Consider the following 72,089-nt stretch of genomic DNA (forward strand, 5'->3'; position numbering starts at 1 on the left):
TTTCTAGGTGACATCCTCAATGCTTGGGAGCCTCCTGTTAAGCGCTTCTGTGATGTTTCCTCCGGCATTTATAGTGGCTTGTCTCTATATCAAGCACAGAAGCGCTTCACAGGAGGCTCCCAAGCACCGAGGATGTCACCTGGAAAGGGGACGAAACGTTTGCAACAAAAACTCCCAGCTCGGCAAACAGAACCACAATAACAAATCAGTTCAAAGATCTGAAGTCCTACCAATTAAACAACTGAAGAAGGAGGCTCCACAAATATCTACAACCTTAAAGATGACAAACTCCATCACATCAGTGCAAAAGATTTGCAACAATCTTCGGCTAGAAGTACTGAGTAGATTATTCATCTTGTCCTCTTCCAGAGATCTCAAGTATCACAGATGTTAGCCTTCAGCCCCATTAAACAACAGTGTGGAAGCAGGCCATTGTGGGGGGGGGGGAATGGGTGTGGGTGGGATACGCTTCAGCGAGTCCATGTGGACTTGTTGTGCTAAACCTTTTTATTGCAAAAATATACTTTATTCATAGAAAGACATCTTTGGTACATGTACAGTTAATGGTGCCGTTCAGATCTATATTCTCTTTACTTACAGAGAACAAATTAAACCTTTGATGTTCAACATTCTCTATATTTACAGTCAACCTCTTGGCATTTAGCTGAGGCGTCAGGAGGGTCCAATTACTGAATGGACCCCAATATTCTTCAGCAGAAGGTCCCTACACATTTTGCTGCTTGTTGGATGCTGCCTGAACTGCTGTGCTCTTCCAGCACCACTGATCCAGAATCAGGTTTCCAGCATCTGCAGTCATTGTTTTTACCCTACACAATGGTCTTTCCCACTGTGCCTTGGCGGCAGCTGCCCCAGGCTTCAGCGTGTCCCTCAGAACATAGTCGTGGACCTTGCAATGTGTCAGTCTGCATCACTTGTTTGGGGTCAACTCGTTCAACTGGAAGACCAGCAAGTTTCAGGCAGTTCAAAGAGCGTCTTTCACCGAGTTGATGGTCCTCCAGCCACAGTTGACTTGGTGTGGATCCCAGGGAACACACCACACAGCACTGCGTCCAGTGTCACAGAGGTGCTCTGGACAAATCTCTAAATGTCCTGTTTCCACACTGTAGGGATTCTATGATCTTTTTGTGCTCAATTGCTGTGGCTACAGTCTGCTGTGGACCTTCAGTAAAGTGATGGAAGGAGTCATCAATCAATAGCACTATCAAGCATCAACCTGCTCAGCACTAACCTGGTCCCCCTGAGCAGTTTATTTAAAATCTCATTCTCCCTGCCTTCAGACGCTGACCAAACACGCTTGACGGTTTCCAGAACCTTCTCGCCCTCACAGCCGGCCGTTTGTGAGGCGCGGTGCGATTGGTCCGACTTCCACCCGCTGAAAGAGAGGCGGCCGGTGATTGGTCCGGGGCGCGGTTGCCGGGTGATGGCCTTGAACGGGGAGCGGCGAGTGGCGAGAAGGGCCTTGGCCGGGCACTTGGGAGCGAGCTCCGGGGCTGGTGAGTGAGCGAGCGACGGCCCCGGGGAGGGGCACAGAGACCGCGGGGGGTGGGCTGTAGCTGTTCTCCCGCCAATGGAGGCGGGGGTTTTTGTGAGAGATTCTCGGGGTCACGGTGAGGACGATTGGAACCTCCGTTGGCGCTTTGTGGTTCTGAAGGGACTGAGCTGTCAGCATCAACTTCCACTTTGGCAAAAAAAAGCAGGCTTCTGAATTATTCTGAACTGTCTAATATTACTTGAAAGCTCCTTGAGGTTTTAAAAAATCCACCTGTTCAGACTTGTTATTGAGATGTACAGCATGGAAACAGACCCTTCGGTCCAACTGGTCCATGCTGACCAGGTATCCTAAATTAATCCAGTCCTATTTGCCAGCATTTGGCCCATATCCCTCTAAACCCTTCTTGTTCATCTACCCATACAGATGCTTTTTAAATGCTGTAACTTGACCAGCCTTTGCCAGCTTATTCCATAAATGTGCCACCCTTGGTGTGAAAATGTTGCCCCTTAGGTCCCTTTTAAATCTTGCCCCTCTACCCAAAACCTGTATCATCTAGTTTTGGACTCCCCCAGCCCCTGGAAAAGACCTTTTGTTATTATATGTAAACAAAAACAAACTGCTGGAAAATCTAAGCAGGTCTGGCAACATCTGTGGAGAGAAACCAGAATTAATGTTTCAGGTCCAGTGACTCTTCTGCAGAATCCTTTTGACCCTGAAGTATGCTGCCAGGGCTGCTGAGATTTTCCAGCAATTTGTGTTCTATTTCTGATTTTCAATAGACAATAGGTGCAGGAGTAGGCCATTCTGCCCTTTGAGCCAGCACCACCATTCATTATGATCATAGCTGATCATCCTCAGTCAGTATCCTGTTCCTGCCTTATCCCCATAACCCTTGATTCCTCTATCCTTAAGAGCTCTATCCAACTCTTTCTTGAAAGTATCCAGAGACTTGGCCTCCACAGCCTTCTGGGGCAGAGCATTCCATACTCCACCACTCTCTGGGTGAAGAAGTTTCTCCTCAACTCTGTTTTAAGTGGCCAACCCCTTATTTTTAAACTGTGTCCTCTGGTTGGGGACTCACCATCAGCAGAAACATGTTTCTTGCCTCCAGAGTGTCCAATCCTTTAATAATCTTATACGTCTCAATCCTCTCAGCCTTCTAAACTCCAGCATATACAAGCCCAGTCGCTTCAATCTTTCAGTGTAAGATAGTCCCGCCATTCTGGGAATTGACCTCGTGAACCTACGCTGCACTCCCTCAATAGCCAGAATGTCTTTCCTCAAATTTGGAGACCAAAACTGCGCACACAATTCCAAGTGCCGTCTCACCAGGGACCTGTACAGCTGCAGAAGGACCTCTTTGCTTCTATACTCAATTCCTCTTGTTATGGAGGCCAGCATACTATTAGCTTTTTTCACTGCCTGCTGTACCTGCATGCTTGCTTTCACTGACTGATGAACAAGAACACCCAGATCTCATTGTACTGTCCATTGTTTGTTTAGTCTAAAAACTATTTAATGTTATTACACAACTCTGGAGCAGGTAGGACTTGAAGTGATGTCTTCTGTCTCAGAGATAGGGATGCCACCACTGTACCACAAGAACTCTAAATAATAGAGGGTTTGGTTGAAAATCTTGTGGAGCAAGGATTTCTTTCTCTCTCTGAAGGAGGTGAAGGTGGGCAGTACAGTGGTTAGGAGAAAGAGCGCTGCAGATGCTGGGGATCAGAATCAAAAACTGTGGTGCTGGAAAAGTGCAGCCAGTAAGGCAATATCCAAGGAGCATGAGAGTCAACATTTCAAGCATGAGTTCTTCATCAGGAATGTGGTGTGGGGTGGGGTGGGGTGGGGGGCCTAAGGGGCTGAGAGATAAAATTGGAGGTGTGGGGGGGGGGGGGGGGGGAGATGGCTAGAAATGTGATAGATAGATGAAGGTGAGGGGGTGGTGATAATAGGTCAGAGTGGATGGTGGAATGGGTAGGTGGGAAAGAAGATAGGATAGTTCAAGAGGGCGGGGCCGAGTTGGAAGGTTGGATCTGGGATAAAGTGGAAGGAGGGGAGATGAGGAAACTGGTGAAATCGACATTGATTTCATGTGGTTGGAGATCCCTAGGGGGGAAGATGAGACATTCTTCCTTCAGGTGTTGGGTGGCTAGATTAGGTGGTGGAGGAGGCCAAGGACTTGAATGTCCTCGGCAGATGGGGGGAGGGGGGGTGTTGAAGTGTTTGCTCACAGGGCGGTAGGGTTGTTTGCATGTATCCTGGAGATGTTCTCTGAAACAATCAGCAAGTTGGTGTCCCGTCTGCCCAATGTAAAGCTCACCACATCAAGAGCAATGGACACAGTAGGTAAGGTGTTTAGAGATGTAGCAAAAACTTTGCCAGATGTGGTTAGCATTGCTGCTTCACAGCACCGAGGACCTGGGTTTGATTCCAGTCTTGGTGACTGTGTAAGTGTACAAATTCTCCCCATGTCTTCTTAAGTTTCCACTGGGTGCTTCAGTTTGCTTCCCCAGTCCAAAGATGTGCAGGTTAGGTGGACTAACCTTGCTAAATTGCCCTGCAAGAGTCCAGGGATGTGTAGGCAAGGTGGATTAGTCATGATAAATATGGTGATATGGTGGGATGCTCTTTGGAGCATTGGTGTAGATTTGATGGGCCAAATGGCCTCTTCCTGCACTGTAGGGATTCTATGATTTGTGGAAGCTTTTTTTACCATAAAGGTCTGTTGATGCTGGTTCATTAAGTATATTCAAGGCTGAGATAGACAAATTTCTAATCATTAAGGTAATTGAGAGGCTATAGGGAAAAGGCATGAAAGTGGAGTTGATTTGTTATGATCTTATTGAATGGCAGAGATGACTTGATGGGCTGAATGGTCTATTTCTGCTCCTGTGTCTTATGGTCAAATGTGCCAAAGCGCAGCAATCCATGTAAACTAAAACAATATTTGCACCTTTTGTGACATTTTGGTTTCTGCATATACAAAATAAGGAAATTCAGACAATGTTTTACTGGGTTTGAATTAATATTAATAGTTTATTGTATTTCCATTCACATGTTTCCAGATTTAAGGCTGCCTCAAATAAGACAAGACAAAAGAAAAAGTTATAAGAAGTGTTAATTTCAAATGTTACAACTTTTACACTTTTTTAAGTAATTCGTGAACTGAAAGCATAAGTTTCCACACATAAACAATAAACATTTTATTAACCAGCACAATGAGACCATGAGTGTACCAAATGATCAAATATTCTGGTTGATTGCATACTAGGTAATAGAAATGTAATGCAGGCGGGTATACACGTCACTGTTATACTTTATTTACAGCATAATAAAAGTTTGCCTCAAACAAAACCTACCAACAGAGAACCTTCAGACCCGTACCCTCAACTGACCAGTCAGATATCACGAAGATCACAATAAAGCAGTAAACTTGTGTATTTAAGGCATTTAGCTTTTGCCGGATAAAACAAAGTTTTCTGTAATTGTGTATTTTTGGGTATGCAAAGGGGTTGATTGATAACTTCTGCAATGAGTTTAGTTAGTGTGAACATTGAACAAGTCGATGATAATCACAAAGATAATATGTGGGCTGCTGATCAATTTGCACATTGATAATGGTCATGTTTTGTTGGTAAAAACAGAATCCCAGTGTGTGTTATTAAGGAAAACTGACTGTTGTGGGGAGGAGGAAGTGAAATAGCAAATTCCATAAGTTTCCTAAATTTCTATAATTTGGAAGTTTTGACACATTTTAACATTTGTGAAGATGCTTTGAAGTTGGGAAAAAGTTGAAATTAGTAATGAAATTGGAACAGTAAAGGTTTGGTGCAGATATTTACAAGATGATCAAGAAAATGTGCCAGTGCGTGGTTTCCCAAAATCAGTACTACTCTTGAACTACCCTGAAAAAATTATGGTTGTCATTAGATTAGGTTCCCTACAGTGTGGAAACAGGCCCTTTGGCTCAATAAGTCCACACCAACCCTCCAAAGAGTAACCCACCCAGACCAGTTTTCCTCTGACTAATGCACCTAACACTATGGGCAATTTAGTATGGCCAATTTACCTGACCTGCACATCTTTGGATTGTGGGAGGAAACTGGAGCATCTGGAGGAAACCCATGCAGACATGGGGAGAATGTGCAAACTCCACACAGACAGTCACCCAAAGCTGGAATCAAACCTGGGTCCCTGGCACTGTGAGGCAGCAGTGCTAACCATTGAGCCACTGTGCTGCCCCATTGATAATGTAAGTTGTTAATAAAATGATTTAATCATTTTTTTTATTTTCCATATTTTATGTTGGTAGGCTCACTTTGATCAAAAAGTAGACAAGACCTCACCTTCATGCCAATGATGGTCAAATGATCAGCATTCTCTTCTCATGCTATCTAAAAAATGAATTTTTTTTGTGGCTGGAAAATGGATCAACCACCGTCACATACCTTTGTTCTAGACCCAGTAATATCATTATTCTCCCGCTCTGACTAGTCACGCTGACATGACCCTCAGACTTGAATAGTTATTGCTGACCACTTAGCTATTCACTGTTCATCTGTCTGGTCCACATAAAACTCTATTAAGTCTTGCAGTTGTTTCCTAAAACTGCCCACTCTTCTAGGATTCTCCTGTTACACAAAGATAACTTTTGGCATCTTTTATCCACTGCAAACTGCCTTAAACACTGATTCCTCTGCTCACACTTCTAAAAGAATAAATGTCAACTTCTTTGTCATTAAACTGCAGTCTCCCTTCCTCTCGCCAACCTGGCCAGCCATCCTGTGGTGTTCTGCCCAGCCATATCTCTGAACTCTCACTGTTCTCTAGTTTCTCTTTTGGTTCCTATCAAACTTGTCTTGTCTATGAAACTTGCCTCCGGCCTTCTTGAGCCTTTTCTCACTAAACCGTTGATGCTAGAAATCTGAAACAAACATTAGATTAGATTACTTACAGTGTGGAAACTTCGGCCCAACAAGTCCACACCGACCCGCCGAAGCGCAACCCACCCATACCCCTACATTTACCCCTTACCTAACACTACGGGCAATTTAGCATGGCCAATTCACCTGGCCTGCACATTGCGAGAGAAACTCAGTAAGTCTGACAGCATTTGTGGAGGGAGAAACAGAGTTAATGTTTTGAGATTCTCCAGCTTTCTGTCTTTGTTTCCCACTAAACTGTTGGCTGCTCATCTTCCTTTTTAGCTCCCATGTTAGCTGATGGTGTTCAGTGCTCTCTCCTCAGTTTCTGTGTCTCTGACCTTCAAAGCTATTATCACACCACTCTTCAAAAATCCAAGCTTTAATCTTTTTGTCATCCCTTGTGCTCACTGACAGTCCCAGTTAAGCAATCAGCATTTTGATGTTAACGTTCTACAGCTTATTTTAAAATTCCTCTGTGGGCTTACCGGTCTTTATCTCTGTGAACTCCTCTAACCCTACATTGCTGTGCATTATGTGGACTCCTCCTATCCTAGCCTCTTGTACATCCCTGATTTTTAGACATTTGTTGTGATTTTATGCACTTTGGGAGGCTTGTGGAACCAGTGGGCACTATTATTGGTGTACTCTTCCCAATTAAGCTGTAATATTTCCCCTGACTTGATAACTTCAGAGACTGTATTTAGGATATTTTGGGCATTCTACCTTGAATACATTGAATGTTGGAGAACAGCATCACAATATTTCCAGAACTGCAGAGCTGACCTTATTTTAAAGCAGAAAATTAGAAGGCTTGAACATATAATACTAGTTTTAAAAAGTTAGAATATGAATTTCCTGCTGCAGATGAAATTACAGCTCCAGTGCAAGTAGGAATTTGAGGCATGATTCTGCCATGACCCCTCCTGTGTGACTGATATGTTTGGTTAAAGGCCAGTGCTGAGAGTTCATTCGCTTGTGTAGCTCAAACTGTATAGAATGCAATCTACCAGGTAAGTACAGCTAACTGAACTATGTAATTATTCCAATTGCATATATCTGTTCATAAACTTAAAATAGTGTGGTTTCAAAAGGGACTTGTCTGATTGATTGATTAACTTCTGAGTTGAATTAGAGAAATTCAGTATCCCTCCTCTACTGCTTGCCTGTGTAAATGGTTCTTTTTGTAAATCCATTTAATAGATTAGCCTGTTTCCAAAGAAAATCTAACATTATTGATATTGTGTCTTTCAAATTGATGTGATATATATTCAAATACTAGGTGGCAATAGACAGTGAAGTGTGTCACACAGGCTAAATGCAGTCTGGCATAACTGCAAACATGGACTGGTGTAACTGGCTTTTTATGATGTAAGCGAGACTTGATTTTAAGAGACACTAATCTGAAAGAGTAGGGTAATGTTTGCAGTTTTCTATTGTGGCAATATGAACCTATAAATATAAAAAGGATACTGATTTTTTCCTTGTTGGGATATTTTCTAACCTTGCTCTAAATTTTTTGGCCTTTGTCTTAAGAGATATCTTACAGAGCAGACAGCGATATAGAATAAAAACCAAAAGAACTGCAGATGCTGTAAATCTGAAACAAAAACAGAAAAGCTCAGCAGGTCTGGCAGCATCTGTGATGAGTAATGTGTCAGGTCAGGTGAGGAAGGATCACTGGGCATGAAATGTTAACTCTGATTTCTCTTCATAGATGCTGCCAGGCCTGCTGAACCTTTCCAGCAACTTCCATTTTGTTTGTGTGGGAGATAATGAGATGTTTAGTAGGTGGGTGGAGAAAGAGAATGTGTGTGTCTATGTGTGCAAACGCATACACACATATGTTGGAAGAATGAGTTGGTGACATGGGAATGCAGTGGTTGTTGGGCTAGCGAAGATGTGAGATGCCGAGGAGCAAGAGCATAATGTGATTTAAATTTAAAGTACTGGGGCTGGGTACGTCAGTGAGGTTGGAATGACGGATGAACAAGATTTGGTGCCAGCTAGTACAAGAGAACAGAGCACTGGAATGGTCCTGAGTCATAGCAACACAGGAGCAGGAGTAGGCCGTTTGAATCTGAGCCTGTTCCATCATTTAATTAAAATCATGGCTGATTTGATTCTAGTCTCAGTTCCACTTTCCTGTTTGCACCCCATACTCTTGACTCTGTTATCCAACAAAAATCTACTTAACCCAAACTTGAATCAATTGAAAAACCCAGCCAACACTTCTTCAGAGAATTCAACATTCTAAGGGGATAATAGATAAAGGGAGCAAGTCAAATAGTCAAGGCAGACAAGACCTTGGCAGAGAACAAAGTAAGACTGATAAATTACATTTTCTTCAATGCAGGAGGCATGACAAGTAAGGGCATGGTTGAGAATGTGGGACTGGGATATAATAGCTATTCAGAAACATGGCTCAGGGATGGACAGGACTGGCAGCTTAATATTCTGGGATATTGATGCTATAGGAAGGATAGAAAGGAAGAAAAGAGAAGCAGAGGAATGGTGTTTTTGGTTAGGGATAACACTACAGCTATACTTAGGGAGGATATTCAGTGAAGTTAGATGTGTGGAACTGAGAAATAAGAAAAGGATGATAACATTGTTGGAATTGTTTTATAGACTGCCCAGTAGTCAGTGGGAAATTGAGGAGCAAGTAAGTAAGGAAATCTCTGTAAATATGGTAGGGGATTGTAACTTTCCACATATAGACTGGGACTGTCATAGTGTTAAGGACTTGGATGGGGAAGAATTTAAGTGTGTACAGGAAAACTTTCTTATTCAATATGTGGATTTACATTCTAGAGATGTAGCAATACTTGACCTTCTGTTGGAAAATAAGGAGGGCAAGTGTCAGTGGTGGAGCATTTTGAGGCAAGTGATCACAATTCTATTATTTTTAAAATAGTTATGGAAAAGGATAGAACTAATCAAAAAGTTAAGGTTACAAATTGGAGTAAGGCAAATTTTGATGGTATTATTACAAGAACTTTGAAAAATTGATTTGGGGAGGCTTTTTGCCTCCATAGCAGTTGGGAAGTAGGAGGCCTTTAAAAATGAGAATAACAATAGTTCAGAGACCATATGTTCCTGTGAGTGTGATGGGCAAGGCTGGTAGGTGTATGGAATGCTGAAAGACTAGAGAAATTGGCTCAGGAAGAGGCTGGTGTGTTATGGAATGAGCTGCCAGAGGAACTGGTGGAGGCTGGTACAACTACAACATTTAAAAGAATCGGGATGGGTATATGAATAGGAAGTACTTAGAGAGATATGGGCCAAGTTCTGGCAAATGGGACTAGATTAATTTAGGATATCTGGTTGGATGGATGAGTTGGACCAAAGGGTCTGTTTTTGTGCTGTACATCTCTATGACGCTATAAAAAGGGGGCATATATCAGATATATGGGATCGAGTGAATCCCAAGAAAAGGATGAGTGGTAGAAGTATACTCAAGAGGGGAATCAGGAAGGCAAAAAAGGGACGGACATAGCTTTGGCAAATAGTTAAGGAGAATCTAAAGAGGTCCTACAAGTATATTAAGGGCAAAAGAGTAACTAGGGAAAAAATAGGGTCCCTTAAAGATCAACTATATGTCTATTTGTGGAACCACAGGAGATCGGTGAGATACTAAGCAAATATTTCACATCTCTATTTACTGTAGAGAAGGACACAGAAGCTAGGAAATTTGGGAAAATAGACAGTGGTGTCTTGAAAAGAGTTCATATTACATAAGAGGAGGTGTTTACAATTTTGGGAAGAATTGTAGCTCTGGTTGTGGATCAGGTTGTAAGTTTGCTCGCTGACCTGGTAGATTTGTTCCCGGACATTTCATCACCATGCTTGGTAACATCATCAGTACACCTCTGATGAAGCATTGGTGTTTTGTCTGGCTTGCTATTTGTGTGCCTTGGTCTGTTGTGGTGGTTGATATCACTTCATCTGTTTCTGACAGGTTAGTAAATGGGGTCCAAATTGATATGGTTGTTAATGGAGTTATAGCTTGAATGCCAGGCCTCTAGGAATTCCTATGCATGACTTTGTTTAGCCTTTCCCAGGATGGGCATATTGTCCCAGTTGAATTGGTATCCCTCTTCCTCTGTATGAATGGATAACAGTGATAGTTGGTCATGTCTTTTTTTGGCTAGTTGGTGATCACATATCCTACCTGTTTGTCCAATGTAATGTTCATTGCAGTTCCTTGCAAGGTATTTTGTATATGATATTCGTTCTGCTGGTTGTTGGTATAGGGCCCTTTAAATTCATCAGGAACCATTTCATGTGGTGTTAGGTTTGTGGGCTACCATAATGCCTAGGGGCTGGAGTGGTCCACTCGTCATATCCAAGATGTCTTTGATATACAGCCAGCACTCCAATAACAAATGTATCGACTTGGACCCCATGTACAAATCTCTCAGAAACAGAACCGAAAATGAACCAGAAATTTCGTGACAAAAACTCTGTACGTTAACGCAAGTGACCATGAATGGACAAGAACGCTAGAATGTGCCATCACCATTAAACAACAGCAGACCAAGACAAAGAAACAACTAGACCTACTAGAAAAACTGACCAAGCTCTCACACAGCAATAACACAGAACTCAGAGACTTGGATGAAGAACCTGTCTGACTGACCACTCACAGACACAGAAAAAAAATCCTAGTATGAGGGATGAATTTCAACCACTGGGACATGGACAAAAAGGACTTCTGAGCAGCACTGGAATCTACCCTGAAAGACAACGGATTTACAGAAGAAACTCAGCAGGCCACCACACAGACAGTAGCACCAACACTAGGCATAAAGAAAGAATGGAACACCCTCGACACACTGGGAAGGAAAGCCCTGGAAGGACTCAGAAAAGACAGAAACGCTGTAATCCTACCAGCAGACAAAGTACACATGACCATCATCCTGAAAAGAACACAATACATTGACAAAGCAAACACTACTCGCAGATACCGATACCTGCCAACAGGTGGCAATGGACCTGACTCCACAGCTAGAAAACCGCAATACAGCTCTCCTGAGGAAACTACACAAAGCAAGTGAAATTAACAAGACAGACTTTCAAAGATTGAAATCTGAAAGATCCAACACACCCCTTTTCTACAAAGGTACCTAAATAAGGGGCCCATAATCTCACTTCCCGGTACACAGGTATACAGATCATACAGACTAGCAAAGGAACTACAACGCAAACTGAAACGCCTCATAGAAGACTCAACCCAATCCATCCACTCCACCCAGGAATTCTTTAACATCATCAAAGACACCAAAGGTAGAGGATGACAAAGTCATGAAATTCCTATTTACATCAATAAACATTTATCCTGGCCAAAGAAACACTGGCCTCACTGCTATACGAACCAAGGAAACAAACACCTGACAGCACCAACTCCAACAGCAAGGACCATACCTTCGAACTAGTAGACCTCTGCCTTGCAACCCACTTCAACTTTGATGACAAGATCTACACACAAATCAACGGAACGCCTAGAGGATCACCAATATCAGGGCGTTTAGCAGAAGCAGTTATGCAAAGGTTAGAACAAACAGCCCTTCCCATGATCCAGCCCAAGCTTTGGGTCCTCTGTGGATGACACCTTTGTCATCACAAAGCGCAACAAATTAGAAGAAACCCACAAATAACATCCTTACTGGTATAAAGCTCACCCAAGAGGAAGAGAACAACAACAGACTGCCTTTCCTAGCTGTCACAGTAGAATGAAAAGCTAATGGAGAGCTGCAGGCTAATGTCTACAGGAAAGCCACACGCACGGACTAAATACTCGACTATTGGAGCAACCATCCCAACACACACAAATGGAGCTACATCAGGATATTATTTAAATGAGCCACAACACAGGAGCACACAGGAACAGCAAGAAGCCGGGGAAAAACTAATAGACATATTCAGGAACAATGGGTACCCGAAAAGCGCAGTCCACAGATTCCTGCACAACAGGCCTAAACAGGAAGACACAACGCACCCAGAGACTCGAGCCATCCTGCTGTATGTCAAAGACATCTCTGAGATGACGACCAGACTACTCCGGCCCTAGGCACCATGGTAGCCCACAAATCTACCAACATACTGAAACAGTGTGTCTTACTAACTTGATTCAGTTTTTTGAAAAGGTGACAAGATTTGTGAAGGCAGAGTGGCAGATATTGTCCACATGGACTGCAGCAAACAGTTTGCCACAGTTCCACCTTGCAGACTGATTAGTATGATTAAATCATATGGGATCCAATGCAAGCTAGGTAATTGGATACAAAATTAGCTTGAGGGTAGAAAACAGATAATGGTGGTAGAGGGTTATGTTTCAGACTCTGCCTGTGACCAGCAGAACGCCACAAGGATTGGTGTTGGGTCCATTGCTTTTCGTTATTTATATACATGATTTGGATTTGAATATAGACTATATGGTTAATAAGTTTGCAGATGTTGCCAAAATAGGTGGTGTGGTGGACCTCGGAGAAGATTATCTCAGATTACAACGGGACCTTTATTAGATCAGCCAATGGGTCAAGGAATGGCAGATGGAGTTTTATTTAGATAACTGAGAGGTTTTACATTTTGGTAAGGCAAACCAGGGCAGGAGTTAAACAGTTAATACTCGGACCCTGGTGAGTATTGCTGAACAAAGAGATCTAGGGGTGCAGGTGCACAGTTTTTGGAAGTGGATTTGTAGGTATGCTGGGTGGTGAAGAAGGCATTTAGCATGCTTGCCTTCATTGGTTGTTGCATTGAATATAGGAGTTGGGATGTCACGTTGCTGTGTAGGGAAATGGTGAGGCCACTTTTAGAATACTGCATACAATTCTGGTCATTCTTCTATAGAAAAGGTTGTCAAACTTGAGAGGTTGCAACAAAGATTTACAAGAATGTTGCTAGACTGGAGGGTTTGTTATTGGGGAGATTGAATAGGCTGAGGCTTTTTTTACCTGAAGTGTCGCAGGCTGAGAGTTGACCTTTATAGAGGGTTATAAAATCTCAACGCTATGGATAGGGTGAATATCTAAGGTCTTTTCCTAAAGTTGGGGTGTCTAAAATTAGAGGGGAAAGATTTTAACAAGGGCCTGCAGGGTAACGTTTTCACGCACAGGATAGTGTGTGTATGATGCAATTAAAATATTTGAAAGGCATCTGGATGCAAATATGGGGAAATGCTGGTAAATGAGGCTGTCATATTGGGATATATGGTCGGCGCAGATGAGTTGGACTGAAGGGTTTCTGTACTGTATGAACCTATAACTCTCTCGAAGAGGAAAAAAAATTATCTTCCTCATTATCGGGTTCTTAAGAATATGTCCCTTGGTTTCATTCTCTTCCATCAGAGGAAACACCATCTGGTTATTCATCTTATCCAATCATATTTGCCATATATTTTAATAAGATCACCCTTTATTCTTCTAAATTTCAATGGGTACAGATCTAAACTCTTAAACCTGTCTTCAAAATTTAACCCTTCATTCCAGTAATGAGCTGTGTGAACCCTCCGTGTATTACTTTTAAAGTAGGTTTCTTTTCCAAATAAGGAGACCAAGAGTATACATACTTCAAATATCACCTCACCCTACTACAATAGAACATACCTATTTTTGTATTCCATTCCCCTTGCAATTATCAACAATATTCCATTTGCCTTCTTAATTACTTTGTGAAACTGCAGACTAACATTTTTGTGATTCATGTACCTGGACATCAGATCCCTCTGTACCACCATGCTCTGTAGTCTTTCCATTTAAATCATATATAGCTTTTCTATTCTTCCTTATTCTCCTGCTAAAGTGGACATAAAAATAGGAACAGTTTAGGCCAGTCTGCTCTGCCATTCAATTGTGGCTAATATGTCTCTCAACCTTATTCTTCTCCCTTCTGCCCATAACTTTTGATACCCTTGCTATCTCTATCTTAAATGTACTTAAAGACTTGGGCTCCATAGTCTTCTGCGGCTATAAGTTCCACCGATTCACCACCCTCTCGCTGAAAACATGCCACCTTCCCTCAGTTCTAATGAATTATCCGTTCACTCTGAGGCTGTGCCCACAGGTCCTAGTCTTTCCCTCTAATGGAAACATCTTCTCCACGTCCACTCTATCCAAATCTCTCAGTATTCTGTAAATCTCAATGAGATCCCCTCTCATTCTTCTAATTCCGAGTACGTCCCAGAGTCCTCAATTGCTCCTTCTATGACGAGCCCTTCATCCCTGGGATTATTCTTGAAAACTTTCTCTGGACCCCACCAAAGCCAGTATATCTTTTCTTAGATATGAGGCCCAAAACTGCTCACAATATTCCAGATGCAGTCTGACCAGAGCCTTGTATAGGATCAGCAGTACATCCCTGCTCTTGTATTCTATCACTCTCAAATTGAATGCTAATATTGCATTTGCTTTTCTAACTGTCAACTGAACCTGCATGTTAACCTTCAGAAATTTCTGAACTAAGTCCTTTTGTACTTCAGAATTCTGACACCTTTCTCCGTTTAGAAAATAGTCTAGGCCTTCATTCATCTTATCAAAGTTCATAACATAACCTGTCCAGGTCATTCCCACTTCCTTGGTACTACCTGTCCCTCCACCTATCTTTTGTGTTATCTGTATTCTAGCCCCAATGCCCTCAATTTCTACATCAAGATTGTTAACACATGATTTGAATAGTTGTGGTCGCAACACTGATCTTTCCGGAAATCCACTAGTAACTGGCTGCTATCCTGAAAAAAGACCCCTTTATCCCCACAACCGGCTTTTGTCAGTCAACCAATTCACTATCCTTGCTGATACCTTGCCCCTAACACCATAAGCTCTTATTTAGCAGCCTCCTGTGTGGCGCCTTGTCAGAGGCATTCTGAAAATCCAAATAAATCATGTTCACTGGCTCTCCTTTGTCTGACTTGCTTATCACCACCTCAAAGAATTTCAGTAGATTTGTTAGACATGGTCTCCCCTTGACAAAGCCATGCTGATTCAAATGTTCACATTTATCCACATTGTACTCTATTTGCCAAATATTTACCCATTCACTCAGCTTGTCCATATCCCTATGCAAACTTTACTTCCTCGTGACAACTGTGTGTATACGTACAGTTATATATCTCTTCATCCGACTCTTCAAAAATTAATCACTGTGACTGCATTGCTTGAAGCTGGCTTGAATTATTTGCTTGGGAATGCAAAGTAAACCAAAGGGTTCAAATTGCTACATCTCTTTTTAAATATTCCTAAAACTTGTGCGACCAATACTTCTCAGATTTAAGTAATTGATGATCTTTATTTGAAAATAATTGGCTGCCATGTATATGATTGAGAAAAGTATTATCTTTGTTAGAAACTAGCTTTGTTTCTCTGTCCAGGCTTTCAGGTAACCATGACATTTGAAATGTTTCATACTGAGTTAATCTTCGGATTCTTTTTTTTTTATTATTGCTTTTGCTACATCATGTGGGTGGCACGGTGGCACAGTGGTTAGCACTGCTGCCTCACAGCGCCAGAGACCCAGGCTCAATTCCTGCCTCAGGCAACTGTCTGTGTGGAGTTTGCACATTCTCCCCATGTCTGTGTGGGTTTCCTCCAGGTGTTCCAGTTACCTAAAATGTGCAGGTTAGGTGAATTGGTCATGCTAAATTGCCCATAGTGTTAGGTGATGGGGTAAATGTAAGGGAATGGGTCTGAATAGGTTGCTCTTCAGAGGGTCGGTGTGGACTTAGTAAGTAATCTAATGTAATCTTATATCTGACTGGAAGTTGTATATCTGACTGGAAGTTGGCAGTATACGTCCTTGTTTTGACTCTGCTGTTTCTGTGGCGTAGATTGGGATCTGATTGGAAAGAGGAAATAACCTTGATTAGACAAGAGATGTCTGATTTGAAAGTTTGATTTTTAGGTTTTACAATAATGCATTCTGTGAACATGGATTATTTGCCTGTTGTTTGTTAACAAAGTATGACTTCGGATGAAAAAGTAGCAGCATGTGTTTTAATCATTTTGATTTGATCCAGAATAGCAAATTTATTATGTCTACTGTAGTATTGATCATATATTTGAATAACTACATTGAGTCTACTCCGATCTTTATGAAATTTAATTATTACTGTGCTTTTAAAAGTTTAATATACTTTTGGTATGTTATGTGCTGATTATCCATTCTGCGATGACTGCATGATTACATGAAACTCAAGATTATTTATTTTGTTTTGCAGAATTCTTTGATGCTGTCCCTATAAGTTAACCACATTTGATCAGTATGACATTCAAGTTGGTGTTGCTAAGGCATGGTGAAGGTGCGTGGAATAAAGAAAACCGATTTTGCAGTTGGGTTGATCAAAGATTGACTCCCAATGGTATAAAAGAAGCTCAAACCTGTGGAAAGGTCCTAAAAGAAGCCGGATTTGAATTTGATCTTGTGTTTACCTCTATTTTGAGCCGATCCATAGAAACTTCATGGCTAGTTCTGCAGGAGATGGAGCAAGAATGGGTGCAAACTGAGAGCTCTTGGCGACTTAATGAGCGCCACTATGGGGCATTAATTGGTCTTAATCGGGCAGAGTTGGCCTCAATTCATGGAGAAGAGAAAGTTAAGCTTTGGAGAAGAAGTTACGATATCACTCCACCTCCTATTGATGAATCTCATTTGTACTTCCATGAAATTTACAATGATCGAAGATACAATTATTGTGATGTTGCAAAAGAAAAACTACCGAAAGCTGAGAGTTTGAAGGAGGTTCTTGATAGACTGCTGCCATATTGGTATGATGTAATTGTGCCAGAAATAAAAAAAGGGAAATGCATTCTAATATCAGCGCATGGAAACAGTGCCAGGGCTCTTCTTAAACATCTAGAAGGTAAACTAACATATCTGTGGAATTTATTTTATTTTCTTGCATTATGGTTTAAAAGTTGTCATAACTTATTGTGTTTTGCCATGAAATGTTGAAATAGACAGTCAAAAAAAAGACCTCCATTTCCACTAGGTCTTTTTTATTTAGTAGGTTTACAGATTACAGAATTACATGGATTACAGAAAGAGTAAAAATGTGTGGTGCTGGAAAAGCGCAGCCGTTCAGGCAGCATCTGAGGAGCAGGAGACTTTTCGAGCATTAGTTCTTCATCGGGAATGTGGGTGTGAGTGTGGTAAGGGGGCTGAGAGATAAATGGGAGGGAGATGGGGCTGGGGGAATGTAGCTGAGAATGCAATAGGTAGGTAAAGGGTGATAGGGTGGAACGGATAGGTGGGAAGGAAGATGGACAGGTAGGACAGTTCAAGAGGGTGGTGCCAAGTTGGAGGGTTGGATCTGAGATAAGGTGAGGGGAGTTGAGGAAAATGGTGAAATCAACATTGATCCTGTGCGGTTGGATGCGGATGATGAGGCGTTCTTCCTCTTGGCATCAGATGGCTAGAATTTGGCAGTGGAGGAGGCCCAGGACTTGCATGTCCTTGGCAGAGTGGGAGAGGGAGTTGAAGTGTTCGGCCACAGGGCGGTAGGGATTTTTTGGGTGTGTCCCAGACATGTTCTCTGAAATGTTCCACAAGTTAGCATCCTGTCTCCCCAGTGTGGAGAAGACTACTTTGAGAGCAATGGACACAGTAGGTGATGTATGGAGGTGCAGGAGAATCTGTCAGATGTGGAAGGATTGTTTGGGACCTTGGTTGGAGGTGAGGGGGGAGATTTTATACTTCTTGCGGTGGCAGGGGAAGGCGCCAGGAGTAGCGAGTGGGTTGATGGGAGGGTGTGGACCTAACAAGGGAGTCACAGAGGGAATGGTCTCTGCGGAACATAGAAAGGGGTGGAGAGGGAACTATATCTCTGGCGGTGAGTCTGTTTGTAGGTGGCAGAAATGGCGGAGGATTATTTGTTGTATCCAGAGGTTGGTGGGGTAGAAGGTGAGAGAGTTTCTGTTCTTGTTGTGATTTGGAGGGGTGGGGGTTCAAGGGCAGAGGTGCGAGAAGTGGAGGCGATGCATTAGAGGGTATTGTTGACCACATGGGAGGGGAAATTGCAGTCCTTGAAGAAGGAGACTTATAACCTTACAGAAAGAGTAGTTGGGGTGTTCTTTCACAGCAGCTATCTGGGACGCAGAGGAGTACAGGGGAAAGATAAAGCTGTGGACTAGATAGGTCATTAATTTTGCTGAGCAATTTGGGGAAATTCTGTGTCCATGAAAAAGCTAATAAAGCTATAAAATAAATCATGTAGCAATATCCTCGACAATTGTTTAGAGGTTTTAATGTATTGATTTTTATCACCGTTGTGCAGACACCCTTATGTTGGTTCAGTTCCCTAAATAGGTTTTGATACTCCTGTTGTTGCTGGAGATCTCCCTATGTCCACAACAACTTGGCTTCTGTAAATCAGGAATGCCCAAATTATCTTCAGTGGAGGAAAAAGAGCACAAATAGTTGACGGGAAACAAATGATGGTTGAAAATGCTTTCAAGAATTAACTTTAAGCATTTGATTGGCACAACGTTCTCTTTTCCTTTATATTTATTGGCAGATTCTCTGGCACAGACTTTGAGGTTTGCTTGCTATCTTTTAAAGTTTACCCAGTGGAATTTCTCCCATTTTAAACGAGCAGTGCCTGCTATCATAGGTATAATTATAATTATCATACTTGCTGGGACTGTTCTCTAGAAAGAGAAGTTTGAAGGATATCATTTGATCTCCTCAAGATTATGAATAGGCTTGATAGATAGACCTGTTTTCCACTTTTGAATATCAACTCCAAGGTCATAATTTAAAGTAGTCCCTCGTAAATCCAAATAAGAAAGTCAGAAGAAATTTTATTTTTAAACTCTGAATAGTTAGCATATTGGACTGTCATTAGGAATGCTTGAGCTTTGCAGAAGATGCATTTAAGGGGAAGCTGGATGAATATGAGAGAAAAAAGAAAGAATATTATGCTGATAACATTAGAAAATGAGGGTTTTCCTTTTCTTTATTCATTAGTGGGATGTGGGTGTCACTGGCTGGCCAGCATTTTATTGCCCACCCCTAATTGCTATTGAGAAGGTGGTGGTGAACTGCTTTTTTGAACTGCTGCAGTCTATCTGCTATGGGTTGACTCACAATGCCATTAGGGAAGGAATTCCAGGATTTTGACCCTGCAATAGTGGAGGACCAGTGATCTATATCCAAGTCAGGATGATGAGTGACTTGGTGCAGAACTTTAAGGTTGTGTGATCCCATGTTTCTAGATGGAAATGTTCGCGGGTTTGGAAGGTGCTGTTGGAAGATCTTTGGTGAATTTCTGAACACACCTTGTAGATAGCAGCAGTGTGTACTGAGTGTCAGTCTTGGAGGAATTGTGTGCTTGTGAATGTTATGCCAATCAAGAGGGTTGCTGTATCCTGGATGGCGTAAAGCTTCTTGAGTGTTGTTGGGCTGACATTATCCAGGCAATTCGTGAATGTTCCATCACATTCCTGACTTGTGCCTTGTTGATAGTAGACAGGCTTTGACCAGTCAGGAGGTGAGTTACTCACCACAGTATTCCTAGCTTTTGATGTGCTCTTGTAGCCACTGTGTTTATGTGGTGAGTCCAGTCGAGTTTCTGGCCAATAGTAACCCCCAGGATGTTGATAGCGAAGGATTCAATGATGGTAACAATGTTGAATGCTAAGGGGCAGTGGTTAGATTGTTTTTTTTTATTTGTGATGGTCACAGCCTAGCGTTTGTGTGGCGTGAACGTTACTTGCCACTTGTCAGCCCAAGCCTGGATATTGTTCAAATCTTGTTGCTTTGAAATTGGACTGCTTCAGTATCTGAGGAATCGCGAATCATGCTGAACATTGTGCAATCATTGGCAAACATCCCCACTTCTAACCTTATGATGGAGAGAATATCATTGATGAAGCAGCTGAAGATGGTTGGGTCGAGGACACTACACTGAGGAACCCCTCCAGAGATGTCCTAGAGCTGAGCTGACTGACCTCCAAAAACCATGATCATTTTCCTATGTGAGAGGTATGACTCCAACTGTCACCCCTGATGTCCATTAATTCCAATTTTGCTAGGGCTCTTGATGTCACACTTTGTCGAATACAGGTTAGATGTCAAGGGCTATCACGCTCACTTCACCCCTGGAATTCAGATCTTTTGACCATGTTTGGACCAAGGCTGTAATGAGATAGAGTTGAGTGGCTCTGGTGGAACCCGAACTGGGTGTCACTGATCAGGTTATTGCTGAGTTGCTTGATAGCACTTTCGATTACACCTTCCATCACTTTACTGATGATCGAGAGTAGACTGATGAGTGGTAATTGGCTGGGTTGGACTTGTTCTGCTTTTTATGTACAGGACATACTTGGCCAGTTTTCCATATTATTGGGTCGATACCAGTTTTGTAACTGTACTAGAACAGCTTGACTAGGGGAGTGACATGCTCTAGAGTACGTCTCAGTACTATTGCTGCAATAGTGTCAGGGTGCTTTGTCTTTGCAGCATCCAGTGTCTCTAACCGTTTCTTGACATCGTGGGGAGGAAAAAAAGCTCAACAAAACAAATCAAGTAGAAATATTACCAGTTCACAAATAAAATTAAAATACAAATTGTGCTCCACTCCCAATTTTTTTCCTGTTCAATACCAGAACACAATCCCACAGTTGCCTAATCTTTGATTAGGTACAAATCCCACAGCCTGTTGTAAGTTGGTCAGTCATCAGGTAAAAGGCTTAGTCTAGTTCTGCCAGTGCTGAACACGTACATTCCACTGGTGTCACTGAATCTATTTCTGATTTTTCTTTTCCCTCTCTGGTTTGGGGACATAAAGCAACTGCAGTACCATTGCAGTGGTGAAGGCCAATATTTATCATGTCCAGCTTTGTATCGCATTGTTTATTTTCTGGTTTATAAAGGCTGTCTAGTTTGTTAGAATCCTTATCTTGAAATGTGTTTTTCTAACCTCTAATCTGTTAAAAGTATACATTGTACAAAGGATATGCCATAGAGCTTGTGTTACAGATAGATTGAAATGAACTTTGTGACATTTAGAAATGGAAGAACATCCGAGGCCATATTTGTAACTACTTGCTTTATTAATAGGTTGCAGTTTGCAGGAGTGCTGGAGGACTGCAATTAACCTGTTGGTATGAGATAATCCCATAAATCTAATCCTCCATTCAATCAGGATGAACTGTAGGACTTTTTTTAAAAAAAGCTTTTCTTTAAATAGAATTATTTAAATTGTATAATTTGTTAAAACCTTAAGCTGATTGTCCATAATGCCACTTTGGCAGCACTATCCCCTCTTTTTAGTCGTAAAGTTGTAGGCCAATGCTTCAAAATGAATGTGACCTTATACTGTACTTCTGTCCAGAATATCAAGTTAGTCATTAAACTAAAATCTGGTTTTCCTATTCCGGTGGATCTGAAGAAACAAATTGCATGGCAAATTTTAGGCACTGGACTTACTAAATTGAATCTTGCTAAATTTATTCCACAACCATTGACACTTGAAAGCAGATAATAGGGCATATCTACTGATTAATATCTGATCTGATTTGCACATTTTGGTCACTACATTTGTTTAAATAACTTCAAATTCTTGACTTGGTAGAAATAATAGTTTGGAGCATCTTGAAAATATTATGAAGCACTATAAATATTTTTGAAAAATTTTTCTCAATGAACAACAGAATACAATTTATTACATTCCAAACAGCTTATTAAATATATAATGTGTAGACAAAACATTGCATGAGTTAGAGCAAAAATAGGAATGAAGTATCTATTTTTGATATCAGCCACTCGTATAGTTTGCTTTAATATGTACTTGTTAAACTGACAAGGTAGCATTATACTAAAACATACAGTATGGCACCTTTTTCTTTTGTATTGACAAATTTGCAGTGCATTTCCAAATCTTTAGTCTTTTACCGTTCTTGCAAACTGGTGCTGATCTAACTAATATCATTGATTGGTGCCCTATCTACCACCATAAACATGCACATTCTCTCCCAACAATGCTTACCACATGCAAAATGCACTGTAGCAACTCACCTTGAGTTCTTCAAAAACACCTTCTAAACCCATGACTCTTGCTACCTATCTAAGAGCAGCAGGTATATGGAAGCACTACCACCTGCAAATTCTACTCCAAGCCCTGAACCATCCTGTTTTATAAATTTATTACCATTTCTTCACTGCAACTAGGTCCAAATCCTGAAACTCCCTTCCTGATGATCATTTTAGTATCCAACATTGGATGGACTGCAGCAGTTCTGAAAGGACATTGGGAGTAAGTAACAAATGCCGGCCTAGTTAGCAACTTCCACTTCCCATGAAAGACTGAAACATTTTTATCAGGTATTGGAAGAAATGAAAAAGACGTGAGCGTATTGAACACAGCAAGAGAGCAAATGTTGACACATTAAGCTTCAGAAACGACATTAAGCTGACCATAAGAAATGAAGCAAGTTGGACCAACAGTAGAGACAGCAATGTAAAATGTTGCAGCTTCACGTCAAATGATCGTGCCGGACCCTATTATTTTATCCATGGATGGGATAGAACCTGCAACAAGCATTCTCCAGTAGGCAGAAAGTATCTCATCAAGCACATTAGCAGTACATTTCACAGAGGAAAACTCCAGCATATAGTCATCCATCCTAAGAAGTTCAAAGAAATTGCATATTGGATAGTACATTGAGCATGGGTGAGCAGTAGCAGTGGTAAATGAAAGAGGAAGAGGAAATATTTCACCAAAGGCAGATACAAGTCCCTTCAATAAACGTGGAAGTCAGGGATTGCATAAATTTTAAAAGTTATACCTTTTGGGAATTAAGCAATATGCAGCAATAAATTTGAAGTACTTGATGATTTAGATGTGTGGAAATTATGCAGTGTTAGGAACACACGTTTATGGATTTTGATGAATTGGAATAGGGAATTGCTTAGATATTACTGGGTTGAAGAGGAATTTGTCCTGTGATTTCTTGGAAATGAGAAGTTAAAAGGAGAAGCATCACTATCTCCCTGTCTCAGTTGGTGAGAGAATAATCCTTAAAATAAAACTGGCTAGGAAGTTCTTTATTCTACAGTGAAGCAGTCTGAAAGAAAAACTGACAAAATTTCAAACATCAAAATTCCTGTTTCCTATTCACATCCAAAATCTGGTTTCAAGACTTTGTCATTCTGCAACTATCAACAATTAAATGTCATCAGAGGAAAATCAAAAGAACTGTGAAATGTCAACCCATTCCAGCTTATGAATTTGAGCTCTTGGCCTACAAGATTGCTTTTTCTTTTGCCTTTTTTTTCAAATCCGTAATACTGTTGCAGAGCTCTCATCTTGTTTTGTATGTGTGAAATTAGAGGAATATACTTCATTGGTTGCATTGTATTCTTAGTCTCTTGATTAAAGAATAAATTTGATTTTCATGAAAAATTATTATTGAGTTTATTGAAGCAACCTCGCTTAAAGTCTCTTCTAGATAACAGTATTAAAGTGAAATAAACTGACCATTTTGGTGATTAAATAAGACTTTGACATGTTTGGTATAGTTTGTGAATAATGGGGCTTGATTAACAGCATTTCTTCTACTAGAGTCGTAACATCATACACCCTTATACATGCACTTGTTTAAGACACAATGATAATGTAGTTCTTAAAATACTTCGTGTTTTCTGGAGGGCTCTTGCTGCATATTCTGTCCCATCCTTGAGAGAAAAATAGGAACTGACTTCAAACCTGACCTTTGATATTCTGCCAACTCAACCACACTTTCTGTTAACTCAAACCACTTCTTCTGAAGAAATCATATCACACTTGAAATGTTAACTTTGTTTTCTCTCTCCCACAAATGCTGCCAAACCTATTGAGTTTCTCCAGAATTTTGTTTTTATTTCAGATTTCTAGCATCTCCTCTCATTTTTTGGCATTTACCTTCAAACCATGTGCTGTGATCACTGTGACCCTCTTCAAGCCAAATAGATTTTTAAACTTATTGTATTAAAATTTAATCAATTTAAGCCCTTCAAAATTTTGAGGACCTCTATCTCTCTGCTTAAAAATAGCAGGCTTTCCTCGCTATTATTCTGTATATGTCCACAGCACCCCCTCCCAGACCTTTATATCTATCCAGGTGTTGTTTAGAATTTGACACAATGGGTAGAATCTCCCTCTCCTGAAGAGTGGGTGAGGAAAGTGGTGGGAAGGGACTATAATTGAGTGGTTGGGATTGAGAAGTTATCCATTGCTTTCCTGTTACAGGAAACTAAGTGAGAAGGCCAAAGCTTAACCATCCCAACCCACCATCAATTGAGGCACTTAAAAGCCTCATCCCTCCTGCCATGTGCTGCGATATTATAGTTCCAGTGGAATTAGAGTCGACCTGCCCAACTGGTAAACCAGTCTGGACTGACTGTCAGTTTAAAGTTGGAGTAGTGGGGTAAGGGGAAAGAGGGTGTTCCTTCACAGAACTGAACCCAATGCAGGGGGAAGGGTGCTAAGTGACAATCCTGTCTGCCTTTGCTTCCAACTTTCTTGCACACCTCCGCACAACCTCCAACCCCCAAAAACTCTTCCCCACTCCAAACACCACCTACTTTTCTTGCAGTGATCCTCTATCCTAGGTTTCAGTGAAGTAGTATTGGACATGGCCTCTGCATGGATCTGTAGAGCTTTGGAACGATGAATCTTTGATAGGCCAGCAACTCTTTTATTTTGCAGGACTTCCTGCTGCCAAATTGTAATTCCAGCAGAGATTCCTCCCAAACCCATTCAACTACTTGATTAAAGAAAGATTTGGCAGGCTTTCTAACCTTGAGCTACAAGCTATCTCCAAGAAACACACTCACTTAGTCCAAATCCTGTTGATATTTATTGCAACTGAGGCCTAAGCAGTGAATGATCAAGGGTTGGCATAACATCTTTCATTTGCACGCTCTGAACCTGGGGATCCAGTATATTGAGATTTTATCAGCTATTATACTGTACAAGACTTTTGAGATTTCTCAAGCCTCACTGTTCTTCTTTAAAGTGGTCAGTGTCAACTGGTGCTCTCGTCTCTGAGTCAGAGTTTGTGGAATTGAGACCCAGGTCAGGACTTCGAAGCTGAAATATAAAAGCTGACATTCCAGCGAAGTTCTGAGATTGTACTGCGCTGCTTGTAGCCACATCTTACAAATTAGACTTTATCAGAGAAGAAGAATTACCCAATCATTATTTGTGGGATTTTTCTGTGTGCAAATTGGATGCCTTGTTTCCTACATTACAACAATAACTGCATTTCAGAGATGTACTTCATTGCTTGTAAAGTCGTTTAAGCCTTCTGGTGCTCATGCAAGATGGTAATGTAAATGCTGGTCCTTCTCTTTAAAATTGTACTGCTTGTGTTGTCTATCTTAGCCTTGCTTCAAACATGCTTTACTCTACATTTCATAAATTCATAGAACTAATATAGCACAGAAATGGTCCATTCCACCTATCATGTCCATGTTAGCTCTCTGCAAGAGCAATTTGCTTGCTAGTGTAATAATGTAATAATTTCAGATAATTATCCAATGCTCTTTTGAAGGCTTAGATTGAACCTCAAACACTGTCAAGCGGAGCATTTCAGATCCCAACCGCTTGTTACATGAAAGAGAAATTGTCATGTCACCACTGCTTATTTTGCTAAACTGCTTAAATTGGTGTCTTCTGATTCTTGACGCCACTGTTGATGGGAATAAAATGTTTCCTTATCTATTCTGATCTGAAATGATCAAAACCTTCATTTCTCCAAAGAGATCAGTCCCAGCTTCTAGTCTGTTCACATTGGTCATGTTCCACATCCCTGAACCATTTTCCTAAATCTTTCCTGTATCCTCAAATAATACCTTCACGTCATTCTACAATATTCAAGTTGGGGTTGGACCAATGGTCTTGCACAGATTAACCATACCTCCTTGTTTTTATATCGTATGCTCCTATTTATAAAACCCATGATCCCATAAACCTTGCCTGCCACTATTCTTAATTTAGGAGAAACTACTGCAGATGTTTGAATCTTTCTGTAAACATCAAATGCTGAAGATCACAATGGATCAGACAGCATCCATGGAGAGAGAGCAAGCTAGCATTTCAAGTCTAGGTGACTCTTCAGAGCTGAGTTGAAGTGTGGCGGGGACGATGGTGGGGGAGGGTGTGGCTGGTGACTTGGTGGTGGAGAAAAGATGCTGATAGTTCAGATTAAGTCATTGGAATGTGAGAATGGCATCTCTCCTGTCAGAATTGAAAGGCCAGACACTGGGATAGTGGAAGGGGGGAAAGGACATGATAAGCTAAAAAGACGGGAAGAAATGGTTCACAACTTGAAGGCATTGAACTCTAATATTAGGTCTCAAAGGCTGTAAAATGCCTGGTGTGAAGATGAGATGTTGTTCATCGGTTTGCGCTGTGATTCACTGAAGCACTGCAGCATGCTGAGGACAGACATGTGGGCATGCAAGCAGGATGCTGTGTTAAAATGACCGGCTATAGGAATGTTGGGGTCGTGCTTGCATTCAGACCGCAGGTGTTTCGCAAAGTCTGGGTTTAGTTTCTCCAATGCAGAGTAGTCATGTTGGTTGCAGCAAAGACAATACCCAAGATTGGAGAGGGTAGAGGTGCTTCACCTGGAAAGACTGTTCAGGCCCATGGATGGTGAGTAGGGAGGAGGTGAATGGAGAGGGTGGTTGTGGAATGGACTAGGGTGTCCTGGAGGGAACAATCTCTATGAAATACAGACAGGGGGAGTGAGGGGAAGATGTGTTTGGTGATAGTGTTCTGCTGGAGTTGTCTGAAATGGCAGAGAATGATTCATTAAATGAAGAGGCTAGTGGGAACCTGATCATGCTGTTGAGTGATTGGAAGGGGCAAGGGTGGATGCATGGGTGATAGGTTGGATGCAGTTGATGGACCTGTCGAGCACAATGGGTGGGAAACCACAGCCATGGAAAAAGCAAGCCATGAGCGCAACTGTGTTTTAGAGTGAGGCATCATCCAAACAGATGCGACGAGGATGAAGGAACTTGGAGAATATTGAGTTCGACTCCTTCAAATTGTGAACCATTTCTTCCTTTCTTTTAGATTGTTATCATGTCCTTTCATCCCTCCCCCATCCCAGTGTCTCCCCTTTCAAGTCTGGTAGGAAACAGCATTGTTCTGCTATTCTCACATTCCGATCACTTAATCTGAACTATGAACATCTTTTCTCCGCCAGCACCCTACACCCACCACTCCCATCACCAGCACCCCAAACTATAGCATAAATGCTCTCGCTCGCTCTCTCTCTCTAGATGCTGTCTGAGCTGCTGTGATCTCTAGCATTTGTTGTTTTCAGTATTTTCTTAACTTGCCTGACCACCTTCAATGATTGGTGCTGAAGATCTGGACAGTGGTGGGGGGTGGGAGGTGTCTCTCTGTTCCGTGATAGGTCAGTAAACATTAGCAATTCAGTCTGGTTCTGTAAGATTTCACACTTTATTCAATCTCGGCCAGGTAAACGTTATCCAGTAACACAGGGATTAAACACTTCCGTGTTCCTCAGAGAAGCTGCGCACATGGCTTAAGGCAAAAACATTTTCATACTTTTCTGAGAGAGGTACAGGCCATAATCACAGAACACATTCAAACAATTACCAATCAATTTTAATGAAATGACTTTATTGACAGCAACTTAGCCCAATGATATTTCCTGGGAACCAACCTTTTTTTCCAACATTCAAGTACTTCTATCTCACAAATCTAACCTCTGCACCTGCACTTGCAAGGTCAGTTAGGAAGTCTTATCTAGTCTAGTTATTTTGATGCTGTGAAGGAAGCATTGTCTGCTAATCATTGTTGAGACAGACCATGATTAGTTCAGCTTTTAGCAGGGTTAAAAGCCATCTTGTGCAGCTTTGAGCAGAATTGTCAATTTCCAGCCTAGAAGCCATTTTATTGCTGCCTGTGTTAGTAATAGCATGTATTAAATTGTTGTTCCTGACTACAACTTGTTACTTCAGCCTGTATTCAGATTTCAGATCCTTAGTGAACACACATCACCAAGTCTCTTTGTACCTACAAATACTTTAGAATTATATCCTTTGTTTTACATTTGCCTCTCCTCAATCGTCCCACCAAAATAAATAATTTCATGCTTCGCTGCATCAAATTTCATCTGTCACTTGTCGGACCATTCCACCAGCCAGTCCACATCTCTTGGAGCTTAACAGTATTCTCTTCTAAGTTTTGTGCCATTGAGTCACAGGGCTCTGCAGTATAGGAAAAGGTCCTCCAATCAAAATGACTGTCCATTAGAATGCCATTTTCCAGCACATGGCCCATAGCCTTGTAAGATAGGGCTGCTGTCTCATTAGAAAGAGAGATGACTAGTGGAGAGTTCGACCTGAGGGTCACCACACCTCAGGCAAATGAAGAGTCTATGAAGATAGTACCTCCATGGCAATCTTAGCTAGTTCAAGAATTGATCCTGCACTGTTGGCATCACTGTGCATTGTAAACAAGGCATCTAGCCAACTAAGCTGTTAGAACATTGTCACTGCAATTTTTATTTTGTTTGTTCATTCGTGTGATGAGGGTGCTGCTGTCTATGCCAGCATTTAACCAATCCCTAATTGTCCAGAGAGCAGTAAAGAGTCAACTACATTGCTGTGGGTCTAGAGTCGCATATAGGTCAGATCAGGTAAGGGTGGCCGTCTGTTTCCCTAAATGGCATTAGTGAACCTGATTGTCAGGGAACAAAAACCCCAATCTTAATTCCATATTTTTATTGAATTCAAATTCTGCCATCTGCCATGGCAGGCTTTGAACCTGGGTTCCCAGAATGTGACCTAGATCTCTGGATTAACAGTCCTGTGATAATACCATTAGGCTGTCGCCTCCCCAGACTTTGGAATTGCACCCTGTACTCCAAATTCTTGGCCATTTGTACAGGGTTATATCTGTTTATTTTATCAGTTTCTGCCCTCCCTGTACACTATTTCTTAAATTTCCAAGCTTTTTGTCATCTGCAATATTTGAAACAATGCCCTCTAGAGCCAAATCCATTTATCAAAGAGACCAGGAGTTCCAATACTGACCCCTGTGGGACACCACTGTAGATTCACCTGGTAATGGGGCAGTGTTTCGAAAGCTTGCATTTTCAAATAAACCTGTTGGACTATAAACTGCTGTCGTGTGACTTCTGACTTTGTCCATCCCAGTCCAACACTGGCACCTTGACAACATACTTCATTCCAGTCAGAAAAAAGCAATTGTGTGCGATTGTATTTCTTAGAAAATGTCACATCCATGACACTGCTGCCACTTTTAATTCCATTAACTTCAATTGTGCAAATTGGTCTACACTTAAAAAGTGTTGCACTTTTTATTTATCTCTGTTTGTTCTCAATTCGATCAGTCCTACCATAGTTTTCATTTAAATTTCTAAAGTTGTAAAGTGAAATCATGATTGCAGCATCATCTAATCTACTTTTTATGTGTACTATGAAGAATATATACATATAAAACACAGGAATAGTTACTGCTGATCCCAAAGCAAAAGATGTTCATTCATTTAATGTAAATAAATTGACTAGCAGAATGAAGTTGGCTGATTGGCAGTATTTAACCTGAGTTTATGTTATAAAGACTGAGATTCAAATATTTAGTCTAACATTAAAATATTCTCCATATTATTTGTCTTTATTTACAGTCAGTGGAAAGGAAACTATCCAACTATTTGAAAAGTTGCTCCATTATCCTCAACTTTATTTTTCACTGTATTGTTTGTGAGATGTAATTGTGCCCATCCAGTATTTTAAGTAAGGACAAAGTTAGAGTTGAAAATCTCATCACCCTGAGCTGCAGTAGATCTGTGCATGTCAGCAGTAGAGATCTCCAAAGAAAGACAGCATTCACTTTCTGCTACCAGGGTTGAAGCATCGCCTGTTAACGCCTTAGCCTATTATACTAGCCAAAAACACTCCATTTTTCAGTCACTGGATCCTCTCTCCACTTCCAAATTAGCTTCCATAGTTAGTCAGGTGCATTTTTATATAGAGCATTTAATTTATTTGCTGAAAACATAACTTCCTAGATTTATAAATTCATATACGTCTTGCCATTAATATTCTCAATCTTTCTGCACTATTCTGTAATACTTTCAGGCTTTGCAGCATATTATACTTACAATTTCTTTTTTTCTGTGTTAAATATACTTCCTGTTTTATATTTATAAACAGCCTAGATGTTTGGAGAGTTACTTCGGTATATTATATTGGTTATACTGGTATTATTATACAACCAGTATTTTAAGCACTATTGACTGTTTGTTGTAGCTTTAATATTTAATCACCCTATCACTGAAGTTTTTAATCATTCTGGAGGGGAAAGTATCTAATGTGTTCTAACAATATATAGTATGTTTTGTAAAGCAGTGTCAGATATTGAAATTTAAACTATTCTTTCAAGATTAGTATTTTGTATTTAATAAAGAACAAGCAACAGCCTGAAATTAAGTTCACAAGCTGTTTTTAAAGTGCCTTTATATGGTGTTACAATAGTTGGCTTGTCCTGGCAGGCTTAACCATGATGGACAGTTTAATAAAATATGGCATTTAAGGCATGTATGATTGGTCGATAGGCTTATCTGTGAAATTCATATTGCAGAATTTTAAAAATTTCAAGTGTCCAGTTTATGCATCTTTGAAGACTAAAAATATATTTGTTGCTATTCCAAAAATTGAATGAAGATATTGAATAATCGCGAACATTTTGAAAAAAAATTTTGATTTTATCAGCTTCATAAATAGAAATTAGCTAATCTGTATCCTAGTTACTATAGAAATTGATATATTGTACCTTGATTCAAAATGAATCTTTTGTTGGAAATATTCTTTACTTAGCATTTGTGTGGCATGAAGGTTACTTAATGCAGCAAGTGTGGTAAGGTATGGTGACATACCTCACACATTGCTCCACTAAACTCAATATGACTCTCACTTGTGCAAAAAAAGACGTAAGATTCAGCCCAGAGTGCAACAATTAACATTTGAATTGGCAGGAGAATGGGGTTGAGAAACATAACAGCTATGACCAAATGTGGAGTAGACTTAATGGGTCAAATGGCTTAATTAAACTCCTATCTTATGGTCTTATGAAGGATTCATATTCCACATTTGTAAAAGTTAATTTTCAGTGCTGGAGAGGTGTTTTTTTAAAAATGCTTGCACTAGAATAGACCTATCTTAACTCAGTGAAAGTTTGCTGTTTTTTAACTTCTGGAGGTGTAATTCAATCAATAACTAAGTGAGTTGTACATTCAATTGTTAGAAATCGTTTTGCTGAAAAACTGGCCTGTTTACTACATATTTATGTCCTATTTAGATTTTTCAATTTTTAAGACTTCAGCTTTATTTGACAGTTACATTTCATAATTTTAATATTTATAGTCAATGAAAAAGATTGTCAATAATCATTTAACTACTCTTGCATTCAGCCTCAAAGATTGAGTAACTCAACTTTATTTGTAGTTCTTATTTGTTGTGTATTTGTCCTCCTTGAACTTTGTGGACCTTTATTAAGATAGTACTCGATAAATACTTACTCATAGAACTTTGTGCTGATTATCTGCAGTTTGATTATGCTACCTTGGTGGCTGCCAAATGTGTAACTATAGAATTAGTGAAAACAAAATATTTGGGCACACCAGTTTTAAAATTGTTTCAAGTCTTGGTAGATTACTATACATTATCTTTTAAAAACTATTGTTATCATTTTAGTAAAAAGACCCCAGAAGTATTGTGTATGGACTCCATGAGAAATTCTATACCCTAGCCTCTGATTTCATCCCTGTCTCTGCTGATTGTTTGTCTGAGAATAATGTACCATCATGCAGCTTTTTCATACTTGACCTCCAAATGAGCTTTCCAACCTTGTATTTCAATGTCCTTGAAGACCACATCTGTCTGTTATTTATATCAATCAATTTTATCCCTACTTATAACTGCCTTCATCTATACATTTTATTACATCCAGACTTGAATGTTCCAAAGCTTTCCCAGCTGGCAACCCACCTTCCAGCCTCTATTAAGTTGAGCTCATCCAAAAATGTACTCTCCTAACTGGTAACCAAGTTCTGTTCATCCTTTAGCCCTGTACTCACTGACCTATGTTGGCTCCCAGTACAGTGTGAACTTGATTTTAAAATTCTCCAAGCTGTTTTCTGATCCATTCAGTGCCCTCCCTTTTAAATAATATTTTTAGCTAGATACTTGAGATTTGCAGTGCTTCTCCAGTTCAGGCTTCTTGTTTATCCTCAAATTTAAAAACCATACCATTCTTAACCATGCTTTCAATTGCCTTATCCCTAAATTCTGAAATATAAGACCGTTATTGGAGCAATGTCTCTCAATTGCAGACATGAATCATGTAAAGCCAAATAGACATTTTTTTTATTGCCAAGTTCCTTGAGGTGCCACTGAAAGCGTAACCATTTGGATCATTTGCCTTTTTTGGTAATGTGGTTACCAATGTTATATGTAACATTTCTGGAGATCTCTTAGTGGTTTCCTTTTTGTGATATTTGCAAACTTGCCTCAGGATCTTCTCTCAGTCATCCAGTTTGTACCTTTAATTAATTCTCTCTTCTTTTCCTCTCTAGGTATCCCAGATGATGAAATAGTTAATGTGACATTGCCGACTGGGGTGCCAGTTCTTCTGGAATTGGATGAAAACCTTCATCCAGTTAGACCACATAGATTTTTAGGCAATCAGGAGGCCATCCAGGCAGCTATCAAAAAGGTGGAGGATCAGGGCAAGGCAGCTGCTCCAGGAAAGAACGTACCTGTTTCTGCCAATTAACTCTCAATTATTGACTTTGGAAGGGAGATGTAGTTAGAAACCATTTAAAAACTATTTGGAGAAGAAGTTTATTTTGTTTGGAACATTCTGTGTAGATCTGTTGCAGTTGGTGAGCATGTCCTAGGTTTGGCACTGGTGAAATATGTTGAACTGTTATTTGCTGCTTTGCACTGATGTCTTAATAAGGCTAATTTATTTAAAAAACTAGAACTATATAGGTTTTCATATGCAGGAAGATAGTTTTGTTATTGTATCAAGGATTCTTTAAGTAAAATTTACAAGGCAGAATTAAGGATGTTATTCATATTTTATAAGTGTGAGAGCCCAGCTATGTTAGTTCAGGTTTGCAGGAGGTGCGCTTTTTAACAGATGCTAGGATTTGCGCTGCTTAGATCTGCATCACAGGGAAGCTCTAATTGCAGCTCATAAACTGTAAAAGGTCACTTGATTCCATTGGAAATTATGAAGACATGTCCCAAAAGTACAAAATCTGAGCCTTATCCATTATGCCAGTCATTTTTCAAACAACCGTAGCAGATCATTTATTAGCAAGATAAATTTTATGTGCTAGAATGATTATTTTCCCTGAACAGGAGTAGGGTAAATTGGACAGATTTTCTTAACCTAATAAGGTTCAAATAGTTGATTCAGAAAGAATGGAGAGAGGTAATAGGATAATAAGTAATCAGTAAAGATTTATGGGTCCTGTAGGAAGCCTAAAAGTGACAGAACATTTTAAGATTTTCTTGAAGACATTACTGACAAATAAGACATTACATAATAAAAAAGTTTATATACTGCAATGTGCCACATTTAATTATTGAAGAAAATAGAGAAGTGTCAAGAGCCCTTGCCTCCTTAGATCTTAATTGTGTATTAATTGTTGTTTGAATCAAATTATCTGTAATCTAATTCCAACAGCATCAATGGAAATTCATTGAAAAGGCAGTGACCATTATGCAATTTGAACATGGAGTGCTCAGTAGTTGATGATGTAGAAATCTTGAGGAAATAATACCTCGAAGTATCGGAGAATGCTACTGTACTGTAGTCTGCAGTAGAAATAGCACCATAGCATTTTACATTTGAGTTTACAATATCAATTTGTTTTGATTTTATGAAGCTGTAGACATTTTTTGAGTTTTAAGTAACTTCTCAAATGGTTGAAAATAGTAAACTAGCAATTTTCTTTAGATTATTGTATTATAGTTAAATTAGTTGAAGATAAGTATTCATACCTCCTGTGTTTTCAGCATCCATGTTTCTGTTAAGTTTAGCTCATAAAGTGCTGAACTGTATAGGTCAGGGTAGCCTTTGGATTTATTACTTCATTTATGTTGAGCTAGCCCTTCATGATAAAGGTAATTATGGAGGGCACACTTACCTATGCCTCGATTGCCATTTAGTAACCCATGTTACATTGTCTTGTTTTTAACATGTACATTGTAAGAGTCGAAAAGTACGGCACTGAAAAAGCACAGCAGGTCAGGCAGCATTTGAGGAGCAATAGAGTTGACGTTTTGGGCATAAGCCCTTCATCAGGAATGTCCATTGTAACACTTGTTAAGGCTGGTTTAAGATCATTGAGCACTTGGATGAAGAAATGGAGGACGATTCATGCTTGCTGAACTACAGTCGGCAAGTACTTAATATTTTTGGGACAGAAGTATAATGCAGACTTCATTCTATGAAGAGCAACCCAATGGATAGCAGTGTATTAACAATGTACTTTATCTTTGTAATGTGGTGTACTTCGAATCACAGATGGAAAAGGATGGAAACCTGTATTTTACTGTCAATTGAATTATGTTATAGACATATAAGCTCCACGGTGGCCTTTTCATTGCTGTTTCATTTACTGCACGAACTGTTCACATCATGTCTACTGAATAAAAGTAGAAATAAAAATTGAACAATAAAAATTAATCAATCTGATGCATAACTGGATAAATAATCCAACAAATGAGAGTTAAAATCTAACAATGGCAGTTTGAATATTTAAAATACAGTTGGTATAAGAATCAGATCAGTATCAGTAAAAGTGACTATTAGAGCTTTTGGGTTGATATTAAAAATCCAATCGATTCATCAACATCTTTAAGGGAAAGAATTCTGCCATTCTTCCTAATCAGGCCCATATGTAAATGCTTCTGAAGTGGCCTGGCAAGCATAACAGTTGAATCTAACTACTGCAAAAAAAGTGGGAATAGAACCAGAAACTATACTGCATGGACTAAAGTGGCTCAAGAAGATCCAATAAGGGTTAGACAATAAATGTCATCCCTGCCAGGATGTCCAGCTCCTGAGAAGAATATAAACATGCAATTTTAACAACATCAGTATAACAAGTGGCATTTTTTATAAAATTGTATTTCAGTATTTTTAATTTGGTTGAGATATATATGATGGCAGTATTATCAAAACTATTCAGTTTACTTCAGGTCTACATTGCTGTTATCTTCAGTATATTTTGTGAACACCATTTGGAACATTCAATCTGAACATAATATTTCAGTTATTGCTTTGTCATTCATTGTACAGTTGGTACAGTGTGCAAGAGTATTGAATATAGTTAGCCTACCTTTTGATGCTGGAGAATAGCATCAAAATAGTTATTACAGTTTGGTATGTATAATAAAAATGTGTAATTGTATTTTTATAATATTGCATTCACCAAATGCAATCTCTTGAATAATTTGTTACATCTTCATCAGTTAAATGCTCAAAGGAAGTAAATTTGAAATTTCTTCAGGCAAGCTCATTCTAAATGTTAACCTCTAACTGTTAAATTCAACCATCCTTTCTCTGAATGAGAAGCCTAATAGTTTAGACTGTTGCAAGTTGCTATCATATTTTGACCTATATCTTGTTCCTTTGAGCACACCAGAATTGCCAAATTTACCCATTTTTCTGATTGTTAAAGACTGAGTTGAGGAGATATTTTTCTCATGATCATTAAATCTTTGCAGTCCTCTACCTCAAACATGAGTGAATGCTCAGTCATTGAGTATATTCAAGACTGGGATAGATACAGATTTGGGCTTCTGAGAAATCCAGGTTATGGGGATCAGGTGAAAAAGTAGAGCTAAAGTCAAAGATCAACAATGATTTTGAAAAATGCAAGTTAACTCTAGAGAATGTATAGTTTACTCCTTTTTCTAATTCTTAGGTCCTTATCTGGTCACTGCTTTTAGCACAATATATTGAAACGTATTCTTATTCTTGAATCCAGAATGTCTCTCCAATATGGACTTTTTAATCAGAAAAAAGCTATAATTTGGCAGGTCCTATTATTGTGCAATTTGACCCCTCCACCGTAAATTTATGGAGAAGGTTTAGTGCCTCAAGCTATATAGATGCATGTATTGTCAATACCACTTTTTGTTCATTTAAAGCTGAATTACAGATTACATTACCAAAACCAAACATCTTTCTGCTATTGATTAGACATTGATCCAAATCATAATGTTATGCAGGTCTTTTATTATGAAAATGTTTTACATTGTTATAAACTCTACTATAGTAATACTGTCTTTACTTCATAATTTAATTGAAGAAACAACTAAATGAATACTTTTTTGGTAACTTTGAACTAGACATGTTCTACCTGTTCTTTCTTCCTGGAGAGGAGACAGAATGATCTCCCTCAGTCTATTTCAACAACACATCTCAAATCTGCTATTTTATCTGAGTCAGCACAAAAAGTCTGATTGAAAATTTTGAATAACAGATATCATGAACTTTTAAGGTTTATCTTTCAAGCCTGGTGTGACTTTATAAGAGCATGAGCGGTTTGCTGTCACTAGTGCATTATTAAAACTTGGATTGGTTGTAATGTAGTAGACATTTATCACCAACTTTTACCATTAACATTTTGCATGTTTATTAAATAGTTGTCATGATTAAGTGTGCAAATGTTGTCTTTGGATTGAGCCAGTTACCTTGTTTTTTTTTTCACTATTTGAAACAGTTAATGAGAATTCTGGGTAGTATTGAACTTAATTGTAACCTACCAAATCTTAAGTGTTTAAATCAGAAATTTAAAAAAACAATGTTCTCCAGTTTTGGATGTTACTACCGACGCCAGTACTTATTGTCAACACCTCTTTGCCATTGGTCACTTCAGATTGTTGAAGTCCATGTGATGAAGGTACTCCCATGGTGTTGTCGGAGAGAAGTCCCAGATCTTGACTCAGTGACTATGAATCAATGGAGTTAATTGTCTAAATTAGCATTGTCTGCAGCTTGAAACAAGATGATGTCCTATCCTATATATTGCCTTATCCTTACAGGTGGCAAAAGTAGTGAGATTCAAGAAAATCTCAAGCCTTGATACTTTCCTACAGTGCATGCTGTAGACAGTAAACAGTGTAGCCATATTATGTTGGTGGTGAAGGTTGTGAATATTTATTGGCTGCCAATCAAGCAAGCTGGTTTATCCAGGATCGTGTTGAGCTTTGCCCATTGCTGTGGCTACACCCATTCTAACAAATGGAGAATGTTCCACCACACAGTTGTCTTGTACTTAGTCGGTAGTAGAGACGCTTTGGGACGTCAGAAATTGAGCCACTTGTAACAGCTTACCTTGCCACTAGCCACCTCTAGTAACTATGTCATTTTTGTATTTGATGCATTTGAGCTTTTGGTCAATGAACAGCCCTTCAGGAGATCTATGGGAGATTTTAGTTATGAGTATTAAGAGAATGTGGTTAGATACAATCTTGTGATAAGATGGTCATTGCCTGGCACTTGTGTGACAGAATTATTTTCCATTTGTCCACCCAAACCTGCCCCAGATCCTTCAGTTTTACGAGGGCTCCTTGGTATAACACTCAAGACAGATACCTTTAAATTTTGAAAGTAGTCATGCTCACTTCACTGTCAATTAAGCAGAAACTGTTCCCAGTGGCAGTATAGTAACTAGAAGATATAGACTTAAAATAATTGTCTCTACTTCATTTGCCAGTGTGAGGAAGAAGAATTACACAATGAGTTATGATCTGGAGGACACTAACTAAATATGTTGGAAGTGAATTCAACAAATACTGGAAGTCTGTGGGGAAAGAGCAGGAGAGTAGGGTTATTTGAGTGGCTTCCTCCTGTGCAGTACCTTTTTTAAGACATGTTCCCTGATTCTTAGCACATATTACATTTGAATAAGTCAAAACAAATTGTGATAATAAAAATATTACTGGCAAAAGTTAATGAAAACGTTATGAAGAAATATTACATATAAAGGTTTAGTTATGTAATAAAAGTGAAGAAACATTGTTAATTTGCATGACAGCACAAAGGCTACATACCAACAAAACCACTGCCTGTAATCTCCCTCCCTGTGAGAGCTTTCTTATCCATAACTTGACAAGATTGGAATGCAGTCTAACATACTTGTTCCTGGTCATACCAGGCATACCTTTCCCCAAACTTGCTTTGGAATCTTCAAAGTGAGCATCATCAAAGTTAATTCAACTGTTTAACTCTTTGGAAATGGACAAGTAGGAGACTTAAAGACAATCTGTTTCCACTCCAGCTTAATCGACATTCAGGTATGTTTCACGATAATTGTAAATTCCTGAGTACTGGTATTCTAGGAACTTAATCTATCAACACTGATATGTTTCAACCAGGACCAATCTTCATTCAGTGACAGTAATCACTTTAATTTTGCAATATATCTGATTAACAAGTCCAGCACTTCAGGTCAACTATTGTTTGCTACAGCGAAGACAGTCTTGCATACCTTTTCAATTCAATGGTCACTAATTAAACACACCATCTGATCAGGATAACGTAATTTAATGGTATACTTTAGCTTTAAAACTGACTGCCGATCATTGTGCAGGTTTAATTGCTGCATTAAAATGGATCTGTTGATTTTTGATTCACTTTATATTTCAGGTTTATAGCTTGGATGGATTGCTATTGTGAATACTCATGCATTTTCGCTACAATGGGAATTGTTCACAAGTCTGTACAAAATAAATCTGTACTTTGACACAATTGCAGGACAACTTCATACAGACTAATGAAAAGAGTTTCAGTATGAGTATTTAAACATTGAAACAAAGATTATTCAATTGGAACAACAATGTTAACTCAAGTCTAGGAAGTAGGTTTGTAAGATGTGTTGATTAGCTGTGAACTAATTGAATATTGCTCCATGTTTAATTAGTGTGTGATTAGTGGGATAAGGCAAATCTCGACACAGAGCAAGAAGAATATCACTACATGCAAAATCCTTTAGAACTATAATAAAGCTAGAACCTTTTCCTCTATTATTTAATGTTATATTAATTAAGCCCCCAAAATAATAGAACATTGTTTTTGGTCTTTTCAATAAGAAATGATGGCCTTCTCAGAAGCATAAATGTTTGCCAGTGAGAGCTGAACCCTTAAGGAAAGGAAGGGACATATACGACAATGCAAGTTACTATCCTTTGCTAAAAAGAATCTCTTAAATCTTGTTGAAGACAAACACAGACTATAACAACTGCACTTACTTTTTCTTTCTCCAACCCTTGTTCAAGCCAGTTTGAAATGTTACTTGTCTTAGCAGGAGATCAACAGCAATCAGTGTGGAGCTCTTGCTGCTATCTTTCCTTTATTATTGAACGCCCATAATTATCATATTCAACTCTCTCCCACTCCCTTCTATGGGAATGTGAAAAAAGAAAAAAAAGTAGTGAAGACAACTACTTACAGTCAGAAACAGGGGACATTGTAATGGGGAACAAAGAGGATGGCATACCGATTAAATACATAGTTCTGAAAATCAAAAGAACTGCAGATGCTGGAAATCAGAGTCAAAAGAGGAGAGAACAGTGGATAACAATCAGCCCAGGGGAATGAATGGCGACGAATGGAGACCATTAGTAGCAAACAATGGTTTGAGATGCCTCAAGCCCTAAAAAGCACAGTTGCCTGCCACTTCAACCCACCACCTTGTTCCCTGCTTACTACAGTTCTCCAGCAAAGCTGAGTGCAAGCTGGAAGAACAGCACCTCATTTTCTGTGTGGGAACTTCACAGCCTTCTGGACTCAATATCGAGTTCAACAAGTTTAGGGCTTGAGGCACCTTCTCACACGTGCTTACCCCAACCCCACACACACACCGTTGTTATCACATGGTCTGCTATTACACACAACTCGTTGTTAGCCACTAATAGTTTCTACTAGTAGCTATTCATTCTCCCAGACTGATTATTATCCACTCCTTTGTCAACTGTTCTTCTCCCTCTTTGGGCTCCATCTCCATCTATTGTTCACTCCTTAACCCTTACCTCCACCCTGTCATCTACATAAAAATCAACTTTTTTGCTAGCTGCAATTAGTTCTGAAGAAAGGTCATTGACCTGAAATATTAATTCTGATTTCTCTCTGCAGCTGCTGCCAGACCTTCTGAGCTTTTCCAGCAATTTCTGTTTTTGTTTATATTTTGGTTCTGTCTTCACAAATAAGGACACCAATAATGTTCCAAAAAAGTTGGGGAACAAAGGACATAATGAGAGAAAGAAGCTGAAGGGAATCAGTGTTGTTGTAGGGAAATGGTGTTTATAAAATTGTTGGGATTAAAGGTCAACAAATCCACAGGGCCTGATAATCTATATCTCAACTACATAAAGAAGTGGCCCTAGAATTAGAGGATGCCATCTTTCAGAATTCTATCGACTCTGAATTACTTCCTGTAATTTGGAAGGTAATTAATGTAACCCCGCTATTGAAAAAAAGGTAGTAGAGAGTAAACAGGGAATTACTAATAAGTTACCCTGACATTAGTGGAGGGGAAATGCTAATAGGAGAAAGTGAGGACTGCAGATGCTGGAGATCAGAGCTGAAAATGTGTTGCTGGAAAAATGCAGCAGGTCAGGCAACATCCAAGGAGCAGGAGAATCGACATTTCGGGCATGAGCCCTTATTCAGGAAGGCTTCTTCTTCCTGAAGAAGGGCTCATGCCCGAAACGTCGATTCTCATGATCCTTGGATGCTGCCTGACCTGCTGTGCTTTTCCAGCAACACATTTTCAGCAGGAGAAATGCAATACCCATTATAAAAGATTTAAGAGCAGACCATTTGGAAAACTTAAAGAATTGGGCACGTTAGCATGGATTTACAAAAGGGAAATCATGCTTGACAAATCTATTGGAATTTTCAAGCGCGTAACTGATAGATTTGATAAGTGGGAACCAGTGAATGTTAAATTCTTGGACTTTTAGAAGATTTTTGAAAAGTTCCACATAAGAGATTTTCATGTAAAAGTAAAGTTGCATGGGATGGAGGTAGTGTACTGATGGTGAATTAGCTGATAAACAAAAATAAATGGTAACTTTCTGCGTAGCAGCCAGTGACTAGTGGGGTACCGCAGGGATCAGTGTTATTTATGACATATGTTAATGATTTAGATGATGATACTAAATGCAGTATTTCCAAGCTTGCAGACAAATACAAAGCTAGATGGGAAGGCAATGTGCCCTTTGCAGTTGCTCCAGTGTTCTTGATCATTGCACAGTAGCCAAATTAGAAAGCCTTGGAGCCCTGTACAGCTGGTAAGAATGAGAGGAAACACTACTGGGATGATGAATTAATAAGGAAGATGTAGAGATTATTCAGTGTGATTTGGACAAATTGAAGGAGTGAACAAAAGCGTGACAGGTGAAGTATAATGTGGATAATTGTGAGACTATCATTTGGACAGCAAAAAGAGGAAGGCAGTTTATTATCTGAATGGTAATAGATTGAGGCAAGGAGAGGTGCAACGAGACCTGAGTTGCATTGTACACATGTCACTGAAGGTAAGCCTTGCAGATGTAACAGGCGTTGAAGAAGGCAAATGGTATGTTGGCCTCCATTCCGAGAGGATTATGAGTACAGGAGCAGGGATGTCTTGCTATAATTGTATAGGGTGTTGGTGAGATCACAACTGGAATATTGCATGTAGTTTTGGTCTCCTTATCTGAGGAAGGTTGTTATGGCTAAGGAAGGAATGTAACAAAGATTTACCAGACTAATTTCTGGGAGGGCAGAACTGACCTCATTTCAAAGAATGGGGGGCAGATCTCATGGAGGCGTATAAAATTTAAACAGGAATAGACAGGATAAACATGGGAAAGCTGTCCCCAAACAGAGGCAAGTCCAGAACTTGGGGTCACAGTCTCAGAATATGGGGAAGGTTATTGAGAACTGCGATGAGGAGAAATCTCTTCACCTAGAGAGTGGTGAGTGTGGAATTTTTCTTCCATAGAAAGCAGTTGAGGCCATACCAGTGAATGTTTTCAAGATGGGAATGGATATAGTTCTTAAGGCTAATGGGATCAAAAGGTATGGGGCCAAAGTGGAACCAGGAGACTGAGTTGGATGATCAGCCATGATCACATTGAATGACTAAGCAGGTTCAAAGGGCCACATGGCCTACTCATGTTCCTATTTTCTATGTTTTTCCCTGCTTTAGAAACCCCACTGCAATTGACTATCCTTCATTCTGACGGAATTGGTGAAAAGTGATCAGCTTATAATGGACACAAACTTTTAAAGCTATTAAAGAAGCTCACAGCAGGGAAGAACCAGCCACATACCTCACCAAGACACCATGTAGCTAGTTAGTACTGTATACTGGACCCTTAATGAGGTAAATCTAGTATGTCACTCATTTATTTAATTGTTTCAAGAAAAATACCCTTCACCACTTTTCCTGACAATCAGGACTTATCAGCATTGTTTACACAGCAAAATAAAATATTTTAGAGAAAATGTTTGAATTATTAACTGAGCTCCATAGCTCCAAAGTTAAGTTCTACTTTAATGACCCTGAAAGATTTGCTGGAATATCTTGTAGTTTATTTCCAATTTTACAAAAGTAATTTCTTTTACATAATATAATTATGTATTAGAGTGACAGTCATAGAGTTGTACAGCATGCAGACATCCCTTTTGTCCAATTCGTCCACGTTGACCATGTTTCTCAAACTAAACTACTCCCACTTGCCTGCATTGTCCCATATCCCTCTAAACCTTTACAAATCATGTACTTGTCCAAATGTCTTTTAAATGTTGTAACTGTGTCTACTATTTCCCCTGGCAGTCCATTCCACGTGCAACACACTCTCTGTGTGAAGACGTTGCCCCTCATTTCCCTTCTAAATCTTTCTCTTTTCATCTGAAAAATATGCCCCAGTCCTTTTAACAGTAAGCTTTCCTTGATATGTTTAAAACCAAGTTGAAACAGTTTTGTGTTTCATAACTCTATAATTGAACTCTGACTGTCATCGGTTATTTGAGGTATGACCACCAACACAATAATTTTATTTGAATTTTATTAGTCTAATCACAGATTATAATAGATTGGGAACTGGATGAAATGAATACTTCAAGTCAACAAGTTTAATAGTACCACCACTTTCTTGAGGGAAATAAGAGATTGGAAATAAATACTAGTGTAACCAGAGACACCCATATTCTGTGAACAGATAAAATAGAATGAATGTACTTGCAGTCACCTTAAACTTTGCGACATAAGGTTAGATTAGTAGGATGTAGACAAGAAGTTGTGGGAGGTCAGTGAAGGTATATAGATGGCAAGGCTTTTGAACAATGGACAGTAAGGTTAAGGTGACAAGGTTGAGGAAGAAGGTGTCTAAAACAAAAGGCATAAATGGCTCAAGAATCGTTGTTTTAAAAATGATTACTTGGTCAGAGAGAAAACATTCTTCAGGTGGATACAGTGGCTAAAACACAACAGGTCAAATTGAGAAGATTAGATGATACATAGCAGTTGACTGGAGGGTGCTTATTGGTGCATGAATTTGGTGATGGTTGAAGACGAAGAGTGAAGTAAGGAAATGCGTCTATGAAAATGTGATTGACAACTTTTTTAAAAACATTAGGTGGTGAGGAACCAACAGTCAGATCAAAATTGATGAAGGATTTAATACATGATTGGATATAGCAGCAGGCTTCTGAGTGTTTCATTTAAATCGTAATTCAAGAGGCTAGCATGAAGAGTACTGGGAAAATCAAACTCAAAATTCAGAATAGTGAGGCTGAGGGCAGTGTAGAGAATTTTAAAAAGATTGACACAGGAATGCTTTATAATGGGCCTGAAACAGGGTTGAAAGCTTAACCAAATGGAGTAAAACACTGAGTTTATTCATTATTATGTGTAATCTGACTGACCATTGCATTAAAATTGGATTGCTGTTAGTTTTGGATTTTTAGTTGAATTCAGTCAACAAATAAAGGGGAAGAGATTTTTCCCTCTGTCTTCTAAAATGCTATCACTTGCTTCTTCCCAAATATCTTGCACAATTTAGTTTGTACGTTGCTATATGTTTCATCCACCAGGTGGAGTACTAGCCAGCTTTTTTGAGATGAGGAACAGCCATGTATCACAGAGGAATGTCGATTATCCAAATACCAGCTATCCGAATAAGATTGCAAGGTCCCGATGCTTGGCTAAACTATGTTACCCGAACATTCGATTAACTGAACATTCAATTATCCGGACAAAATACAACCCACCCCTGTCGTTCGGGTAATCAAGGTTCCTGTCTTGACAAACCAGTTGGCAAAATAAATTTTGCATTGTTCAAGCACCTTGTTTTCGGTGTTGTTCCATTGAATGCACACAGTGTACTGGGTTAATGTTATGTTGACTAGGGATTTCTGCATTTGGACATGGGCAGCTTCATTGAGAACAGGAGTACTGGTGAATTTTCCTTTACTTGTTATTAATTTATCCACTACAATTCACAACAGGGTATTGCAAACTTGCAGAGCAAAGGTCTGATTCCTTGGTTGTGGGATTGCTTAACCCTAGCAAACACATGCTGCTTTCACTGCTTCGCATGCATGTTATAGCTTCAGTGGGCCAACACTTCATTTTTTCAGTGTGCCTAGTGTTGCTCCGGCATGCCATCCTACACTCACCATTGAACCAGGTTTGACCCCTTAGCTTGATTCCGGAGTTGAGCGGATGTGTTATGAGGAGAGACTGAGTAGACTGGGTGTATACTCATTGGAATTTAGAAGAGTGTGCAGGAATCTTATAGAAATATATAAAATTATGGAGGGACTAGATAAGATAGAAGCAGGGAGGTTGTTTCCACTGGTGGGTGAAACTGCAACAAGGGGGCTTCGCCTCAAAATAAGGGGGAGCAGATTTAGGGCTGAGTTGAGGAGAAACTTCTTCACCCAAAGAGTTGAGAATCTGTGGAATTCCCTACCCATTGAAGCAGTTGAGGCTACCTTGTTGAGTGTTTTTAAGGCAAAGATAGACAGGTTTTTGAACAGTAAAATAATTAAGCGTTATGGTGAGTGTGTGGATCGGTGAAGCTGAGCCATGAAATGTTTCTATTGAATAGCAGAGCAGGCTCAGTGGGCCAGATGGCCTAGACCTGCTCCTATTTCTCATGTTCTTATGTTCTTATTCCAAGGCTTGGCCTGCTAGTCATATAGTTACTGATTGGTATTGCTTGCAATTCTGCTGTTGCTGATGGCTAACAGCACCTCGTGGATAACCAGTTTGGAGCTTTTAGTCCTCTTTTGAATCTATCCTCTTGAGTACTGTGATAGTAGCACACAGCACAGTGAAGGCTGTGCTCAGCAGGAAATCAGGATTCATCTTTCTATCAAGTGTGCAGTGGTCACTCCTCTATACTGTCATGGACAGATACAGTAAAAGGTTGATTGGTGAGACCAGGGTTTAATCAGTTTATTCCTCGTTGATTCTATCAACATCTGGAGCAAGCCAAAGTAATCTGGCAAAATGTCCCTCAGGACCCAGCTAGCTCTGTCCTACTGCTATCACTGAATCACACTGTATGGACATTAGATTCCTCCACCCAGACTACTTTCTGTATCCTTACCACACTGTGCTTCCTCAAAGTGGTTTTCAACACTGAGGGTGACAGATAGTAATCTGAAGATGGTTTCCTCGCCTGTATTTGACCCGATACTTTGAGATTTCAAGGGGTCAGAGTCAATGTTGAAGAATTCCTGGGCAACTACAAGCTGACTGAATCCCTGTGCAACCATCTCTTCTGGGTCTGCCCTGATGGTGGCACCTTAGCTGTGAATCATAATTCTCCAAGTGACTATTTTCAGGCTGTTGTTTTACTAGAAATAAACAAAAGCAGAAATTGCTGAAGAAACTCTCAGGTCTGGCAGCATATATGAAGAGAAAAACAGTGTTAATGTTTTGAGTCCAGAAAGAGCTCTTCAGAACAGTTTTAAAGAACTGAAGTTCTGAAGAAGGATCACTAAAATTTGAAAAAATAACCGTGTGTCTGATCAGATGCTGCCAGATCTCCTGAGTTTTCTGTTTTTGCTTGTTTTAGATCTCCAACACTTGAGGTTTTTTTTTGTTTTTTATTATTATGTTGTTTGACTAGCTCCTGGGGCAGCTCTCCCACATTTGGCCCAAGCCCCTAGATGCTAATAAGGAGGATTTTGCAGCGTCATCAGGGCTGGTGCTTAAATTGTGTGAGGCAGTCCATCTTGTTATATTCCCCACGAACCTTCTGTAGCTGTTTGTTATAAGTAAGTGGATTGCCAGACCATTTCGAAGAGCAGTTAATACTAAATTATGTTCAAAGATTTCCAACGTCTGCAGGTTGGACGGATTGTCCATAGTATTCAAGGATGTGCCAACTGGGTGGATTAGCCATTGGAAATTCAGGGTTACAGGGATAGGATCAAGGGGTGGATCCTGATGGGAAGCTGTTTGGAGAATCTGTGTGGACTAAGTGGGCTGAACGTTCTGCTTCCATATTGTAAGGATGCTGTGACCTTTGATATTGTTCTAAGTCTGCAATTAAAAGTTGATCTGACCAGGTAAAGCTGGTAGCTTTCCTGCCCTAATATGAAACCTACAGGTTTCTCTGACAATCAAAGATAGTTTCATGGTCGTGTTAATGAGACTAGTTTTCCATTCCAAATTCATTTGAAGGTTTGTATTTCTGTTAACCAATGACTTGAAAACACTGCTAAATTTGCCTGTACCCTCTGTATCTGCTATTCTTTTGGCAAATAACTCATTCCAAGAATATTAAATGCTGATTATTTGGATAATACTCTTACGGTCTTTCTGTTAATGCCTGTAAATGCAAGTAGCCACTGTAAACAACTATTCAAACTGCATATTTTGGACAATGATGCTCTAGATCGCATAACCAGATAAAACTCAGGAACATTCCTTGTTACTCCGATGTGAAGTGATTAGCCAGATATGGGTGCTTCCTAACAGATCCACAAGTATTGACTTGAGCAGCCATTTCACATATGCAACCCCAACATCCTCTGTGTCACTATCTGAATGATCATTGGCTGATGCTCTGTGTGCATCCAAAACAAAATAACAAACAAAAATGTGAAAATTGCTCAGGAGATTTACGAGTGTTGGAAAGAGAAAAAGTCGATTTGACTTTTAAAAGTTTATTTAATGGTTCAGTCTGCTAGATTTTCTCAAGTCAGATTATACTGTCAAGATTGTTTAGTTTTGTTCTCAGAATTGGATATTCAAAGATAGTTACTGAGGAATCATCTCATATCTGTGCTCCCTCTGACTGGGTTTCTGTGTAAATTAGCATGTAGGGCTCTTGGCTGCTAAAGGTATGCATTGCCAAATCATTGCTGATCAGGCAAGACGAAGACTCAAAAAATGTGGCACTGGAAAAGCACAACAGGTCAGGCAGCATCCGAAGAGCAGGAGAATTGACGTTTCGGGCATAAGCCCTTGGTCAGGACATTCCCAAAACATTGATTCTCCTGCCCCTTGGATGCTGCCTGACCTGTGGCGCTTTTCCAATGCCTTTGAGGGGCCCTATTCTCTCCCTAGTTACCCTTTTGTCCTTAATGTATTTGTAAAAACTCTTTGGATTCTCCTTAATTCTATTTGCCAAAGCTATTTCATGTCCCCTTTTTGCCCTCCTGATTTCCCTCTTACATATACTCCTATTTCGTTTTATATCTTTCTAAGGATTCACTCGATCTATCCTGTCCTTCCCTTACATATGCTTCCTTCCTTTTCTTAACCAAACCCTCAATTTCTTTAGTCATCCAGCATTCCCTATACCTACCAGCCTTTCCTTTCACCCTGACAGGAACATACTTTCTCTGGATTCTCGTTATCTCATTTCTGAAGGCTTCCCATTTTCCAGCCGTCCCTTTACCTGCGAACATCTGCCCCCAGTCAGCTTTCAAAAGTTCTTGCTTAACACCGTCAAAATTGGCCTTTCTCCATTTTAGAACTTCAACTTTTAGATCTGATCTATTCTTTTCCATCATTATTTTAAACCTAATAGAATTATGGTTGCTGGCCCCAAAGTGCTCCCCTACTGACACCTCAGTCACCTGCCCTGCCTTATTTCCCAAGAGTAGGTCACGTTTTGCACCTTCTCTAGTAGGTACACCCACATACTGAATCAGAAAATTGTCTTGTACGCTCTTAACAAATTCCTCTCCATCTAAACCCTTAACACTATGGCAGTCCCAGTCAATGTTTGGAAATTTAAAATCCCCTACCACAACCACCCTATTATTCTTATAGATCTCCTTACAAATTTGTTTCTCAATTTCCCTCTGACTATTAGGGGTCTATAATACAATCCCAATAAGGTGATCATCCCTTTCTTATTTCTCAGTTCCACCCAAATAACTTCCCTGGATGTATTTCCGGGAATATCCTCCCTCAGTGCAGCCCTTATCAAAAATGCCACTCCCCTTCCTCTCTTGCCTCCCTTTCTATCCTTCCTGTAGCATTTGTACCCTGGAACATTAAGCTGCCAGTCCTGCCCATCCCTGAGCCATGTTTCTGTAATTGCTATGATATCCCAGTCCCATGTTCCTAACCATGTCCTGAGTTCATCTGCCTTCCCTGTTAGGCCCCTTGCATTGAAATAAATGCAGTTTAATTTATTACTTCTACCGTGTCCCTGACTGTTTGACTCACTTCTGTTCTCAACTGCACCAGTCTCCGATTGATCTCTTTCCTCATTCTCTCTCCCTGGGTCCCACCCCCCCAACTTACTAGCTTAAATCCTCCCGAGCAGTTTTAGCAAATTTCCCTGCCAGTATATTAGTCACCTTCCAATTTAGATGTAATCCACCCTTCTTGTAGAGGTCACTTTTACCCCAAAGAGATTCCAATGATCCAAAAATGTGACTCCTTCTGCCATACACCAGCTCCTCAGCCATGCATTCATCTGGTCTATCCTTCTATTCCTGCCCTCACTAGCTCATAGCACTGGGAGTAATCTAGATATTACTACTCTCAAGGACCTCCTTTTTAAGTTTCTGCCTAACTCTCTGTAATCTCCCTTCAGAATCTCAACCTTTTCCCTTCCTATGTCGTTGGTTCCAATGTGGACAATGACCTCTTGCTGGCCCCTTTCCTCCATTAGAACATTCTGCACCCTCTCTGAGACATCCTTGATCCTGGCACCAGGGACGCAACACACCATTCCGCTTTTTCGCTGCTGGCCACAGAAAGGTTTGTCTGTATCTCGGACTAGAGAATCCCCTAACACAATTGATCTCTTGGAACCCAACGTACCCCTCAATGCCAGAAACTTAGCTGTTCGTGATATGTTCCCCTGAGAATCCATCACCCCCTACATTTTCCAAAACAGCATACCTGTTTGAAATGGATATATCCACAATAGACTCCTGCACTAGCTGCCTACCCCTCTTACCTTTCCTGGAGTTAACCCATCTATGTGACTATATCTGAGGCTTTTCCCCTTTCCTGGAACTGCCATCCATCACATACTGTTGCTGTAGTAAAGTTCTCATTGCTTCTAACTGTGTTACACTGACCGACCTGCCGTTTCCAGGTTTATTCCTCCCAACCTTCTTGAATAATAATAGTACACTAGCTGTCTTCCTGCAGCTGGAGCTGATTTCAAAATTAGTGTCAGAGTCCCTGTAACCTCCTCCCTTGCCTCCCATAGCAGCCTGTGATGCCCCTTATTTGGTCCTGGGGATTTATATAATCATAGATTCATACAGCATGGAAACAGGCACTTCTGCCCAATTCTGAAAATGTGTTGCTGGTTAAAGCGCAGCAGGTCAGGCAGCATCCAAGGAACAGGAAATTCGACGTTTCGGGCACAAGCCCTTCCTGTTCCTTGGATGCTGCCTGACCTGCTGCGCTTTAACCAGCGACACATTTTCAGCTCTGATTTCCAGCATCTGCAGACCTCACTTTTTACTCTTCTGCCCAATTCATCCATGCTGACTAGGTTTTCCAAGCTGACTAGTCCCATTTCTCTGTGTTTTATCCCTCTAGATCGTTCCTATCCATGTAGCTGTCCAAAGTTGCCCCTCAAAGCTCTTCTAAGTATCTAACATCTTCACCTTAAACCTGTGCCACTAGTTTTGGACTCCCCTACCCTGCGGAAAATATCTTGGCTGTTATCTAATTTGAAGTCTGCTAAAACCATTAATACCACTTCCTACTCAATGCTAATTTGCTCATTTTTATTACAGTCCCTCCAGACCGATAGCATCCTTCTCTACAGTGAGTATCGATGCCAAGTACTCAATTAAGACCACAGCTCTGTCTTCAGGCTCCACACACAGATTGCCACTTTGGGCCTGAATGGACCCTTTCATTCCCTGGTTATTGTCTTGTCCTAAATATACTTAGAAAACACTTTTGCGAACTGTTATGAGCTATTCCTCAGTTGACTGATTTAACGCTGTTCTTTGGTTGTAATTGGTTTCAATTGATTCCTGGTTATAAGAGTTATATACAAAAGACAGATCTGAAACTAATGCTGATAAATTAATGTCAATAAGGCTGCCTGAAGTTCTCTATGCTGTATTGATCATCTCAAAAGTGGATAATTTGGCAGGAACCCATCATTCTGTTCTGGCTCCTATGTAGTTTTATGAGTGGGCTCTCTGAGCAACTTAAAAGATCAGAGATACAGGAGCACAAAGTGTTTCTCAGAACAACTCACTTGCACTTAAAATTCCACAATCTTTTTTGATATGTTTGATTTCATCCTGCTCAGATTCCACTGCTATCTGGGCATCAGAAATCCTGTGTGAATTCTGTGCCATAAAGAGTGATGTAAATGGTGCTAAGATGAATTGTATGAATCAGCACTCCCACTTCCTTGTAGATTGCAGTCTATAAGTTTCCAGTGTTGACTTCAGTAGATGCCAGCTCTTGCAGGTAGTGAATCCCAGCATCCTGACCTCTAAACCTTCACCCCACCACCAACTCCCCACTTCAATTTGCAAGGTTCTGTGCTCACAGTGCTAATTCAGAAACTTTACCCCTGTATACATTGCAGTTCAGGAAATTCATAATCTATACAGTGTGGAAACAGGCCATTCGAACCTTCGGGTCCACACTGATACTCTGAAAAGTATCCCACCAAGACCCACACCCCTACCCTATCCCTGTAACTCCACGTCTCCCCGTGGCCGATCCACCTAACCTGCAAACCTTTGGAGTGTGGGCTGAAACCGGAGCACCCAGAGGAGGCGTGGGGGAGAATGTGCAAACTTCACATAGATAGTCGCCCTAGGGTGGAATCAAACTCCAGGCCCTGGCACTGTGAGGTAGCAGTGCTAACCATTGAGCCACTGTGCCTCCCCTCAGAAATTCCTCAGAACTACTTCATGAGAAGTGCAGCTGAAGCTTCTGATCATGAGATAGGGCTATTTTACAAACTCATTCAGTGGGAAAGGTGCAGGCTCAGGTCAAATGCCATTCTTACATACCACCAACTATTACTCAGCAGAAACCTGCAATGGTGGACTATTACCAGCTCCATGCAATGTCATAAATATGGATATGTACTAAATCTGTAAAACTTTTAAATGGCTGTTTCCCAGTAAATTGACCAATTCTGGTATTTATCCATATGGCAGTGCCTCACTTTCCCGTTTGTGATCTGTGCGATGGTATGAGAACTATTTAGCTCTTTACTCGCAGCACCAAATTAAGAAAATATCCCATGGATTATTTTGGGAGAAGGTGAAGTCGGCTCCCACTGATGGGAAAAGCATGAAAACTTTGCCCTTTGCCTCGGGCCATGTGCATTAGAGAGTAATCGCTTACTGCATTTTGTACTTAAATAGGGGAAACAGCATGGGAAATAACACTTATAATAATAATGTCATTGAAAAGGCAACTGTTTGTCACAGAAAAGTGAATGGATTATGGTTCCCAAAACCAGATTGTGAAAAAGAAACAGAATTTCATCAGTTGTTTATAAGCGACTAACAGCATTTAATTTTTGTGTATTATAAGAAGATATTGGTTGCTCATTTTCTGTAAGCAGTGTAGAATATTGTAGAAAATAGTCTCGGAAACAACATTTGAATAATATTTTGGAGTGTGATGGGGTGGCCTGTATATATTTGCTGGAATTCTAATGGAATTCCTTGTCCCTCGAGATGGAAGTGGTCATGGGTTTAGAATGTGCTGTCTAAGTGAATTTCAGCATTACATCATAGTACATATTGTTGCTACTGAGCTTCGGTGATGGTAGGAGCGGCTGCTTGTTAATGTGGTGCCAATCAATGCAGGGATTGTGGCATTTGAAAATATATTTGCTACCTTGACTACTTCAGTGAGGACAATGAAGCCACCTGCATGGATTCCCACTGTCTTTGTAATGTTTATTGGGAGAACCTCATGGATGCTTGCAGGATCTCTCACTTCCTGTCCACCTCCTCTACTAAGGCCTGTAAGGCATTGTTGGAGAATCCACTCTCCGCTATGCATATCAATTGTAGAATTATGTCCAGCTCGCTCTCCAGCCTCAAAACACATCCTCGTTAATTGATGCACACTGTCTCTAAGTAGTGTACACTAGCTTTGATTGGGATAACCTTGCAGGATTTTGCTGTCTGTCTATTGTTGTAAGACCACAATTTTGGCAATTGTGATCAACATTGACCCTAAGCTCTGATACTTCATATAAAAATGCTATGCTCATAAGGGTCTGATTTTACAAATGCTCGAGATCAGAACAAGAGGGCATAGGTTTAGGGTGAGAGGGGAAAAATTTAAAAGGGACCTATGGGGCAACTTTTTCACACACAGTGTGGTGCGTGTATGGAATGAGCTGCCAGAGGAAGTGGTGGAGGCAGGTACAATTACAACATTTAAAAGGCATCTGGATGGGTATTTGAATAGGAAGGTTGAGAGAGATATGGGCCAACTGCTGGCAAATGGGGCTAGATTCGGTTAGAAAATCTGGTCAGCATGGACAAGTTGGACCAAAGGGCCTGTTTCTGTGCTGTACATCTCTATGACTCTTTTTGTCTCTATCTGCAGAAAATAAGTTCCTCCAAATTTGGTGAGGCCTCTTCTGGCGTACTGTATGCAGTTCTAGTTGCTCTGTTATTGGAAGGATATTATTAAACTGGAGATGGTTTATTAAAAATTTACAAGGATGTTCCCAGGAATGGAGGGTTTAAGATACAAAAATAGACTGGAAAGACTGGGACTTTTCTCACTAGAATGTTGGAGAATGAAGGGGTGACCTTATTGAGATTTATAAAACCGTGAAGGGCACAGGTAAAGTGAATGACAAGGATCCTTTCCCTGGGTGAGGGAGTTGAAATTTTTTTAAGGTGAGAGGAGAAAGATTTAAAAAGGACATGAGGGGCAACTTTTTTTTCACACAGAAAGTAGTTTGTATGCAGAATGAACAGCCAGAGATGAAGGTACAGTTACAATGTTTAAAAGACATTTAGATGAGCACATGAATAGGAAGAGTTTGGAGAGAGATGGGCCCAGTGCAGGGGGTGGGGCTAGTTTAATGTGGGAATGTGGTGGGTGTGGACTGGTTGGGCTGAAGGGTCTGTTTCCATGCTGTATGACTCTATAATTGCGCGCACTTGAAGATCACAAGAAAGCTGCCATTACATTCTGATCAGTTGAATAAAAAAGGCTGGATAGTGCATTCTTTCTCCAAATATCCGGTGTAGCTACTAACTACGTGCATTCATTTTTCACATGCCAAAATTACTAGACAAAAGACAAATGAAATATCCCAATTACTTTCACAAATAATCCACCAGTGTGGAATGTGCATGTCATCCATCTTTATTGCACATTTGTAATGTGTCTGTAAGGATATTTTTTGGAATAGTCCCATTATGGTATCAGGAAACTCCATCATATCACAACTGCCTCAAATTTTCACTGAAGGAACAATACTGTGTGCTGGTGAAAACATATTTCTCAGATTTCTTTGTTTTAAGCAGAGTTTGTTAGTTTAGTTGCCGAGACAGCTATAATGTAAGGATTGGATTAATGCCAAGTATATTGGGTTTGATACCATTTCTGAATTGAGGTAGATTCAGGGCCAACCATCTTGCCAGACCCATAGTAAAAAAAAACCTCATTTTTCCATGGTTTGGCAAATCCTTACCAAGGAGCTACTTTTGGACAGAGATCTCCAAGAAGAAGAATATTTTGCAATCTGCTGCCTAAAGATTATGAGCTGTTTGATCTCTTTTGGAACTGTGCCTGGTTTTCCATGTTGCCAGGAGTGAAAGGTCTGAGTTATAAGGAGAGGCTGGATAGGCTGGGTCTTTTTTTACTGTAGTGTAGGAGGTTGAAGCATGACCTTGTAGAAATTTCTAAAATCATGAGGAGTATAGATAAGGTGAATAGGAAGTGTCTTTTCTCTAAGGGAGGGAATTTCAACTCCAGGGGGCTATTTGTAAGGTGAGAGGAGAAAGATTAAAAAAAACATGAGGTGCAGTTTTTGTTGACATAGTGCTTTGTTTTTGGAATAAACATTTGGAGGAAGTGGTAGATGTGGATACAGTCGCAACATTTAAAATACATTTGGATAAGTACATGAATAGGAAATGTTTGGAGGGATATGGGCCAAGTGCAGGCAGGTCGGACTAGTTTAGTTTGGCATTATAGTTGGCATGGACTGGTTGGACCGAAGGGTCTGTTTCTGTGCTGTATGACTCTATGATTCATTATCCTGACTTAATCATAATTTTTTTTTGCAATATTCATGATCTGTCATTGGCACTAGGGCACTTAAGGAGCCAGCCCCAAACAGGTTAGACCAAGGATCCACAATGCTGGCCCATCAGTGCCAGTTTCTTCTTGGACTGGCAGTTGCATTGATACCCCTCTCCCAATGCATAACTTAATCAGGAGTTAGTAATCAGTCACACATATTGATGATGTATACTGCGTTAGTTTCAGTAACATTAAAAGTGTCCAAACAACTTATGTATAAAAACAACAATGTTTATATCTTAGTGGGATACAGTAGGCGGCTGCACAAAGAAAATGAATTAAACTAAGCAGAAAAGTAATCTGAGGGAAAACATCATTTAAAAAAATAAAGTTTGATTTCTACCAATAAACCAACTTCTTTTCAAATATTTTGTCCCTGAAGTATTTTGTTAAAAGGAGTGTTTCCTTCCTCAAGAATAAAATGGTATTGAATGGAAAGACCGTTTCCTTTTGTCATTATATTTCCCTTACCTATAGTTCTGTGTTTGTAATATTAGAAGGTAGCTGTATTATTTTCCCTAGGTATAAGAAGGCACATTGTGTATTTAATATCAGTCATGATTCACTGGTTACAGTGAATTTGTTAATCCACTGGGCAAGAGAAATTTTTTAAAATACCAGCTGTTTAAAAGATGCACACTTGTTCAGAGCCTTTCCAAATCTCATGTCATCCTCAAGCACTTTATAGCCAATGAAGTACTTTCCAAGTGTTGCAGCCAATATGTGGACAGCAAGAATCCACAAATAAAAATCCAACAATGACTAGAAAATATGACTTTTGTTTTACTCATGCCAATCACGTGATAAATTTTGAACTTGAGAATCTTTCTGTTCTACTTTGAAACAGTACTGTGGGATTAGTTTGCACCCACTTAAATACAGATGCGGGCTTCTGTTTAATGTCTCATCCAAAGAGCAGTGTCTTTGAAAATGCAGTGCCTAGATCTTGTGCTCGAATCTCTGGAATGGGACTCGAACCCACAATATTCTGGCTCAGCTATGAGAATAAATACTGAGGTTATTTTACAAGTATGTGCTGGGAGTGGGAAATCTCTGCTCTCAATTTTACGATGTATAAGTTAAGTGCACCACTCCCAGGCTGTTCTCAAAAAGTTAACCCCTGAAGAATGAATTTCAAGTGAAAAGACCCCAGACTGGAAAGCAGACAGCTCCTGGATGAGGTGCTGGCAAATTGCAGCCTTTCAGCACTGGATGCTTCCCATGTTCACTTCTAACTACCACACAGAATCCAACATCACTCCTCAACAAAACATCACTGTGTTGCAAAGACCTGTCAGAAGCTGTCAATGCTTAAACCCTGTTCTATTGCCAATAGTTTTGAAGGTCGGCCTGGCCCCACTTGAGATTAGCAAGGCGGCAGTCTGACAGCCTTGCGGAGAAGGAAGTTTTAAAGGACAAATGTTTAATGCATGGATGAAAGAATAGCCAATCAGAGGTCAGAGGAGATTAGGGAGGGGTTACAGAGCAGGACTAGTTACTTGTCATAACTGTACAGTACGATTTTCTAATTCTAATTATAGAATGGAGTTTTCATTGAGCTCCGGTCTTAGAATTTTAGATTTTGGGATATTTAACCTACAACAGTTTGTAGAAAACTGGATCTCAAGGCTGTATTTGCTGGAGTGTGTTGGTACAGAATGAAGCAAGAGAGTACGTTGGGGAATAGCCATGTTGAATTTGCAATTGGGGATTTGAATGAAATAGATACAAGCTCCTGTGAACATGGTACCTCAACGTACGCAATAGAAAATTGTAAGAGCAATTTAGAAGGTAGAGGGTTGGAAGTTATAAAGTGAAGTCATTCCAAGGCTGTGAAACCAAATAGATCTACTCTTCTTGGAGTCAATAAGTAACTGATCAGTCAAAAGAAACGCTGAAGTGTTGAAGGAAAGAAATTAATTTGGAATAAAATATGAACCAAAATAAGTGGAAATTCCAAGAAAGGAAAATAGAACAGAACAATTACTCAAAGTTACTGGAATAAAAACCTATCAGATTATGGCCTCTTTAACAATTATAGATAAGGGGAAATGGAGAAAGTGAGGACTGGAGATCAGAGTCGAGAGTGTGGTGCTGGAAAAGCATAGCAGCAGCAGGCAGCATCCGAGGAGCAGGAGAATCAACATTGTGGGCAAAGGACTTATGCCCGAAACATCGATTCTCCTGCTCCTCGGATGCTGCCTGCTGCTGCTGTGCTTTTTCAGCACCACACTTTTCGATGACAGTTGTAAGGGACAATGTTACGTAGATGAAAAAAATGTTTCGATAATGCATGACTACATTGGGAAACATAGGATACTATTAATTTCCCTTGGAAGTCTATTGTGCCCATAGTTTGACAAACAAAACAAGTTTGAAGTAGGGTAGAAGTCAGATGATTCTGCCTTCATGTATGCAGGTAACATTCAGTCCATGGACACTAGGATCTCAGTTATCAAGAGACTTTTTTGACCAGCTGTATGCAATAAGATTTCATCTGCATGGAACATGTGAGTTAACGCTGAACCTGCAGACTGTTTCTACCAGGGACATAGTTTGTTTGTGGCTGTAAAGGTGACAGCAGCTGTGTATTATGATGCTGCCAGGTTTTTCAAGGAGCTTCAGAAGACTGAAATCCTCTGAGTAAACCAACAGTACATCACACTAAACAGATGTTGAACATTCAGGCAAATATTCAGATTTCATTTGCTTCTGCGTGGATTCACCACAACAAAGATGAGAAACATTTAAATCTTGTCAAATGTCAAAGTTGGAGTGTCACCCATGTGTCATTAAATTGAAATTAATCTGAATACATTTTAAATTTAGTCAAATGAAAAGATTTGCCTTTTATGTAAGTATAGATTCGGTTGATGACACATATCAATTTTGCAAGACAGAGGGAAAAAGCGTTAACCACCATCATAATGGAAATGCATCATGTTGCTTGTACCAGAACTCCATCTTGACTGATACCAGATGATTCAGACCAGTGAATATCTCTGGTGAATATCTCATTACCTAGTTTTACTGTCTTTATTTTCTCTAAGTTGTTGGAGTAGAGGACGAACAAGTGCCCAGATCTTAGTGGACTTTATCCTAGGATCTTAAAGAAGCTGGCTAATGAAATTTAATTTTCCAAAGTTTCTTTGATTTGAGGATAGTCCCAATAAGATAGTGAATCTAACTCCTTTATTTAAAAAGGGAGGGAGGGAGGGAGGTAGAAAATAGAAAGCTGGAAGCCAATTAGCTTATAACATTTTCTTTATGATGGTTTCTAAGCTATTATTAAACAAGTTATAGACAAAGCTCACTGTAATCAGGCAGAGACAACATGGTTTTGTTGTTTTGTAGAATCATCTTTCAGTAATTTCTTGGAGGTTTTAGATTAGATTCAATTCCCTACAATATGGAAACCGGCCCTTCAGTCCAACAAGCCCACACTGACCCTTTGAAGAGTAACCCACCCAGACCCATTCACCTACAGTTATCGATGACTAATGCAGCTAATACCATGGGCAATTGAACACGGCCAATTCACCTGACCTGCATGTCTTTGGATTGTGGGAGGAAACTGGATAACATGGAGGAGACCCATACAGACATGGGGAGAATGTGCAAACTCCATATAGACAGTCATCTGAGGCTGGAATTGAAGCTGGGTCCCTGACACTGAAGGGAAGATTGACTGGCTAATAGAAAACCAGGATGCAAATGGGTCTTTTTCAGGTTGGCAGGATGTCATCAGTGGGATGCCACAGAGACTGGTGCTGGCACCTCAAGTGAAAGAACGAAAGGTTTCAATACCAAAATTGCTGATGACACAATGATAGTCAGGAAAATGATTTATGAAGAAGGCACAGGAGGTTACAAAATGATATTGACAGGTTACATGAGTAGGCTTTGATGTACAAATTGAAGTATAAGGTCGGACAATGTGAAATTATGCATTTGATTGGAAGAATGAAAAAGAAGCAGATTATCTAAACGGTGAGAGGTTGTAGAGGGATTGTGTATGAATGGCAAAGGATTAGTTTGCAGGTATAGCAATAATTAGGAAAGCTAATAGACTATTATCATTTATCATGAGAGGAATCGAATAAAAATTGTGGGGAGGTTATGCCTGACTTGTACAGGTTTTTGATAGTACTGAACATGGAGTACAGTGCACAGTATTCGTCATCTTATTTAAATGAAGGATGTAAATGCATTGCAGCAGCATAGAGAAGGTTTTCTAGGTTCATGCATAAACTGGCCAAGCAGAATCATGAGGAAATACAGGACAGACTAAGCATGTATCTGCCGGAATTTGAAAGAGTAAAAGGTCACTTGCTTGAAACATCTAACATCCTGATAGGGTAAATGTGAAGAGGATGTTCCCTCTTCTGGGAAGAACCTAAAATGAGGAGTCACTGTTTATAAAACATTTATAACAGAGATTAAGCAAAGTATTTTCTCTCAGACGGGTAATGAGTCTTTCAAACTTTTCTCCTGTAAAGGTTTTGGAAATGTTCAACGTAATCAAGCACAGACAGCATGGTTTTGTGAAAGGGCCTTTCAATAATTTCTTGGAGTTCTTAAATAATTTGATGGCAGAGGTAGATAGATTCTAGTTAAGCAGTGGTCTGGAAGGATATTGGGGCTAGCAAGAATATGGATTTGAGGTTACAGTCAGACCAACTATGATCTTATTGGAAGGCAGAGCAAGCTTGGGAGGTTGAATAGCTCACTCCTGCGCCTTACATTCATCTGGGTATGAATGCCTAGAATCCCTACAGTATGGAAGCAGGCCATTCAGCTCATCAAGTCCATACCAACACTCCAAAGAGCAGCCCACCCAGACCCACACCCTATAACCCTGCATTTCCATGGCCAATCCACCTAACCTGCACATCTTTGGACTGTGGGAGGAAACTGAAGTATCTGAAGGAAACCCACACACAAGCATGGAGAATGTGCAAACTCCACACACAAAGTGGAATCGAACCCAGGCCCCTGGCACCATGAGGCAGCAGTGCTTACCACTGAGCCACCCTGCTGCATGTCTTGTGATAATCAAAAATGCTTGCATTTTTGAATCATAATGTGTTAACTGTTTAGAACACAGGAATAGGTTACTTACTCTAACCACAGGGGGCGTCACACCATCATCAGCAGATGGATACCAGCAACAAATACCGTGGAGATTTGTAAGAAGCCTGCAACTTCACATCATCAATAATCTGCAGGACCACTTTTGTTTTCTGGATAAATTGCAAACAGTCTTGCTGTAGAGCTCAGTCAGGGTTTCAATAATTAAATTAACATATTATATGCTCAATAACTTTGTTTTGAGGAAAGGATTAAAGCTTCCAACTATAGGAGATGATGAGAGAAAAGGCTTGGCCCATCAGTCTTCCACCATTCCAGAGAAACCAGGAGAGAGAGGAAGTGACACAGGAGAATTGATTGGCAGAAGCTCATGAAATGAATCAGGAAATTATCAAAGATTTTTTTTTCCAGAAAGAACATTGTTACAGCATCTCTGAACATCAGTTTAACAAGCCTTTTCAATATTGACAAGTGACCATTATTTAAGTGTGCAATATTACTTCACATCCTTTGTGGGGAAGGATGACTTCAACCCAGCAAGTGAAGAGAGCCATCAAAATGACATGCAAATGCACCAACCTTCAAAAAGAAAATACCTACTGTTTGTCTCTTTCTTATATCCTGTTATTACTTTTTATTGACATTTCAGGTGGCAATTCTAAGATTCTTCTTGCTTGACACCCTGAATAATTCCCTGGTTCAACTCTTCTTGCACTGAATTTGAACCATTCTGTCTGTTTGCTTCAAAGTCATGAGTTCAACTGAGCCTTTGCCAAGCAGGTACACTCTTATTGGAGGTGATGGCCTAATGGCATTACCACTAGCCTATTAAGTTAGAGAGTCAGGTAATGTTCTGGGGACTCAGGGTCAAATCCCATGGCAAATGGTGGAATTTAAGCTGAATAAAAAATGTCAATAAAAAATATTTGGAATTAAGAGCCTAATGATACCCATTGTCAGTTGACAGGAAAACCCATCAGGTTCACTATTGTTCTTTATGGATGGAAATCTGCCATCTTTATTCTGTCTGGCCCACAGCAATGTGGTTCATTCTTCACTGCCCTCTGGGCCATCAGGAATAGGCAATAAATGAGAAAAAATGATCTTTCAGGAGCTGCTGCCTTTATTATGTTTCTTCAGCTCCCAATGCCTGCCTGATGCCAACCAAGAGACAGCTTTTTGAGTTGCTCTTACAGGGGGCTGGAATGATGAAGCTGTGTTATCCCAACAATGAGAAATACCAACATCGATGAGCACTCCTTGCTGCTTCACTGGTGTTGGAATGCCTTCAGATATGAAATGAACAAGAACACGCATTGAAAACACATGTTAATATGAGCCCTTTGGCAAACTGACAAGTTAATGAAATGTGTAACGCCACCAGGCTTAGAATTTAATGACAAAAATAATAAGTTATTTTATAGTGGAAGGGACACAATGCAAATCAAATAAGAATGTCCAGAACAGGAAGAGAAAATACTTGAGATTCCAAAATGTTAGGGGCAGCACGTTGGCTCAGTGGTTAGCACTGCTGCCCTAAAGCGTCAGGGACCCGGGTTTGATTCCTGCCTTGGGCAACTGTCTGTGTGGAGTTTGCACATTCTCCCCGTGTCTGTGTGGGTTTCCCTCTGAGTGCTCCGGTTTCCTTCAACAGTCCAAAAATGTGCAGGTTAAGTGAATTGGATGTGCTAAATTGCCCCTAGTGTTCCGGGATATATAGGTTAGGTGCATGAATCAGGGGTAAATGTTGGGGAATGGGTATGGGTGGGATACTTCTCGGAGGGTCAGTGTGAACTTGTTGGGCCAAAGGGCTTTTTTCCACACTGTTGGGATTCTAATTCTTGTAACGATGTGGAATGAATTTTTCAGTTCATAAATCCACATGAATTCGGCATTAAGTGTTACATAGGTGTTTGATCACACGTAGAGTGGACTGCGTACCACGAGTCAGCAAATGGCAATAATTTCTCCATATTTTGCAGGACTTCTCTGTATCAATGAGACAACCACTGCCTGACAGTGATGTAAGTGCTATCACTTTAACAAGCTAATTTTCTACAGATGACGCTTGCTCAGTTATTGTTTTGCAACAGAAAAAAAGTCCCTGTGGTGTTAAACAGAAGGGTGTTTCTCCATAATCGCTACATAATCAGAATTTGTTACTTTTTAGTCCCATCGTGAGTTAGGACTAATGGCCTTGCACAGTACAGTATTCCCAATTTGCAATTCAGTGTAAAACATTTCTGCCAAGTTGACTTGAACAGTCAGTTTGTTATTATAAAATGTCTAAAGAAATCCTCAGTGCAGTTATCTAGAAATTTATGTATGATGTAGCATTTTCCTCTCCAAGATACTTGTTTCATGATTATGAAAGAATTGATCTACGTGATTATAAAAGAATTGTCAGATAGTTGAGTTGGGTCAGTCTTGCTCTCTTTAATCTTACAGGAGAGGCTTGAACCAGTTTAGCTGTTTTGAGATAAGGTCTGTCATGAATTGTAACTGGTTTGGGTTTTTGTTAACATTACTTTTAGAAGGCACTGAGACTTGAAGATGTATCTAAAGAGAAACATTTCTTTGAAAGTTACTTATCTATGCAGTTTTGAAGATTCATCTGTGCTTCAAAGAGGAAAGAAGCATTCCTTCTTAGGAACTGTTGGTATTGTGGAAGCATATGTTTGTAGCTATTCACGGCTGTGATATTTAATGAAACTAACAATGGAGTGGGCAGGCTTGGAAAGGTCGATTTCTCGGCTGGACAATGGAATACAAAGTGAACAACCTGATGCTAGAACAGGTATTTCCTTTTAGCAAACAAAACCAGTAATCAGAAACACATCAACAAACTCACATTTTTAATGATGCCTTTAGCTGTCCCTTGGTCAATATTTGTTTAAAAACTCTAGTTGGGTAGTAATTCTTGGTTTAAAGAATAATGACACCAGTTTGCACCATGTGTGAACAGCAGTGTGCTCTGTGAACTGTCAGGGTCTATAGAAAACAATGTGCATTCATATTATACTTTTTAAACCTACAAGATGTCCCTCAGCACTTTGCTCTTTAAAGTTTAATATCTGTAATAAAATAGGAAATGCAGCAATTTCGGCACCGCAAAGTCCTTCAAAAAACAATGAAGATTGGAATTTTACACGATCCTCCTCAACGTCAGGGAGTGGTCTGAGAAATGGGGGATAGGGGGCAGAAGAGTGCATAAAATTAGGGTGGGGGGCATGTGGTGGCAAGGGGACACCAGACTCATCACCTCACCCCATCTGCTAGTGTTCTATCAATGGCAGTGTAGGGGGCAGGTGTTGTTTCTCATTCTTAGGGCACTTAAGATCCAAAAATAGCCAACTAATAGCAGCAAGCCTCCCTGGGCTGCCAGCTTGTATGGTTCCCACTTGATCAGGCACCCTGTGACCTACAGAGGGCTCTCCAGATGTCACGCAATGTACACGTCCATCCACCAGGCCCACAGAGCTTGACAAGCTCCAAACACATATATCTACTGCACTTCAGGACCTTCACCATTGTGGTTGGTCTGGTACTTCCAGCAGGGGTCATCACTTCTGGCAACACTGATGCGACAGAAGTGCAGGCAGCTCTCTGACTGGCCAACCCTTCTTGGAGGCAGGATCTCCTAGCTCAGAGGGGTGGAAGGTGTCACTTCAGGCCAACAATGCCCTAAACAATGCAAAATTGAATTGTGTTTCTACTAACCATGAAGGTACCAATTGGCAAAGACAATGACTTCACTTAAAATGGTGTATTGGTTGAGGGATAAACATTACTCAAGGCACCAACAAACTCCAAATTTCTCCAAATAGCATCTTGGGATTTCTATTGAGAAAGTAGACAGATCCTCGGTTTATCACTTCATCTGACAGGCACTCCTTTTTTGGGTGGAATGCCAGCCGAAGGAAGTTTTCAAATCTGTGCAGCTTGGCACCATCCTTCAGATTTAGAGGCAAAAACAATAGAATTGAGGTAAGACTGATCAAATTGTTTAGATTAGATTGCTTACAGTGTGGAAACAGGGCCCTTTGGCCTAATAAGTCCACACCGACCCTCTGAAGAGCAATCCACCCAGACCCATTCCCCTACACCTAACACTACGGGCAATTTGGCATGGTCAATTCAGCTAACCTGCACATTTTTGGACTGCGGGAGGAAACCGGAGCACCCGGAGGAAACCCACGCAGACTCCACACAGGTAGTTGCCTGAGGTGGGAATTGAACCCAGGTCTCTGGCACTGTGAGGCAGCAGTGCTAACAACTGTGCCACTGTGCCACCCATTATGGCCCAGTATTTTCTCTGTTTGGTATAGGAAGTAGTTTGCCTCTTTATAGAGGTAGCCTCTATGTGCCACCTTCAGTCACCTGCATCACTGTGAGTATGGTATGGCCGGGGAAGAAGTTGCGGTTTCATGTATGAAGTGGTTTCAGCAGACACAATGTAAATGGTTGAGATTCTACCAGGAATGAATCTGGCAGGGCAGAAGTTCAGTGAGTCGATGATGGTCTCAAGAGAATGGCTATAGCCACAATTTGAGCTGCTCATTATGCTCCATTTCTGGAGCAGGTGGTCACATCATTCCTGCTTTGGAAATTAAACAAAGAAGAATACAGTAAGAATGTGACACACATCATCTCTATTCGGCATTACAAATTGCTGGTGAAGACAGTCAAGCTTATAGCTCCTTGAAATATTTTATTCCTTTATTCAAAATGTGTTTCGCTGATTAAACTTCAAGGTTTCTAATCACAAGCAGTCAGTTTCAGCTTTAGTTTGAAAAAGGATTAATTTGCTCTCAACTGAACTCGATTTGTTTTAAGTTCAGGAAAAGTTAAAGTGAACAATCGGAAAGTCTAACAGCGAAATGTTATGCAGTGGTGGGGATGACTTGTGACTGGCCTGTTGGAGGGACGTGTACATTGCATGACATCGGGAGAGCTCTCTCTAAGTCACAGGGTGCCTGACGACTTGTTACATTTGATAAATGTAGTATGTTGTTTCTTGATTCGTTTTTGTAAGTTCTGTATATTTGTCAAGTTTCTTTGGACCCCTCTATCTTATCGTTTTCTCAGCAACATCATCTGATGCATTACTGGAGCCTATGTCCACTGGATACTTCTGCTGGAATATACAGAAAATCGGGGCACTAGAATTGAGCTGAGCATGTAGGCCCAGCCTGAAAATTTACCATGTACACGACTCTATTGAAGCATGATACATCGCTGTGTGACTTCTAAATTTTTAAATCTTAAATTTTTATACATTTTTTTCAGAACATTGAACATTTAAACTTGTCACTGCCTGGTCCATTTATTGTCTCATCCATTTCTTAACATTAGATTTTCTAGCTTAAGTAATAGCTATGTTGCCTAAATGACTTGCCATGATATCGTTTGCAAGACTTCGACCACTGAGTTCCCTCTAAGTTGAATTAGTGATCATTTATGAGCTGTTTCTGATATAAGTCACAAGCAAGCATCTGAGGATGACCCTCATAATACGTACACCTAGCTGACCAAATACATACTTCACAAAATTGCAGGCTTGCCTATACTTTCCAATGGTCTTCAGGACCTTGATATCGACATCAACTGTTACCCGAGCTGGCTCAGTGACTTTCCAGCAGCCAGCCTACCACAGCCGGTGGGTGGGCTCTCAATATTGCAGGTCAAAACAGAAGCCAGTAACTCTGAAGATGTGGCTGCCCCATTGAGGCAGATCTGGGCCCACAGGGGCACCTCAATGTGGAGGCACCTTCTGAAGATTTGAATGTTTAACAAAATAATCTGCAAGCTACCAGCTAGACCATCATTTCAGAGGGGGAGCCGATGGCCAGGGCACTGTTAGTTCAGCAGCTCCATTTGGGGTATTTTGCAGCTGATATTGATGATGACCAATGCCCCCTGCCTAGCCTGTCATCGGGAGGATGCCAGCCTTCCTGCCTCTTGGAGAAAACTCCAGGCAACGTGTAACAAGGGACATCAATTAACCCTTTAATCAAGCTACTGGGCTACCCACAGCTGGTGGGCTACCCGTTTGCCAAATCTGCATCCGTGAAAATGGGCCAGGGCGGACAGGCATGTCAGCTTGTAGTGAGAAATTATTATCAAGCCCAAGTCCAAACTTGACTCTGCTGAAATAATCCAGCCCTATATGTTGGCTGTTTCTCCTCTGTTAGCTCCTCTGCTTTGGGCTCTTTCCCAAGAATGAAGATCTATAAAATCAGATATCTAATGTTTAAATCCTTTAAACACACTTAGGATATTACAGACTGCATTTGCCATTTCAGCCTTTTCCTGTCAATCTTTCTCCAGGACTGTATAAACCAATTTATTATTTTTTCTAGTGTGTAAATATTCCCCGGTTTCCTACTATTTACATTTTGATTTCCTGGTTGTAGTTTGAATGGTAATGTGGTTACTTAGGCCCTCATACATAGACAAAATAAGGGGAAAGTCAGTCTGTTATTCCATGTGGTGGATTGGCATCTTTGTACCAAGGTATGAGAGAGTGCACAGCTCATGCAATTCAAGCTGGCATTAAACCTATACATATGCTCCAGAGATTGGGATAGATTCCATTTGTACATATAGTGGGCATTCAGAGAGTTTCTGTGGATTTCCCAGGCCTTAGTATGCAGTTTAACTGTTGAAGAAGAACAGATTTACGAGTCAACTTTATAATTTTCAAGCAATCTTTACTGTTAGTGACTGAATTAAGATAAAATGCTTGTAAAGCTCGCTTAAGATTAGAAATGAATTTAAAGACATAGTGACTCAAGTCATTTACTGTACTGTATTCACTCCCATTTTTCCTGGCTGCCTCATTGTTATGCCCCATTCATTAGGTGGAATGACAGACAGCCATGAATCACTCCCGTCTGCTCATCATCTGAACATGACAAGGTATGTGAAAAAAACCTTGCTGATTTACCCCTCCCCCAGTTCCTTTACCTTTGCTCCCTCAGAGGAATTCACAGGCTTCCACTTGGCAGCTCCTTTTTGTACTATGAACAAGGTTTGGAACAGATGTGGAGAAATGTGAACATTTCTCCCTGGACACCACCCACCCTTTTGCCATGCTCCTTATGGAATGTATTTTATAAAAAATTTCCAAGATGGCTAAAGCTGATTACACAGTGACAAATTTCTCACAGGAATTCCTATACTTTTGTGAAGCAGAGCCAGACAATGCAGTGTCTCCGAATGTTGTACTTACTCCAGTTCAATCATTGGTTTTAATAAGCTCGCTGCCACTGCATTAAATTTTAATAAAGAACACTTGGTAATACTAGAATGGTGAAGGGAAAACTTGTAACATTAATGAAGCTGTTTTGTGATTTTACTGGGGCCTGGAAACATCACGAGAAACATTGCCTGAACAATTAGGGAAGTGAGCAGCATGGTAACAGTAAGTGTCATAATTCTTTTCATAATACTGATATAAACATGAACTAGAAAACTGCATTGTCATCTGGAGCCTGATGTGAATAGTAGCCTGGAAGACAAAAACAGAAATGCATCCTGCTGAGTGACACTTATAAGCAATGTCAAAGGCCTGTTACCCGTAAATACAAGTAACAAAGCTGCAATATGTAGTTTGATTGTAAACGTTTAAAACGGGCTTGTAAAAAGTTCAGGACATTTCCTTGGGGGTCATTTTAACTTTCAGCAGTGGTGTAAAATGGCTGATTTCGGACTGGCCACACATTATAACAAATATAAAATTGGAAACTCAATTGCCTTTTTAATGCTTTCTTTCTGCATACTTTTCACCTTTGAGTCACCATTAAGCCAAGAGTTTCTGCTATAGATGCAATCAACAATTGGGACACAATTTGCACTCAAATTGCTGAGTGTTCAGAAGTGTTTTGCTTGGGTTTCTTCTTGTACTCATCTGTATATTGTTGAAAACAAATCTACTGCAAGCCAATATAATTTAACAGGGTTTAGAGCATCACTTTTAAAAAGATATATTCCTGTTCTAAACATATTCCTTGATATATTTAAGAGTCATAGCCTGATGTAGTTTTCTTCATACAGTTGAAAACGGGATATTCTCACAAATAAGAATTTTTGTTAAGAATTTCTGGTCTGTGAGTCACCCAGTTTAAAATACCTGGAAATAACTTCATAAAAGTTATACAAGACTCACATTGATCCACAGTATTTTGCTGGAAAAGCGCAGCAGGTCAGGCAGCATCCAAGGAGCAGGAGACTCGACATTTTGGGCATGAGCCCTTCTTCAGGAATTCCTGACGAAGGGCTCATGCCCGAAACGTCGATTCTCCTGCTCCTTGGATGCTGCCTGACCTGCTGCGCTTTTCCAGCAACACATTTTCAGCTCTGATCTCCAGCATCTGCAGTCCTCACTTTCTCCCCACAGTATTTTGCTTCTGATTAGCATTATAAACTTTTAAATTAGGTGTATTAGAGCCTTGCACCTTAAAATCGATTTGAATTCTAGACTTTCTTGAAAGCCGAGTATAAAATTGAAAGGGGGATTGATTTTCTCTGCGTGGATGGCCGGTTTTTCTGGAGGTAGGGGTTATGAGGTGGGGGGTGCATAGCTTCTAGTGGCATATTATTAAACTAGTCAAGATACTTTGCACCAGACCCAACTTATATTTGAAGTGCTTCCTTCCTTTTACTTTCATTTGGCTAAATTTTGGACACAGAAAATAAAGCATAACCAAACTAAAAACTATGCATTAACAATTGTTTTCTTTTGCTCTCCTAAAATTTCTACTTAAGGCACACTTCCTTTATTTTCATCAAGCACAATATTTTATATTTATCTGTATTAACTTGCAATACAGCTAGTGTACACATTGAGACAGCAGAGTAAAAGATTTGTCTTGCATTTGCAGTAAAGTCATATCTGACCCAAAAATGCTCAAAACATCTAATAGCTATAACATTCAAAAAAACGTAATTTTATTCCCTTCCCTCTATTTAAAACATATAAATTGAACATACACAAGTCAATCCATTATTTCACTGTAGTGAACACATTTCATCATAATTTCAATGTAATTCAGGAATTTTGCAATCCTCTACGTAAGTAAAGACTGTTCACTTAGTTCCTTGTTACAAAATAAGAAACATTAATTAATTCATTACAATTATTTTCATATACAATAAAAATGAAATAAAGCTGAATGATTTTTTTCCTGGATTCTCTGCTTTTACTGCCTCAGGAGAGTGCACCGTCCAGCAATGTTATCTTCCAAGCCAAAAGGCAGTTGTATAATGACAACCGGATAAGGGAGGAGTTGAATGGCATTTCCACAGCATCTTGTTTATGATTACATTCTTACAGAGAGTACAGATAATCTTATGTTTTGCTATTAAGAGCGAATGTGCCAGGAATGATCCACATCGATCTAATACTGTTAGGAAACATGCTATTAAGAATGGGAACTATTCTTTGCAGTTTTATGCTTGAGTTTCAGCCATGGCAATTAAATTCAGATTACCATTTTAATAACTTTCATCAAGGGCTGCACGGTGGCTTGGTGGTTAGCACTGCTGCCTCACAGTGACTTGGGTTCAATTCCACCCTCGGGCAACTGTCTGTGTGGAGTTTGCACATTCTCCCACATTCTCTCAAGGCGCTCTGGTTTCCTCCCAAAGCCAAAGATTTGTAGGTAAGGTGGTTTGGCCATACTAAGTTTCCCATAGTATCCAGGGATGTGCAGACGAGGTGGGTTAACCATGGGAAATGCAGGGATAAGATAGAGGGCTGGATCTGGATAGGATGCTCTTCAGAGGGGTAGTGTGAACTTGATGGGCTGAATGGCCTGCTTCCACCTTGTAGGGAATACTATGATCAAATGATCGAGCAAAATTTGCCCTAACATGGTGCTAGTACATAGTCTGTGTTTGGAAAGCAAGAATTGAAATTCTTTGCCCACTCTTATTCCCACTCTAACCGCAACCACTTGATTTTATCCACAAGGGTAAGATTCTGCTGTGGTCTGGAATCCCTGCTTAGAATCACAAAATATATAAGCTAAAGCTCATTCAGATGTCATGTAGTCTATTATGCCAGGACTGGCGCTCGCTCTATAAATGGAGCTATTTAATTTAATCCCATTTCCCCATTCTTTTCTTATAACTTCATTCATTATGCCCCTTCAAATAAGTGTACAGTTAACCTGAGTCACCAAATTGTAAAGTGTACCATGATATAGTAATCCTCCGCAAAAAGATTTTTCTGTGAGAAAAATTGGATATTTGCGGATGGCGTAGAAGTTAAAAAGTTTCCTTCAGAGAGAGAAATCGAATCAGCAAGTTCGGCACTTCCGAGCTGTTCTTCTTTGTAACCCTCGGTAATCCTTGTTTTCGATGTTTAGCTCATGTTTGTAATTTTTGAATGCCAGTATGTTGCTACTAGTTACATTCTTATCGCAGGTTTTGCAACCAGTATTATGTCTGTCTTGTGTTCCCCTTCTCACATTTCATAGGGATAATTTTGTTCTGCATTTTTCACTGATTGTCTCATTATTGTCTCTGACTTCTTTGCTAGCACTATCTCAAGCAAAAAAAAAGCTGCTGATAATTTCAAGCACTTTTAGGTCATGGCTACATGATAAATGTAGTGCAGCTTCAAGATTTACCTCAAGTCATGAAACACCATTTTTATTACTGTGCCAGGACCCTATATGTTGTTTTCCAGTTTGATTTTAAGAAGACCATAAAATGATTGGAGCAGAAATTAGGCCATTTGGCCCATCGAGTCTGTTCCATCATTGGATCATAGCTGACGGGTTTCTCAAAACCCATTTTCCCACTTTCTCCCAATAAACTTTGATCCCCTTTGCAATCAAGATCTTATCTATCTTTGTCTTAAATATACTCCATGACCTGGCCTCCGCAGCCCTCTGTGGCAATGAATTCCACAGATTCACCACTCTTTGACTAAAGAAGTTTCCCCTTGTCTCTGTTCTAAAGCACTTCCCTTTACTCTAAGACTATGACCTTGGGTCCTCGTTTCTCCTGCCAATCTTCCCAACATGTCCTCTGTCCAGGCCATTCAGTATTCTGTAAGTTTCAATTACATTCCCCTTCATCCTTCTAAACTTCATCGAGTATAATCCCAGAGTCCTCAAATGTTCCTCATATATTAAGTCTTTCATTCCTTGGATCATTCTCATGAACCTCCTCTGGACCCGCACCTGGCCTGAGATATGGGGCCCAAAATTGCTCACAATACTCCAAATGTGGTCTGACCAGAGCCTTATAATGCCACAGAAGTACATCCCTGCTTTTATATTTTAGTCCTCTTGAGATGAATGACAACATTGTGTTGGCCTTCCTAATTACTGACTCAACCTGTAAGTTTATCTTAAGAGAATCCCGGACTAGAACTTCCAAGTCCTTTTGTACTCCAGGTTTCTGAATTTTCTGCCCATTTAGAAAATAGTCCATGCCTCTATTCTTCCTACCAAAGTGCATGAGTTCACATGTTAATAAGCTTGCTCCTATTCTTGTTTTCAATTGAATGGTCCCTTGCACCTTACTATTCACCTTGTGAATTTTATTAACAGCAACTCACTGTTGCCTTGTTTCACACTGTTTGCTAATGCTTACTTATTCATTGATCTCCTCCTGCAGTTTGTCATTGATGCCTTATGATGACTGACCTCAAACTGTGGGGTAATTATTAAACTTCAGCAAGAAACAATGTAGAAACAGTGGACCCATAAAAGGAGT

At 40.1% G+C, this 72,089-nt stretch overlaps 1 protein-coding gene across 2 annotated transcripts; it reads left to right on the plus strand.

The window, feature by feature from the left end:
* The first annotated feature begins 1,436 nt into the window (after positions 1 to 1,436).
* On the plus strand, positions 1,437 to 35,139 carry bpgm (2,3-bisphosphoglycerate mutase). Of its 2 annotated transcripts, none has more exons than XM_060843198.1 (3): positions 1,437 to 1,514; positions 16,655 to 17,296; positions 33,060 to 35,139. In XM_060843198.1, exons 2-3 carry the CDS (start codon positions 16,699 to 16,701, stop codon positions 33,257 to 33,259), a joined length of 798 nt encoding a protein of 265 aa, XP_060699181.1. In that variant the 5' UTR covers positions 1,437 to 1,514; positions 16,655 to 16,698; the 3' UTR covers positions 33,260 to 35,139. The 2 variants fall into 2 exon arrangements, with proteins under 2 accessions (XP_060699181.1, XP_060699180.1); XM_060843197.1 differs by lacking the exon at positions 1,437 to 1,514 and adding an exon at positions 7,391 to 7,451.
* The last annotated feature ends 36,950 nt before the right edge of the window (positions 35,140 to 72,089 follow it).

Source organism: Hemiscyllium ocellatum, chromosome 23 (assembly GCF_020745735.1).
Source record: "Hemiscyllium ocellatum isolate sHemOce1 chromosome 23, sHemOce1.pat.X.cur, whole genome shotgun sequence".
In the NCBI taxonomy this organism is placed as follows: Eukaryota; Metazoa; Chordata; class Chondrichthyes; order Orectolobiformes; family Hemiscylliidae; genus Hemiscyllium; species Hemiscyllium ocellatum.

Excerpts from the sequence above, each read along its gene's own strand:
- bpgm (XM_060843198.1), top strand. The coding sequence starts at position 16,699 with ATGACATTCAAGTTGGTGTTGCTAAGGCATGGTGAAGGTGCGTGGAAT. Across the intron at positions 17,297-33,059 it reads TCTTCTTAAACATCTAGAAG|GTATCCCAGATGATGAAATA; the intron begins GTAAACTAACAT and ends TTTCCTCTCTAG.